Source organism: Salvelinus namaycush, chromosome 37, assembly GCF_016432855.1.
Source record: "Salvelinus namaycush isolate Seneca chromosome 37, SaNama_1.0, whole genome shotgun sequence".
Lineage (NCBI taxonomy): Eukaryota > Metazoa > Chordata > Actinopteri > Salmoniformes > Salmonidae > Salvelinus > Salvelinus namaycush.
This window is the reverse complement of record NC_052343.1, coordinates 29,100,004-29,172,092: the sequence shown is the minus strand read 5'-3', so window position 1 is coordinate 29,172,092 and position 72,089 is coordinate 29,100,004. Positions and strand designations below refer to the sequence as shown.

Below are 72,089 nucleotides of genomic sequence, written 5' to 3'. Positions count from 1 at the left end.
GCAGGTCTTCAGACCTTCTGATAACATCAACACAACAGGCAGCCAGCAGGTCATCAGACTTCTGATAGCATCAACACAACAGAACAGGCAGGTCTTCAGACTTCTGATAGCATCAACACAACAGAACAGGCAGCCAGAGGTCTTCAGACTTCTGGTAGCATCAACCAACAGGCAGCGCAGTCTCAGACTTCTGATAGCATCAACAGAACAGGCAGCCAGCAGTCATCAGACTTCTGATAGCATCAACACAAACAGGCAGCCAGCAGGTCATCAGACTTCTGATAGCATCAACAGAACAGGCAGCCAGGGTCATCAGACTTCTGATAAACATCAACACAACAGGCAGCCAGCAGGTCATCAGACTTCTGATAGCATCAACACAACAGGCAGCCAGCAGGTCATCAGACTTCTGATAGCATCAACACACAGAACAGACAGCCAGCAGGTCTTCAGACTTCTGATAGCATCAACAGAACAGACAGCCAGCAGGTTCAGACTTCTGATAGCATCAACAGAACAGACAGCCAGCAGGTCATCAGACTTCTGATAGCATCAACACAACAGAACAGGCGCAGCAGGTCTTCAGACTTCTGATAGATCAACACAAAGAACGACAGCCAGCAGGTCTTCAGGCTTCTGATAGCATCAACAAACAGAACAGGCAGCCAGGCAGGTCATCAGACTTCTGATAGCATCAACAGAACAGGCAGCCGCAGGTCTTCAGACTTCTGATAGCATCAACAAGCAGGCAGCCGCAGGTCATCAGACTTCTGATAGCATCAACAGAACAGGCAGCCGGCAGGTCATCAGACTTCTGAATAGCATCACAACAGAACAGGCAGCCAGCAGGTATTCAGACTTCTGATAGCATAACAGAACAGACAGCAGCAGTCATCAGACTTCTGATAGCATCAAACAGAACAGGCAGCAGCAGGTCTTCAGACTTCTGATAGCATCAACACAACAGGCAGCCAGCAGGTCTCAGACTTCTGATAGCATCAACACACAGAACAGCAGCCAGCAGGTTCAGACTTCTGATAGCATCAACACAACAGAACAGGCAGCCAGCAGGTCATCAGACTTCTGATAGCATCAACACAACAGAACAGGCAGCCAGAGGTCATCAGACTTCTGATAGCATCAACACAACAGAACAGGCAGCCAGCAGGTCATCAGACTTCTGATAGCATCAACACAACAGGCAGCCGCAGGTCTTCAGACTTCTGATAGCATCAACACAACAGGCAGCCAGCAGGTCTTCAGACTTCTGATAGCATCAACACAACAGGCAGCCAGCAGGTCATCAGACTTCTGATAGCATCAACAGAACAGGCAGCCGGCAGGTCATCAGACTTCTGATAGCATCAACACAACAGAACAGGCAGGTCTTCAGACTTCTGATAGCATCAACACAACAGAACAGGCAGCCAGCAGGTCTTCAGACTTCTGATAGCATCAACACAACAGGCAGCTGGCAGGTTATCAGACTTCTGATAGCATCAACAGAAAACAGGCAGCCAGCAGGTCTCAGACTCTGATAACATCACACAACAGCAGCCAGCAGGTCATCAGACTTCTGATAGCATCAACACAACAGAACAGGCAGGTCTTCAGACTTCTGATAGCATCAACACAACAGAACAGGCAGCAGCAGGTCTTCAGACTTCTGGTAGCATCAACACAAACAGGCAGCGGCAGGTCATCCGACTTTGATAGCATCAACAGAAAAGGCAGCCAGCAGGTCATCAGACTTCTGATAGCATAACACAAACAGGCAGCCAGGGGTCATCCGACTTCTTGATAGCATCAACAGAACAGGCAGCCAGCAGGTCATCGACTTCTGATAACATCAACACAAACAGCAGCACAGGTCATCAGACTTCTGATAGCATCAACACAACAGGCAGCCAGCAGGGATCAGACTTCTGATAGCATCAACACACAGAACAGACACCAGCAGGTCTTCAGACTTCTGATAGCATCAACAGAACAGACAGCCAGCAGGTCTCAGATTCTGATAGCATCAACACAACAGGACCAGCAGGTCATCAGACTTCTGATAGCATCAACAGAACAGGCAGCCAGCAGGTCATCAGACTTCTGATAGCATCAACACAACAGAACAGGCAGCCAGCAGGTCTTCAGACTTCTGATAGCATCAACACAACAGAGCAGACAGCCAGCAGGTCATCAGACTTCTGATAGCATCAACACAACAGGCAGCCGGCAGGTCTTCAGACTTCTGATAGCATCAAACAGAACAGGCAGCCGGAGGTCATCAGACTTGATAGCATCAACAGAACAGCAGCCAGCAGGTCTTCAGACTTCTGATAGCATCAACAGAACAGGCAGCCGAGGTCTTCAGACTTCTGGTAGCATCAACACAACAGAACAGCAGCAGCAGGTCTTCAGACTTCTGGAGCATCAACACAACAGAACAGCAGCCAGCAGGTCTTCAGACTTCTGATAGCATCAACACAACAGAACAGGCAGGTCTTCAGACTTCTGATAGCATCAACACAACAGAACAGGCAGCCAGCAGGTCTTCAGACTTCTGGTAGCATCAACACAACAGAACAGGCAGGTCTTCAGACTCTGATAGCATCAACACAACAGAACAGGCAGCCAGCAGGTCTTCAGACTTCTGTAGCATCAACACAACAGGCAGTGGCGGTCATCAGACTTCTGATAGCATCCACAGAACAGGCAGCCAGCAGGTCATCAGACTTTGATAGCATCAACACAACAGGCAGCAGCAGGTCATCAGACTTCTGATAGCATCAACAGAACAGACAGCCAGCAGGTCATCAGACTTCTGATAGCATCACACAACAGAACAGCAGCAGCAGGTCATCAGACTTGATAGCATCAACACAACAGAACAGCAGCCAGCAGGTCATCAGACTTCTGATAGCATCAACACAACAGGCAGCCAGCAGGTCTTCAGACTTCTGATAGCATCAACACAACAGGCAGCAGCAGGTCTTCAGACTTCTGATAGCATCAACACAACAGGCAGCCAGCAGGTCATCAGACTTCTGATAGCATCAAACAGAACAGAGCAGCCAGAGGTCATCAGACTTCTGATAGCATCAACACAACAGCAGCCGGCAGTCTTCAGACTCTGATAGCATCAACAGAAACAGGCAGCCAGCAGGTCTTCAGACTTCTGGTAGCATCAACACAACAGAACAGGCAGCCAGCAGGTCTTCAGACTTCTGATAGCATCAACACAACAGAACAGGCAGCCAGCAGGTCTTCAGACTTCTGATAGCATCAAAACACAAACAGCAGGCAGGTTATCAGACTTCTGATAGCATCAACAGAACAGGCAGCCGGCAGGTCTTCAGACTTCTGATAACATCAACACAACAGGCAGCCAGCAGGTCATCAGACTTCTGATAGCATCAACACAACAGAACAGGCAGGTCATCAGACTTCTGATAGCATCAACAGAACAGGCAGCCAGCAGGTCTTCAGACTTCTGGTAGCATCAACACAAACAGGCAGCGGCAGGTCATCAGACTTCTGATAGCATCAACAGAACAGGCAGCCAGCAGGTCATCAGACTTCTGATAGCATCAACACAACAGGCAGCCAGCGGTCATCGACTTCTGATAGCATCAACAGAACAGGCAGCCAGCAGGTCATCAGACTTCTGATAGCATCAACACAACAGGCAGCCAGCAGGTCATCAGACTTCTGATAGCATCACACACAGAACAGCAGCAGCAGGTCTCAGACTTCTGATAAGCATCAACAGAACAGACAGCCAGCAGGTCTTCAGACTTCTGATAGCATCAACAGAAACAGACAGCCAGCAGGTCATCAGACTTCTGATAGCCAACACAACAGAACAGGCAGCAGCAGGTCTTCAGACTTCTGATAGCATCAACACAACAGAACAGACAGCCAGCAGGTCTTCAGACTTCTGATAGCATCAACAGAACAGGAACGGCAGCCAGCAGGTCATCAGACTTCTGATAGCATCAACACAACAGGCAGCCAGCAGTCATCAGACTTCTGATAGCATCAACAGAACAAGGCAGCCACAGGTCATCAGACTTCTGATAATCCAACACAACAGGCAGCCAGCAGGTCATCAGACTTCTGATAGCATCAACACAACAGGCAGCCAGCAGGTCATCAGACTTCTGATAGCATCAACAACAGAACAGACAGCCAGCAGGTCTTCAGACTTCTGATAGCATCAACAGAAACAGACAGCCAGCAGGTCTTCAGACTTCTGATAGCATCAACAAACAGGCAGCCAGCAGGTCTTCAGACTTCTGATAGCATCAACAGAAACAGGCAGGCCAGCAGGTAATCAAGACTTACAGATTCTGATAGCATCAACACAACAGAACAGGCAGCCAGCAGGTCTTCAGACTTCTGATAGCATCAACACAACAGAGCAGACAGCCAGCAGGTCATCAGACTTCTGATAGCATCAACACAACAGGCAGCCGGCAGGTCTTCAGACTTCTGATAGCATCAACAGAACAGGCAGCCGGCAGGTCATCAGACTTCTGATAGCATCAACAGAACAGGCAGCCAGCAGGTCTTCAGACTTCTGATAGCATCAACAGAACAGGCAGCCGGCAGGTCTTCAGACTTCTGGTAGCATCAACACAACAGAACAGGCAGCCAGCAGGTCTTCAGACTTCTGGTAGCATCAACACAACAGAACAGACAGCCAGCAGGTCTTCAGACTTCTGATAGCATCAACACAACAGAACAGGCAGGTCTTCAGACTTCTGATAGCATCAACACAACAGAACAGGCAGCCAGCAGGTCTTCAGACTTCTGGTAGCATCAACACAACAGAACAGGCAGGTCTTCAGACTTCTGATAGCATCAACACAACAGAACAGGCAGCCAGCAGGTCTTCAGACTTCTGGTAGCATCAACACAACAGGCAGCTGGCAGGTCATCAGACTTCTGATAGCATCAACAGAACAGGCAGCCAGCAGGTCATCAGACTTCTGATAGCATCAACACAACAGGCAGCCAGCAGGTCATCAGACTTCTGATAGCATCAACAGAACAGACAGCCAGCAGGTCATCAGACTTCTGATAGCATCAACAGAACAGACAGCCAGCAGGTCATCAGACTTCTGATAACATCAACACAACAGGCAGCCAGCAGGTCATCAGACTTCTGATAGCATCAACACAGCAGAACAGACAGCCAGCAGGTCTTCAGACTTCTGATAGCATCAACAGAACAGACAGCCAGCAGGTCTTCAGACTTCTGATAGCATCAACAGAACAGACAGCCAGCAGGTCATCAGACTTCTGATAGCATCAACAGAACAGAACAGGCAGCCAGCAGGTCTTCAGACTTCTGATAGCATCAACACAACAGAACAGGCAGCCAGCAGGTCTTCAGACTTCTGATAGCATCAACACAACAGAACAGACAGCCAGCAGGTCATCAGACTTCTGATAGCATCAACAGAACAGGCAGCCGGCAGGTCTTCAGGCTTCTGATAGCATCAACAGAACAGAACAGGCAGCCGGCAGGTCTTCAGGCTTCTGATAGCATCAACAGAACAGAACAGGCAGCCAGCAGGTCATCAGACTTCTGATAGCATCAACAGAACAGGCAGCCAGCAGGTCATCAGACTTCTGATAGCATCAACAGAACAGAACAGGCAGCCAGCAGGTCATCAGACTTCTGATAGCATCAACAGAACAGGCAGCCAGCAGGTCATCAGACTTCTGATAGCATCAACAGAACAGGCAGCCGGCAGGTCTTCAGGCTTCTGATAGCATCAACAGAACAGTTAGCAGGTCATCAGACTTCTGATAGCATCAACAGAACAGAACAGGCAGCCAGCAGGTCTTCAGACTTCTGATAGCATCAACAGAACAGGCAGCCAGCAGGTCATCAGACTTCTGATAGCATCAACAGAACAGTTAGCAGGTCATCAGACTTCTGATAACATCAACACAGCAGGCAGCCAGCAGGTCATCAGACTTCTGATAGCATCAACACAGCAGAACAGACAGCCAGCAGGTCATCAGACTTCTGATAGCATCAACACAACAGGCAGCCAGCAGGTCATCAGACTTCTGATAGCATCAACACAGCAGAACAGACAGCCGGCAGGTCTTCAGACTTCTGATAGCATCAACACAACAGGCAGGTCATCAGACTTCTGATAGCATCAACAGAACAGGCAGGTCATCAGACTTCTGATAGCATCAACACAACAGGCAGGTCATCAGACTTCTGGTAGCATCAACACAACAGGCAGCTGGCAGGTCATCAGACTTCTGATAGCATCAACAGAACAGGCAGCCGGCAGGTCATCAGACTTCTGATAGCATCAACAGAACAGGCAGCCAGCAGGTCATCAGACTTCTGATAGCATCAACACAACAGGCAGCCAGCAGGTCATCAGACTTCTGATAGCATCAACAGAACAGAACAGACAGCCAGCAGGTCTTCAGACTTCTGATAGCATCAACAGAACAGAACAGACAGCCAGCAGGTCTTCAGACTTCTGATAGCATCAACAGAACAGGCAGCCGGCAGGTCTTCAGACTTCTGATAGCATCAACAGAGCAGGCAGCCGGCAGGTCTTCAGGCTTCTGATGTATACACCTGCTGTAAATTGGGGTTATTTAACATGAGCAGTATCACAGTGGGAGCAGAGAGAAGCTGTCTCCTATACCCTACCCAGTAACTATAGCAGCTGTCTCCTATACCCTACCCAGGAACTATAGCAGCTGTCTCCTATACCCTACCCAGTAACGATAGCAGCTGTCTCCTATACCCTACCCAGTAACTATAGCAGCTGTCTCCTATACCCTACCCTGTAACTATAGCAGCTGTCTCCTATACCCTACCCAGTAACTATAGCAGCTGTCTCCTATACCCTACCCAGTAACTATAGCAGCTGTCTCCTATACCCTACCCTGTAACTATAGCAGCTGTCTCCTATACCCTACCCAGTAACTATAGCAGCTGTCTCCTATACCCTACCCAGTAACTATAGCAGCTGTCTCCTATACCCTACCCAGTAACTATAGCAGCTGTCTCCTATACCCTACCCAGTAACTATAGCAGCTGTCTCCTATACCCTACCCTGTAACTATAGCAGCTGTCTCCTATACCCTACCCAGTAACTATAGCAGCTGTCTCCTATACCCTACCCAGTAACTATAGCAGCTGTCTCCTATACCCTACCCAGTAACTATAGCAGCTGTCTCCTATACCCTACCCTGTAACTATAGCAGCTGTCTCCTATACCCTACCCATGTAACTATAGCAGCTGTCTCCTATACCCTACCCAGTAACTATAGCAGCTGTCTCCTATACCCTACCCAGTAACTATAGCAGCTGTCTCCTATACCCTACCCAGTAACTATAGCAGCTGTCTCCTATACCCTACCCTGTAACTATAGCAGCTGTCTCCTATACCCTACCCAGTAACTATAGCAGCTGTCTCCTATACCCTACCCAGTAACTATAGCAGCTGTCTCCTATACCCTACCCAGTAACTATAGCAGCTGTCTCCTATACCCTACCCAGTAACTATAGCAGCTGTCTACCTATAACCTACCCAGTAACTATAGCAGCTGTCTCCTATACCCTACCCAGTAACTATAGCAGCTGTCTCCTATACCCTACCCTGTAACTATAGCAGCTGTCTCCTATACCCTACCCAGTAACTATAGCAGCTGTCTCCTATACCCTACCCAGTAACTATAGCAGCTGTCTCCTATACCCTACCCTGTAACTATAGCAGCTGTCTCCTATACCCTACCCAGTAACTATAGCAGCTGTCTCCTATACCCTACCCAGTAACTATAGCAGCTGTCTCCTATACCCTACCCAGTAACTATAGCAGCTGTCTCCTATACCCTACCCAGTAACTATAGCAGCTGTCTCCTATACCCTACCCAGTAACTATAGCAGCTGTCTCCTATACCCTACCGTGTATCATGGGGCCTTGGTGCGTGCTGATGTGTGGCGTGCTGCTAGATGTTTGTCTATTCTATCACATTCCAGATCTATACTATGTGTGTGCTGTTGATTAGTCTCTGGTTGGTCTCCATGGTTGAGGTCCACCTCAAAATGTTGACACCACACCCTGGTTATTTGTTCTTTTGTTGTGCTCATTAGGATATCAGAATATTCATTTTTCAGTGGTGAGGATGGAATGTGTTCTGTAATGTAACTTGTCTGCCTTTCAGTTTAAATGCTCCTGTCACAGAGTAAATAACTCTACATGAAGTTGTTTTTATCAGCCAACAACCCTCATACCGTACAGGCCATTCACTGTCATGACTGCTCACTGTCATGACTGCACATGTATGTAAATATGTACTTTGCATCTAACTCCTCATTTACATTTGTTTCCACCATTGGAGTTCAAAGCCTGTGTTTGCTGCCCTACAGACACCTATCTGAGAGTACAACAATTAGAACTATACCAGGCCTGGCCTGTACCCTACCAGCCTGTGTTTGCTGCCCTACAGACACCTATCTGAGAGTACAACAATTAGAACTATACCAGGCCTGGCCTATACCCTACCAGCCTGTGTTTGCTGCCCTACAGACACCTATCTGAGAGTACAACAATTAGAACTATACCAGGCCTGGCCTATACCCTACCAGCCTGTGTTTGCTGCCCTACAGACACCTATCTGAGAGTACAACAATTAGAACTATACCAGGCCTGGCCTATACCCTACCAGCCTGTGTTTGCTGCCCTACAGACACCTATCTGAGAGTACAACAATTAGAACTATACCAGGCCTGGCCTGTACCCTACCAGCCTATGTTTGCTGCCCTACAGACACCTATCTGAGAGTACAACAATTAGAACTATACCAGGCCTGGCCTATACCCTACCAGCCTATGTTTGCTGCCCTACAGACACCTATCTGAGAGTACAACAATTAGAACTATACCAGGCCTGGCCTATACCCTACCAGCCTGTGTTTGCTGCCCTACAGACACCTATCTGAGAGTACAACAATTAGAACTATACCAGGCCTGGCCTATACCCTACCAGCCTGTGTTTGCTGCCCTACAGACACCTATCTGAGAGTACAACAATTAGAACTATACCAGGCCTGGCCTATACCCTACCAGCCTGTGTTTGCTGCCCTACAGACACCTATCTGAGAGTACAACAATTAGAACTATACCAGGCCTGGCCTATACCCTACCAGCCTGTGTTTGCTGCCCTACAGACACCTATCTGAGAGTACAACAATTAGAACTATACCAGGCCTGGCCTGTACCCTACCAGCCTGTGTTTGCTGCCCTACAGACACCTATCTGAGAGTACAACAATTAGAACTATACCAGGCCTGGCCTATACCCTACCAGCCTGTGTTTGCTGCCCTACAGACACCTAGCTGAGAGTACAACAATTATAACTATACCAGGCCTGGCCTATACCCTACCAGCCTGTGTTTGCTGCCCTACAGACACCTAGCTGAGATAAATAGATAAATAGCCTCATTGTCAAAATCCCAAAGTATCCCTTTAACCCCAAAGAAAGAACACACAGGAGCTGTCTGGAGAAACAAGTCTCCCTTTTGTCTACATCCACAAGGTTAGTTAGGAGTAACCACATTGAAGTTGGACTCTGTTGTTCCTACCTTTGTGTTGCCTCTGGCGTCTTGGGAACCTGCTATGACGTGCTCATTAGTAGATAACAAACTGTGGATGGAGAGATTGAGAGAGAAGTGGAAAGGGCAGGAGTGAGTTCCAGGTTTCTTATTAGAATATGCCTTTAGATGACAGTTGAAGTTCATCAATTTTAATATACAGTATAGCTTTTTCTTTTATATATATTTTTGTTATGTTACAGGTTGTTCTAAAATGGATTAAATGTTTTTATTTATATATATATATAAAGGGCTGTGTGATGTGTGTGTATGTATATATATATATAGGCCTAAACTGTTTATATATATATATTAAAACAGTTTAGGCCTCCCGAGTGGCGAAGCAATCTAAGTCACTGCAATGTGGTGCTAGAGGCATCACTACAGACCCGGGTTCGATCCCAGGCTGTATCACAACCGCCCGTGATCGTGAGTCCCATAGGGCAGCGCGCAATTGGCTCAAATTGGCTCAGCGTTGTCCGGGTTAGGGGAGGATTTGGCGGGCCAGACTGACTACGGTCGTCAGTCGAACGGTGTTTCCTCCGACACATTGGTGCGGTTGGCTTCTGGGCTACGCGGGAGGGTGTTAAGAAGCTCGGTTTGGCGGGTCATATTTTGGAGGACACATGACTTGACCTTTGCCCCCCGAGCCCGTTGGGGAGTTGTAACGATTGGGGGCGAAAAAGGGGGTAGAAATAGGCTCAGGGTTGAGTGCTATATTTAGTCATGTTTTGGCAGTGGCAGTGCATCAGCTGGGAATAGCATTGTATTAACAGAGAATGACACTGCAGCTTGGCAACATGCTGTTATCAGCTGGGGTGGGGTTGAGGTGAGGTCAGAGTCCAAACCATCTCACTTGTCACTTCCTCCGTCTCAATAGTCTTTCCTGGATCCCTCATCTCCTTTCCTGTCGTCTCCGATTTCTCTAAACCTCAGAGGGAAACATTACAAACACGTTTCCTCTCCTTGAATCCTTTCCTGGATTTCCTCTGGCGTTTTGAGAATGCCATGAGGTGAGGAAGGGTTGAGAGGACACAAGGAAACGAGGAATCAAGGAAACAGTATTGAGACAGAGCCAGTGTGTCAGTCTACCTGATAACAACAACTTGCTAAAGGTCTCTGAGGTCATCAGGCAGGGCTGTGTGATGTGTACAGTAGGTGGCCCTCTGATAACTCAGCTATTTCAAATATCCGTCTGTCTGCCCTGCCCCAGCTGTTTAGCAGTCAGTACATACAAACAGTACATGACTGCACTCAGATATGACCCAGCTGTTAACTGTTTCTCCTCTCTGTTCTCTCTCTACAGCTGTTAACTGTTTCTCCTCTCTGTTGTCTCTACAGCTGTTAACTGTTTCTCCTCTCTGTTGTCTCTCTACAGCTGTTAACTGTGTTTCTCCTCTCTGTTGTCTCTCTCTACAGCTGTTAACTGTGTTTCTCCTCTCTGTTGTCTCTCTACAGCTGTTAACTGTGTTTCTCCTCTCTGTTGTCTCTACAGCTGTTAACTGTGTTTCTCCTCTCTGTTGTCTCTCTACAGCTGTTAACTGTGTTTCTCCTCTCTGTTGTCTCTCTACAGCTGTTAACTGTGTTTCTCCTCTCTGTTGTCTCTCTACAGCTGTTAACTGTGTTTCTCCTCTCTGTTGTCTCTCTACAGCTGTTAACTGTGTTTCTCCTCTCTGTTGTCTCTCTACAGCTGTTAACTGTTTCTCCTCTCTGTTCTCTCTCTACAGCTGTTAACTGTGTTTCTCCTCTCTGTTGTCTCTCTACAGCTGTTAACTGTGTTTCTCCTCTCTGTTCTCTCTCTACAGCTGTTAACTGTGTTTCTCCTCTCTGTTCTCTCTCTACAGCTGTTAACTGTGTTTCTCCTCTCTGTTGTCTCTCTACAGCTGTTAACTGTGTTTCTCCTCTCTGTTGTCTCTCTACAGCTGTTAACTGTGTTTCTCCTCTCTGTTGTCTCTCTACAGCTGTTAACTGTGTTTCTCCTCTCTGTTGTCTCTCTACAGCTGTTAACTGTGTTTCTCCTCTCTGTTGTCTCTCTACAGCTGTTAACTGTGTTTCTCCTCTCTGTTGTCTCTCTACAGCTGTTAACTGTGTTTCTCCTCTCTGTTGTCTCTCTACAGCTGTTAACTGTGTTTCTCCTCTCTGTTGTCTCTCTACAGCTGTTAACTGTGTTTCTCCTCTCTGTTGTCTCTACAGCTGTTAACTGTGTTTCCCCTCTCTGTTGTCTCTCTATACAGCTGTTAACTGTGTTTCTCCTCTCTGTTGTCTCTCTCTACAGCTGTTAACTGTGTTTCTCCTCTCTGTTGTCTCTCTACAGCTGTTAACTGTGTTTCTCCTCTCTGTTGTCTCTACAGCTGTTAACTGTGTTTCTCCTCTCTGTTGTCTCTCTACAGCTGTTAACTGTGTTTCTCCTCTCTGTTGTCTCTCTACAGCTGTTAACTGTTTCTCCTCTCTGTTGTCTCTCTACAGCTGTTAACTGTGTTTCTCCTCTCTGTTGTCTCTCTACAGCTGTTAACTGTGTTTCTCCTCTCTGTTGTCTCTACAGCTGTTAACTGTGTTTCCCCTCTCTGTTGTCTCTCTATACAGCTGTTAACTGTGTTTCTCCTCTCTGTTGTCTCTCTCTACAGCTGTTAACTGTGTTTCTCCTCTCTGTTGTCTCTCTACAGCTGTTAACTGTGTTTCTCCTCTCTGTTGTCTCTACAGCTGTTAACTGTGTTTCTCCTCTCTGTTGTCTCTCTACAGCTGTTAACTGTGTTTCTCCTCTCTGTTGTCTCTCTACAGCTGTTAACTGTTTCTCCTCTCTGTTGTCTCTCTACAGCTGTTAACTGTGTTTCTCCTCTCTGTTGTCTCTCTACAGCTGTTAACTGTGTTTCTCCTCTCTGTTGTCTCTCTACAGCTGTTAACTGTGTTTCTCCTCTCTGTTCTCTCTCTACAGCTGTTAACTGTGTTTCTCCTCTCTGTTCTCTCTCTACAGCTGTTAACTGTGTTTCTCCTCTCTGTTGTCTCTCTACAGCTGTTAACTGTGTTTCTCCTCTCTGTTCTCTCTCTACAGCTGTTAACTGTGTTTCTCCTCTCTGTTGTCTCTCTATAGCTGTTAACTGTGTTTCTCCTCTCTGTTGTCTCTCTACAGCTGTTAACTGTGTTTCTCCTCTCTGTTGTCTCTCTACAGCTGTTAACTGTGTTTCTCCTCTCTGTTGTCTCTCTACAGCTGGTAACTGTGTTTCTCCTCTCTGTTGTCTCTACAGTTCTATGTGCTGAAAGAGTGGGCCAGATGACTAAGACATACAGTGACATAGATGCTGTTACTCGTCTGCTTGAAGAGGTAAGAGAACCTGGTCTATCACTTGGAGCACATTCAATTTACAATGTTGTCTGTTTGGTTAGTCAAATCTGCCGTTCAGACATCTCTCTGCCCTGCCAAGTTAACCACATCATAGAACAAGTCAAACATTGTCATACATATAGCAACTGTTTCCCTTTGACCTGATTCCTAGATCATGATGCATGATACTCCGCCCCTCTAACCAGCCCCTCTGTCTCCCCTGCAGAAAGAACGGGACTTGGAGCTCGCCGCCCGCATCGGCCAGTCACTGCTGAAGAAGAACAAAACCCTCAGTGAGAGAAATGAATTCCTGGAGGAGCAAGTGGAGCACATTCGAGAGGAGGTGTGTGTGGAGTGTGTATTGTGTGTACGTGTGCTCTTCTCTCTCAGAACCAGGAGAAGATGTGGCATAATGTTGATATTTTATCTCTCATCTCTCTCCTCTCTCTCTCCTCTCTCTCCCTCTCTGTCCCCCTCTCTCCCTCATCTCTCTCCCTTCTCACCGTCTCTGTCCCCCTCTCCCTTCTCACCCTCTCTCCGTCATCTCTCTCCCTTCTCATCCTCTCTGTCCCCCTCTCTCCCTCTCTCATCTCTCTCCCTTCTCATCCTCTCTGTCCCCCTCTCTCATCTCTCTCCCTTCTCATCCTCTCTGTCCCCCTCTCTCCCTCTCTCATCTCTCCCCCTCTCTCATCTCTCTCGCTTCTCATCCTCTGTCTCCTTCTCTCATCTCTCTCCCTCTCTCATCTCTCTCCCTTCTCATCTCTCTCCCTTCTCATCCCCCCTGTCCCCCTCTCATCCTCTCTCATCTCTCTCCCTTCTCATCTCTCTCCCTTCTCATCCCCCCTGTCCCCCTCTCATCCTCCCTCATCTCTCTCCCTTCTCACCGTCTCTGTCCCCCTCTCCCTTCTCACCCTCTCTCCGTCATCTCTCTCCCTTCTCATCCTCTCTGTCCCCCTCTCTCCCTCTCTCATCTCTCTCCCTTCTCATCCTCTCTGTCCCCCTCTCTCCCTCTCTCATCTCTCTCCCTCTCTCATCTCTCTCCCTTCTCATCCTCTCTGTCCCCCTCTCTCCCTTCTCATCCTCTCTGTCCCCCTCTCTCCCTTCTCATCCTCTCTGTCCCCCTCTCATCCTCTCTCATCTCTCTCCCTCTCTCATCTCTCTCCCTTCTCATCCTCTCTGTCCCCCTCTCTCCCTCTCTCATCTCTCTCCCTCTCTCATCTCTCTCCCTCTCTCATCTCTCTCCCTTCTCATCCTCTCTGTCCCCCTCTCTCATCTCTCTCCCTTCTCATCCTCTCTGTCCCCCTCTCTCCCTCTCTCATCTCTCCCCCTCTCTCATCTCTCTCGCTTCTCATCCTCTATGTCTCCTTCTCTCATCTCTCTCCCTTCTCATCCCCCCTGTCCCCCTCTCATCCTCTCTCATCTCTCTACCTCTGCAGGTTTCTCAGCTGCGCCATGATCTGTCTATGAAAGATGAGCTTCTCCAGTTCTACACTAGTGCAGCAGAGGAGAGTGAAGGAGATTCGTCCAGCTGTACCCCGTGAGTCTGCTATCTGTCATCCCGACCTACGCTCTTCCTCTCCCACTTCACCTGGTGTGATAGAAAGTCATAGCCTGTGAGATTAGCCTGGTTCCGAGAACTGCTTGTGGTTTATAGCCAACTCCTATGGTTGTTGTTATGCTAAAGGCAGGAACCGGACCTGTTCCCCTCCACTCATCACATCCACTTTTTCCTCTTAAAGCAAAACTCCTTCATTTTGCTGTTGTCAGTAAACCCCCACTATGCCACTATGGTCTGTTCAGGTTACTCAGCAGAGAACATTTAGCTAGAGGAGGTGACTGCTGTATGTGGTCCTGGGGGTTAGTCCCTACTGTAAGGTCTCTCTGCTCTTGTTCCTCCCAATTCTACTCTCCTTTTACAATGATATAACCTTTCAACTTAAAGGGCCAATCCAGCTGTTTTTATTTCGATATCAAATCATATCTGGGTAACAATTGAGTTTGTTTTCAATTAAAATGGTCAAAAGAAACAAAAAGAAAAGAAACTACTTAGCAAAGAACATTCTCTCAAGCAAGAATTTAGCTAGCACTGTCTGGCAGTGGTCTGAGTGGGGAGGGGGGACTTAAAACTAGCTGTTATTGGCAGAGAGGTTTGGAACTCTTCTATTGTTCTATTAACAAATGTAGAACTTCAACCCACCAAAACAGGCTGACATTTCATGCGGTCTTCTCAAACAGCTCTTACACTAAAAGGGCATTATCATCGTTTTCCCAACTTCACAGTATTATTCCAACCTCATAGTGCGGAAATGTATATATAACACAGAAAATCTCGTTTTTGACTGCACTGGGCCTTTAAGCTCTTATTTCACTGGTCCCACAAGTCCATCCAACGGGTAGGTACTTGTGTTTTGTGGCTCCTGCTTAAGGATGGCTTCAAGGCTGTTTTCTTTAAGATGAATAAAGGCCTTTGATTTGTTTGTCCAGAAAATCCCCCTCTTCTCTCAGACAGAGGTACTGTGACCCTGTGTGACAGACTGAGGCAGCAGGCTGGGGTTGGTTTGTTGTGTTATCTCAGGGGAAAATACAGACAAACTGACCTGTTTCTCTTACGCCTCAAACACAGAGCGGTTGGGTGAAAACCAAGACCGTGGCGTTCCCACTAGTGTCATAATGGCAGACACTACCAGGCGTCCTGTTACACTGGTGGTAAAACATTGATTGACTGTTCCATCTATCCTTGTTGTCTAAATTATGCAGACGGTTCCGGTCTGGTCTATATCGTGTTGAACCCCTCTGCCAGCTCTGCCCAGTCATTCTAAAGTCTTCGAAAGCCAAGTGAACAAACAGATCACCGACCATCTCAAATCCCACAGTACCTTCTCCGCTGTGCAATCTGGTTTCAGAGCTGGTCACGGGTGCACCTCAGCCATGCTCAGCGTCTTAAACGATATCATAACCACCATCGATAAAAAACAGTACTGTGCAGCCGTCTTCATCGACCTTGCCAAGGCTTTCGACTCTGTCAATCACTGTATTCTTATCGGCAGACTCAACAGCCTTGGTTTCTCTAATGACTGCCTTGTCTGGTTCACTAACTACTTCTCAGATAGAGTTCAGTGTGTCAAATCGGAGGGCCTGTTGTCCGGACCTCTGGCAGTCTCTATGGGGGTGCCACAGGGTTCAATTCTCAGGCCGACTCTTTTCTCTGTATATATCAATGATGTTGCTCTTGCTGCGGGTGATTCTTTGATCCACCTCTACGCAGACGACACCATTCTGTATACATCTGGCCCTTCTTTGGACACTGTTAACAAACCTCCAAACGAGCTTCAATGCCATACAACATTCCTTCTGTGGCCTCCAACTGCTCTTAAACACTAGTAAAACTAAATGCATGCTCTTCAACCGATCGCTGCCCGCACCCTCCCGCCCGTCTAGCATCACTACTCTGGACGTTTCTGACTTAGAATATGTGGACAATTACAATTGTCTGTTTAGACTGTAAACTCTCCTTCCAGACTCACATTAAGCATCTCCAATCCAAAGTTAAATCTAGAATCGGCTTCCTATTTCGCAACAAAGCCTCCTTCACTCATGCTGCCAAACATACCCTCGTAAAACTTACTATTCTACCGATCCTTGACTTGGGCGATGTCATTTACAAAATAGCCTCCAACACTCTACTCAGCAAATTGGATGTAGTCTATCACAGTGCCGTCCGTTTTGTCACCAAGCCCCATATACTACCCACCACTGCGACCTGTATACTCTCTTTGGCTGGTCCTTGCTACATGTTCGTCGCCAAACCCACTGGCTCCAGGTCATCTATAAGTCTTTGCTAGGTAAAGCCCCGCCTTATCTCAGCTCACTGGTCACCATAGCAACACCCACCCGTAGCAAGTACTCCAGCAGGTACATCTCACTGGTCATCCCCAAAGCCAACCCTTACTTTGGCCACCATTCCTTCCAGTTCTCTGCTGCCAATGACTGGAACGAATTGCAAAAATCACTGAAGTTGGAAACATATATTTCCCCCTCTAACTTCAAACATCACCTGTCAGAGCAGCGTACAGATCGCTGCAGCTGTACACAGCCCATCTGTAAATAGATCATCTGTAAATAGCCCATCCAACCAACTACCTACCTCATCCCCATATTTTTTTATATATTTTTTTCTGCTCTTTTGCACAACAGTATTTCTACTTGCACATCTATCAGTCAAGTGTTAATTGCTAAATTGTAATTACTTTGCCACTATGGCCTATTTATTGCCTTACCTCCTTACTTCATTTGCACACACTGTATACAGATTTTCTATTGTGTTATTGACTGTACGTTTGTTTATTCCATGTGTAATTCTGTGTTGTTTTTTTCGCACTGCTTTGCTTTATCTTGGCCAGGTCGCAGTTGTAAATGAGAACTTGTTCTCAACTGACCTACCTGGTTAAATAAAGGTGAAATAAATAAAAAATTATCCTGGTGGATATGATTCCCTGTTTTTACAAATGTAGGGCTCTGTCCCAAATGGCAACCTAGTCCCAATGTTGTCCACTACCTTTGACCAGGACCCATAGGGCCCATAGGGCTCTAGTCAAACACAGTGCACTACATGTTGAACTACGGGCCCTGGTGGTCAAAAGTAGTTCACTTCGTAGGGAATAGGATGCCATTTGGGACGTAGCCTATGTCTCTTGTCACTTACCGACGGTCGCTGTGTCTCGTCCACACAGCATCCGCCACAATGACTCCACACTGTCGGTGCCAAGTTACTTCCCCCTGGACTCCCTGCAGAAGAAACTCAAAGACCTGGAGGCAGAGAACATCTCTCTTAGATCAGAGGTAAAGTCATGTAGCTAACTAACCCTGTGTGTAGTTCTGTGGTGGTGTCCTGCTGACCATACTGTGAGGGAGAGAACATCTCTCTTAGATCAGAGGTAAAGTCATGTAGCTAACTAACCCTGTGTGTAGTTCTGTGGCGGTGTCCTGCTGACCATACTGTGAGGGAGAGAACATCTCTCTTAGATCAGAGGTAAAGTCATGGAGCTATCTAACCCTGTGTGTAGTTCTGTGGCGGTGTCCTGCTGACCATACTGTGAGGGAGAGAACATCTCTCTTAGATCAGAGGTAAAGTCATGGAGCTATCTAACCCTGTGTGTAGTTCTGTGGTGGTGTCCTGCTGACCATACTGTGAGGGAGAGAACATCTCTCTTAGATCAGAGGTAAAGTCATGTAGCTAACTAACCCTGTGTGTAGTTCTGTGGCGGTGTCCTGCTGACCATACTGTGAGGGAGAGAACATCTCTCTTAGATCAGAGGTAAAGTCATGGAGCTAACTAACCCTGTGTGTAGTTCTGTGGTGGTGTCCTGCTGACCATACTGTGAGGGAGCGGTCATCAGATATTAATGTCATTGCTTTGGGGACCGATCATGGCTCTGCACCCTGGGGTTTAGATCACAGTCTGGGGATTTATTTTAGAGTTCAGTGAACACTGTACATTGATAAACATTGACTAAACCTTAGACGGTGAAGAGATGGCAACTTGGTAATACTTTATGTTACAGTCGGATAATAATATGGAATTTAACAAAACGACAAAACATAATGAAATACTTATTATCTGGTCACATGGGAGTTCATTGTAATAAATATCATAATGTTAGCAAGAGTGAGCTAATTTGATTGAATAACTTCAGATGCTTACCAGAAAGATTCAGTAGAGTATTTTCATAGTAAACCAGAGGTACCAGTGGTAATAGGACTGGAATAAGTACTGCTGCCAATACTTTACACCCAGCTCTCCTGCTGTGTGATGATGATGATGATGATGATGATGCGTGGCTGCATCCTGTCATCCCCCACCAGGCCAGTCACCTGGAGACGGAGACAGAGGAGTACGAGGAGAAGGAGCAGCAGCTGGTCAACGACGTCGTCAAAGAGCTGAGTGAGTAACACACACACACACACACACACACACACACACGGCTCACGTCTCACCTCCCCTGTCCCCTGGGCTCCCCGAGAGAAAGCAAAACAGGGCTGTGTTTCATTCCAATAAGGATGTTCCCTCTGCCCTTGTTCACTCCCCTTCACACATCTGATAGGACTGGATGTGTGAAAGCCATATGGAGAGAACTAGGTGGAGATATTGCTAACATCTAGCTAGGCAGTTAACATCATGTATCACTGGAGCTACATTTAAGTGTTGCTATGGAGGAGGTCTAGGACAGGTCAACAACACTGATTCATGGTGGATACTCATTGCTCATGTCATTTCTTTCACCGCATCCCGTGTGGCCACTAGGAGATGCCAACCACCAGATGTCCACCCTGGCGGAGGAGCTGGCGAGGAAGACGGACGACGCGTCTCGCCAGCAGGAGGAGATCACACACCTCCTGTCCCAGATCGTAGACCTGCAGAAGAAGTCCAAGTCTGTGAGTGGCCAGGCCAGTAATGACCCAGACTGCCTGCCACAGTCCAGGCCAATGGACACGTTCCAGGTCACCTTTCTTACAGTCCCGCTGTGCAGATTGTTGTGATATCACAACGCCTGGAGAAGTAGAACCATATTCATAATATAGACAGAAAGGCACAGCTGCAAAGACGCCCACCTGGAACACAACTAGTCTTATAGCTGTTATCAGTGTGTCTATAATGATGTGTGTGAGCTTATAGCCCTCAGGGACTAACAGTCATGTCTGTTCCGCAGTATGCAGTGGAAAACCAAGAGCTCATCCAGCATCTAGGAGCTGCCAAAGATGCCCAGCGCCAGCTCACTGCTGAGGTACAGTAAGGCCTCATTAATCAATTACCAACAGGACAAGAAGCACTGCCTAACGAGACCCAATTACCACGCTAGGGATGTTTTCCATTATTGCAGGGGTGTCAAACTCATTCCATGGGGGCCTAGTGTCTGCTGGTTTTTGGTGTTTCCTTTCAATTAAGACCTAGACAACCTTAATTCATCAATCAAGTACAAGGGAGGAGTGAAAACTCGACACTCGTCCCTCCGTGGAATGAGTCTAGTGGAAGTTGGGTTATATAATTCAGTACAATACAATCTCTAACCATATTTAAATAGAATAGTGTTTGATGTCCCACTGATGTTTCAACAGCATATGATTATCACTGTCATTATCTAGAATGATAGAATTGTGATATTGTCCAGTTTTCTGATCTCTCTCTCTCTCTCTCTCTCTCTCTCTCTCTCCTCTAGCTGAGGGAGTTGGAGGATAAGTATGCAGAGTGTATGGAGATGCTCCATGAGGCCCAGGAAGAGCTGAAGAACCTCCGGAATAAATCACTGCCTCTCAGTACACCCCGACGCTTCCACTCCCTGGGCCTGTTCCCTATGGTGAGACACACACATACACAGGGGTCAGAGTAATAAAACACTGCCCCTCAGTACACCCCGACGCTTCCACTCCCTGGGCCTGTTCCCTATGGTGAGACACACACATACACAGGGGTCAGAGTAATAAAACACTGCCCCTCAGTACACCTCAACACTTCCACTCCCTGGGCCTGTTCCCTATGGTGACACACACATACACAGGCGTCAGAGTAATAAAACACTGCCCCTCAGTACACCTCAACACTTCCACTCCCTGGGCCTGTTCCCTATGGTGAGACACACACATACACAGGGGTCAGAGTAATAAAACACTGCCCCTCAGTACACCCCGACGCTTCCACTCCCTGGGCCTGTTCCCTATGGTGAGACACACACATACACAGTTGTCAGAGTAATAAAACACTGCCCCTCAGTACACCCCGACGCTTCCACTCCCTGGGCCTGTTCCCTATGGTGAGACACACACATACACAGGGGTCAGAGTAATAAAACACTGCCCCTCAGTACACCTCAAGACTTCCTGTTCCCTATGGACAGACTAGAGGGAGGGAGGGAGCAAAAGAGAGAAAGAGAGAGGAGGGAGGGAGCACGAGAGAGGAGAGAGGGAGGGAGCACGAGAGAGGAGAGAGGGAGGGAGCACGAGAGAGGAGAGAGGGAGGGAGCACGAGAGAGGAGAGAGGGAGGGAGCACGAGAGAGGAGAGAGGGAGGGAGCACGAGAGAGGAGAGAGGGAGGGAGCACGAGAGAGGAGAGAGGGAGGGAGCACGAGAGAGGAGAGAGGGAGGGAGCACGAGAGAGGAGAGAGGGAGGGAGCACGAGAGAGGAGAGAGGAGGGAGCATGAGAGAGGAGAGAGGGAGGGAGCATGAGAGAGGAGGGAGGGAGGGAGCATGAGAGAGGAGGGAGGGAGGGAGGGAGAAAGAGAGAGGAGGGAGGGAGAAAGAGAGAGGAGGGAGGGAGCATGAGAGAGGAGGGAGGGAGCATGAGAGAGGAGGGAGGGAGGGAGGGAGCATGAGAGAGGAGGGAGCATGAGAGAGGAGGGAGGGAGGGAGCAAGAGAGAGAAGAAAAGATTGAAGGAGAGTGGAAGGGAGAGAGGGCTATAACTGGTATAGAGGTGGAGGGAGGGAGGGAGCATGAGAGAGGAGGGAGGGAGGGAGCAAGAGAGAAGAGGGAAGGAGGGAGCAAGAAAGAGGAGGGGAGGAGGGAAGAAAAGATTGAAGGAGAGCGGAAGGGACAGAGGGCTATAACTGGTATAGAGGTGAAATGGATTTCCTTTCATCAGGTTTTGTTTTCAACCCCATTCCTCAGGTGTCAGATGTTAACAGCATTGTTTATGCCGAGGGGGTGAGTGGAGAACTTGTCTATTGCATCTCTGACTGCTTGATGTGTTGCCACTCACCACCAGTGAGGAGCAGGGAGGTAACCCTAATGCCCTGGCCCTAGGCCCAGCCCTGGCCACGTCGTAACTCCCCAGCCCCAGAACTGTGATGTAACGTAAAGACAGTCACAGAGAGAGGTAGACACCTTATCGGTGTTAGCATCTAGCTGTAGTGAATGTGGTCTGTGGGGAGAAGGAGATGGCTGGTATTGACCCTGTAGAGAGAAGTAATGTTTTGAGGTGTTTACAGTAGGATTAACAGGCTGGGGTTAGTTCCCATAGTAACCCAGTTATGGCCGTGTGATGAATCCTGTCTTGTTTTGTTTGTTCCGAATCGATTGGCTGTTTTTTGGGGCCCAGAAGATTCTCTAACAAATTAACCCAATTCAGTCACATAGTCTCTCTAGAACATGGGTCTCCAACCCTGTTCCTGGAGAGCTACCCTCCTGTAGGTTATCACGGCAACCCTGTTCCTGGAGAGCTACCCTCCTGTAGGTTATCACGCCAACCCTGTTCCTGGAATTACCCTCCTGTAGGCTATCACGCCAACCCTGTTCCTGGAGAGATACCCTCCTGTAGTTTTTGGTTGATAACCTGAATCAGGTTAGTTACAACTGGGGTTGGAGTGATAACCTACAGGAGGGTAACTCCAGGAACAGGGTTGGCGTGATAACCTACAGGAGGGAAATTCCAGGAACAGGGTTGGAGTGATAACCTACAGGAGGGTAATTCCAGGAACAGGGTTGGAGTGATAACCTACAGGAGGGTAGCTCTCCAGGAACAGGGTTGGCGTGATAACCTACAGGAGGGTAATTCCAGGAACAGGGTTGGAGTGATAACCTACAGGAGGGTAATTCCAGGAACAGGGTTGGAGTGATAACCTGTAGGAGGGTGTCTCCAGGAACAGGGTTGGAGTGATAACCTACAGGAGGGTAATTCCAGGAACAGGGTTGGAGTGATAACCTACAGGAGGGTGTCTCTCCAGGAACAGGGTTGGAGTGATAACCTACAGGAGGGTGTCTCTCCAGGAACAGGGTTGGAGTGATAACCTACAGGAGGGTGTCTCTCCAGGAACAGGGTTGGAGTGATAACCTACAGGAGGGTGTCTCTCCAGGAACAGGGTTGGAGTGATAACCTACAGGAGGGTAATTCCAGGAACAGGGTTGGAGTGATAACCTACAGGAGGGTGACTCCAGGAACAGGGTTGGAGTGATAACCTACAGGAGGGTAATTCCAGGAACAGGGTTGGAGTGATAACCTACAGGAGGGTAACTCCAGGAACAGGGTTGGAGAGCCCTGCTCTAGAAGACACCAATGTTCCAGCTTAACACGGCTGGACGTTTACAACGTCAGTTTGGCATAGAGAGAAGAGCAGAGTTGGGACATCCGGCTTTTTTACGTCACTGCCTTATCAGCGTGTTGTCCTAGCGTGTTGTCCTAGCGCGTTGTCCTAGCTTAAACATCTCCCAGACACAAAAAAGTAGCTAGAAATGGTTGATCAGAGGTTATTTTTAATGAGTGGATTACGTGAGTGGTTAGTTTGCATCAACTACCTTCACTTAAACTACTGCAAAGGTTTTGCCTGCCAACTTTGGTTTTGAATCGTTACATTCTGGCATGTCTGCCTTGTGATTTGTTGGGGGAGTTGTCTGTCTGAAGAAGACACCCCCCTTTTCAAAGTTACCAAGATAATGTTTATTAATCACAGTCCCTAGGTCTGGGACTTCAGGGACTAGTCACATAGACAGTAATAATCATGATTATTATTGTGTGTCTGTCCTCCCAGGACTCTCTAGCTGCTGAGATTGAGGGCACCATGAGGAAGGGGCTGGCTATGGATGACCCGGAAGTGGAAGAGCAGAAGTAGGCCCTTATTCAATACCAATATCTACTGAAGTACATCTAACCCCATTTTAGAGCTACGCTGATATCGTGTCCGTGTGTTTCCATGTGTGTGTGTGTAGGTTGCACCCCAAGCGTGTGTTTGAGACTGTGAAAAACGTTAACCTGATGCGTCAGCGCTCCTCTCTGGCCCCGTCTCCCATGAACATCCCCGGCTCCAACCGGTCGTCCTGTCTGAACTCTGGCCGCTCCAGCTGCCTGTCCACGCCCCGCTCCAGCCTGTACGGAGGGGATATGGGGAGCATCCTCATAGACAACCACACCAACAGCTTCATACTGGAGACTCCTGACCACAGGTACTGGGACTGGGACTGAGCCATGACTACTCGCTGGCTGGCTCTCTTTCACTTTGAATATGAAATATCTCTCTCTCTCTCTCTCTCTCTCTCTGCATGTGAACTCACTTTCTCTCTGCATGTGAACTGTGAACTCTCTCTCTCCTCTCTCTCTTGTTGAACGTGAAGTATTTCCTCTCTCTCTCTCTCCTATTCCTCTCTGTCTTCTTGATCTAGTAAAGTTCTGGCTGGAACAACAGGTCAGAGGTCGTCCCATCCATGTAGTTGTCCAGTAAAGTCTATCAGAGTGTAAACAGAGTGTTAAACAAGACGGTTCCCATGGTTTCCTGAATGCATATCTGCTATCATTGTAATTTGAATAGATCAGGGTTAGGGTTACTAAGCACTTTGCTGGCTCTACAACAACACCACTGACAGAAATATCCATGGCTTTGCTGGGTAAAGCAAGAGGGAAAGGAAGAAGTTTGTCTTTACTAGTTCCCATAGCAACCACAGTACAACAAAGCCAAACAGTAGTTTGTCATGTAACTTTCTCCTGACAACAACTGATTATGTTGTGACTCTGCACATAATGCTAGGAAAGTCAAAACGTCTTGTGTTAACGTCAAATGACCATTGGGGATTTTTGTTATTAGGAATGCCAACCACAAATAACAGTTGACTCTTTTTGTTGTTTTGCTGATGTCATCAGCCAGTCTGGTTGCTATTCACGTTGTTATGTACAGGATCAGTGTCTTTCATTGAGTACAGCAAACCAGTTATAGGACCTTTTTTGTAGCGTTGAATAGGACTAAATTGAATAAATAAAGACCATGTACACAGTTTCTCCTGTCCTCAGCTAATGCAGGTTGATGGCCAAGACTCATGTTGTCTTCTGCTCTATTTTCTCTCTCTCCCCCCAGTGAGGATGACTCCAACAAGAAACCAGGGACCCCTGGAACGCCGGGCTCTCAGGATCTGGAAGCAGCCCTGCGACGTCTCTCCCTGCGGCGGGACAACTACCTGAGCGAGCGGCGCTTCTTCGAGGAGGAGAGGGATCGGAAGCTCCAGGGGCTGGTGGAGAAGGGAGAGGTGTACAACGGCAGTATGACCCCCACAGAGAGCATCATGTCCCTGGGAGGGACCCACCCCTCTTCCATCTGGTCTGGGTACTCCTTCTGCTCCCGCTCCTACCTGCCGGAGAAGCTGCAGATCGTCAAGCCACTGGAAGGTGACTCCTTCCCCACGACCTCTCACCCTGCTGCTGGTTGACACACTGTGGGAGTTAATTCACCATGATGAGTGCAGCCTCTCCACACAGTACTCCTTCTACTTCTGACTCACCCAGCCCCCGCTGCTTGTTCCACATCTACAGTTAGAGTTGAGGCTCACACACATCACACCGAATGTGGATCTAGCTTACGTCTGCCGATCGTTCAGCGCGCTGTTTCAGGGACCACCCGCTGTCGACGTCTGACTGCCAAAAATATTTAAGGGATTCTACATAATAAAATTGGTTTGCAAATTACGTTCAGAGGTGCCAAGTTAGAAAACGTTATTGGTGTGTCTGAGCCTTTAGACTTAGACTTTGAGTTCGACTTAGACCAGCCCACCACCACTAGCCCTGCCAAACACATTAGTTGAACCTAGTTTAGTTATCATCATGCAGAGCAAACCCAGACCTGTTGCTGGTCTTTTCCACAGCATCGTTGAGGCCCTGTGCCTCTATGTTTTATCAAGGAGGGATGACATTAAACAGCTGTACAGCCTGTTACTCTAATGTCCATGTCAAATCATCTCCAAACATATCAGGCATCCTCAAAAAGCTGTCAGAAGAGATTTGATACATATTTGTGTTATCTCCTGAAAGAACCTGAATGCAACTGTTTGAAATACAACTTGGATACTGTGTTAGTTTGAGTCGATAGATGCCGTTATAGATCAGGTATGAAGCACACGTTTAACCAAATAAAATAAGTTCTTCACATTTTTATCTACATTTTTCTTACATAGAGTATTTATTTTCCCACGCTAAAATGCTAAATATATTTATTTTCCAAATGTTGTTTTCAACATGTTTTTCAGCTTTTTTTTTTGTCAGATTAAATGGTTGATTGAAAAATCACCAGAGATCAGAGGGCCCTGGTCAAAAGTAGTGCACTATATAGGGATGTAGGGTGACATTTGGAACGTAAGTCACTGTCAGGTTATACAGTAGTAGGAAACATCTAGTAGGGTATCTAATCTGGGTCTCTAGTGCCACCTGGTGACAACACCATTAGCATGCACAATGAATCAACACTTTACCTTGTGAGTTCATTACATTATTACACTGTTATTACATTATCATTACACTATAATAATATACACTAACATGTATTACATTATCATTACACTATAATAATATGTACTCATATTTATTACATTATCATTACACTATAATAATATGTACTAATATTTATTACATTATCATTGCACTATAATAATATACACTAACATGTATTACATTATCATTACACTATAATAATATACACTAACATGTATTACATTATCATTACACTATAATAATAATATACACTAACATGTATTACATTATCATTACACTATAATAATATGTACTCATATTTATTACATTATCATTACACTATAATAATATGTACTAATATTTATTACATTATCATTGCACTATAATAATATACACTAACATGTATTACATTATCATTACACTATAATAATATACACTAACATGTATTACATTATCATTACACTATAATAATAATATACACTAACATGTATTACATTATAATTACACTATAATAATAATATACACTAACATGTATTACATTATCATTACACTATAATAATAATATACACTAACATGTATTACATTATCATTACACTATAATAATATACACTAACATGTATTACATTATCATTACACTATAATAATATACACTAACATGTATTACATTATCATTACACTATAATACTATACACTAACATGTATTACATTATCATTACACTATAATAATATACACTAACATGTATTACATTATCATTACACTATAATACTATACACTAACATGTATTACATTATCATTACACTATAATACTATACACTAACATGTATTACATTATCATTACACTATAATAGTATACACTAACATGTATTACGTTATCATTACACTATAATAATATACACTAACATGTATTACGTTATCATTACACTATAATAATATACACTAACATGTATTACATTATCATTACACTATAATACTATACACTAACATGTATTACATTATCATTACACTATAATAGTATACACTAACATGTATTACATTATCATTACACTATAATACTATACACTAACATGTATTACATTATCATTACACTATAATACTATACACTAACATGTATTACATTATCATTACACTATAATACTATACACTAACATGTATTACATTATCATTACACTATAATACTATACACTAACATGTATTACATTATCATTACACTGTAATAGTATATGTGTGTCTAACGTTTGACATTCTCCCTCCCAGGCTCAGCCACCCTGCACCAGTGGCAGCAGCTGGCCCAGCCCAACCTGGGTGGGATCCTGGACACGCGGCCTGGTGTGGTCACTAAGGGCTTCCGTCCTCTGGAACTAGACCTGGAGCACATGTACCTGTTCACTGACTTTGAGGAGGAGGACTTTGAGGTCGTGGAGGAGTCTGACCACCTGTCTGTCCACAGCCTCTCTGCCTCAGGCTCTACCCCCGTCTGTAGTGGCATCTCCATCCTCAGCCGGCAGGGCCTCCGTACCCGGTCCTCCTCCTGCTCCTCCTCCTGCAGCGGCAGAGGCATCAACAACAACCTTCCAGAGGGAGGGGTTGGGGGTGATGGAGAAGCCAGGGAAGAGGGCGAGACATTAGGCCCAGGCAGCACATCACTGTCGTCCCCCGCACCTCCACACAGAGAGAACCAGGAGAACCAGGATCAGGCTGCAGCCGCTGACGGGGTGTCCGGTGAGGGAGCCTCCTAAATGGGTCACACAGGCACCGGACGTCCCTAACCCTCCCTTCTACCTCAGGATATTGGGGCATTCATTGGCCATAGCCATCCCCTCCTCGCCTGCCCGTCGGTCCCCGATCCCTCCACGCTCATGCACACATCTCCAGACACACCCACCTCATCCAGACACACCCACCTCATCCAGACGTGTCCAGACACACCCACCTCATCCAGACGTGTCCAGACACACCCACCTCGTCCAGACACACCCACCTCGTCCAGACACACCCACCTCGTCCAGACACACCCACCTCGTCCAGACACACCCACCTCGTCCAGACACACCCACCTCATCCAGACGTGTCCAGACACACCCACCTCATTCAGACGTGTCCAGACACACCCACCTCGTCCAGACACACCCACCTCATCCAGATGTGTCCAGACACACCCACCTCATCCAGACGTGTCCAGACACACCCACCTCGTCCAGACACACCCACCTCATCCAGACGTGTGCTACTGTCATGCCCCTTTTGAGTATATTGAGTTGAATTTATTTCAGTATTATGTTTAATCTTCACCTCTCTCACACATTCACACTGTTCCTAAAATCTCAAGATCCTTCCTTACAAATTCAGATTCATTTGAATCATCCAGTTCTGATCACCACTTCCGTCCACTTGAGTCATTTGTGTCAAATCATGTTGTCTCTCCTGAGAAAGTCGGGATTTTGTTCTTGTCTTCCATCACAACATTCTTCATCTCAAAGGCATGAAGAAGACTCAAAAAGCCCATTATTAGAGATGTCCTTTGTTAGTGTAAACCTACATAGTAATGTAGTGACGTAGTATATACGTATTACACACACACACATATACACACACACACACACACTCCAGATTGAATATGTACAACCTATGGCCAGTGTCCAGGTCTCTGTGGTTTGGTTTTCGTGGTATCAGATTACGTGATCTGTTAACAACATCATGCTCTCACAGCTGTCCAGTAACTCACATGACACTACTGGCATCCCAAATGCCCCCCTATTCCCTATACAATGCACTATTTTAACCATGGCCCATAGTGCTCTGGTCAAAAGTAGTATACTATATAGTGAGTAGGGGACCATTTGGGAAACATGTTCAGTCCATGACCCTGTTTCCTAGGAATTATTATGGAGGGGTGTGAATGTCACCTCATCTCCTGCCTTTGACATTGAGCTGCAGAGTCCACACACAGCTCCAAACAGTCAACACTGCAGAGTCCACACACAGCTCCAAACAGTCAACACTGCAGAGTCCACACACAGCTCCAAACAGTCAACACTGCAGAGTCCACACACAGCTCCAAACAGTCAACACTGCAGAGTCCACACACAGCTCCAAACAGTCAACACTGCAGAGTCCACACACAGCTCCAAACAGTCAACACTGCAGAGTCCACACACAGCTCCAAACAGTCAACACTGCAGAGTCCACACACAGCTCCAAACAGTCAACACTGCAGAGTCTACACACAGCTCCAAACAGTCAACACTGCAGAGTCCACACACAGCTCCAAACAGTCAACACTGCAGAGTCCACACAGCTCCAAACAGTCAACACTGCAGAGTCTACACACAGCTCCAAACAGTCAACACTGCAGAGTCTACACACAGCTCCAAACAGTCAACACTGCAGAGTCTACACACAGCTCCAAACAGTCAACACTGCAGAGTCTACACACAGCTCCAAACAGTCAACACTGCAGAGTCTACACACAGCTCCAAACAGTCAACACTGCAGAGTCCACACACAGCTCCAAACAGTCAACACTGCAGAGTCCACACACAGCTCCAAACAGTCAACACTGCAGAGTCCACACACAGCTCCAAACAGTCAACACTGCAGAGTCCACACACAGCTCCAAACAGTCAACACTTCAGAGTCCACACACAGCTCCAAACAGTCAACACTGCAGAGTCCACACACAGCTCCAAACAGTCAACACTGCAGAGTCCACACACAGCTCCAAACAGTCAACACTGCAGAGTCCACACACAGCTCCAAACAGTCAACACTGCAGAGTCCACACACAGCTCCAAACAGTCAACACTGCAGAGTCCACACACAGCTCCAAACAGTCAACACTGCAGAGTCTACACACAGCTCCAAACAGTCAACACTGCAGAGTCTACACACAGCTCCAAACAGTCAACACTGCAGAGTCCACACACAGCTCCAAACAGTCAACACTGCAGAGTCCACACACAGCTCCAAACAGTCAACATTGCAGAGTCCACACACGGCTTCAAACAGTCAACACTGCAGAGTCCACACACAGCTCCAAACAGTCAACACTGCAGAGTCCACACACAGCTCCAAACAGTCAACACACCACTTCTCTGCAGTGTTTTTAGTTCAACCTGCATTGTGTTCCCTATGGAGAATCCCTATGTTAGAGTGGAACACTAATTCATGCCTGGGATATTAGGAATCTGCTGAAATCATTGTCATTCCTTTATCTGCCTATCTAATTGTTTTCAGTGGTTTAAAACGGCTTCTTCAGGCAAAAATACAGCGGTTTCATCTTTGCAACTGATGCAGCTTTAAACCATCCACTCTGTCTTTGAGTGTTTGATTTTAAGTTTTGTGTTTAAAAGAATGTGGGTACCTCTGCCCAGTACTAACCCTCTACCCTTCCCCTCTCTTCCTCTCTCTCCCTCTCGTTCCCTCTCTCCCTCTCTTCCTGTCTACAGCCCACTACCCTGGTAAATGCATGTCCAACACCAGCTCCACCTATACCTTCACCACCTGTCGGATCATGCACCCTTCAGACGAGCTGACCAGAGTCACCCCCAGGTTAGACAACCCTCTTACCCCACACTGGTGGAGTCCCAAATGGCTTCCCTATCCACTGTGGGACCTGGTCCAAAGCAGTGCACTACAGCATATAGGGAAAAGAGTGCCACTTGAGATGCATGTTGACACTGCAGTGTACCCTTGTAGCCACTAGGTGGCAGTGTCTGTCTGAACCGCTATCACTGCAGACAGTGGAAACCTCCTTGGCTTTCAGCATTGGGCTGAGAATGATAATACAGAGAGGATCATAATAAGCCCATATTGCTGAAGGAAATACTGACACAGAATAATAATATTAATTAATGTTGATGTAAAAACTAAGTTAGTCATGATTCGTTCACAAGTACGTTTTCCTTTGCCCTGGCTGAGCCATAGTGTGTTTAACACATACCCACTGTCTGACAGCTATAATTGCCCCTCCTGAATAAAGATGATTGAATTGTATTGAATTGCCCCCATCCCCTCCAGGTCATGTGATGAGGAAGAGGAAGCCGCTCTCTATCATGTTGTTCTGAAGGCTGATTTAGAGCAGCAGGCCCACTGAGCCACGCCCCCTCCCGCCACGTGGGTGAGACCTGTCGCATGTCACATGACTAGTAGCGTGGCCTCGTTGTAGGGGATTTGGGGTCTGACTCCGTAGTTTTGGGGTTGTTCCGGGGAATAACAAAGCCTGCCTCACTGTCCCCTTCTAACTATTCTGCTTCCTTTGGTCTCTAAACCCTCTAACCCCCCTCCTGTCAACTGTCAATCAAACAAATCTAGAACAGCTCCGCCCCAACGGGCTGAGACTCTCTAATCAATGACGATCAGATCAAAATGTCTTCCATAATATAATGATGGCCCCTGGCAGTGATTCATACAATACAACTTGATTGTGGTCTGATGATTGATGCTAAGCTTGTGGTTGTTCATTGCTTACAGAACTATGTTTGGAACAGTGTTCATAACACAGGTTTGTATAATTACCGGTGTGTTAGCACTGCGTCTCTGATACTAATTGATGAGTAAATTTCCTTTGGGGGTTTTCCAGGAAATGTTATCTGGGGTTGAAATAGCATGTGTTTGAGTAAACATCCAGATAACCTTGTCAAAGTGTCCCATTGACTTGTCTGTTGGTTTCTGAATGAAATAGTCAGTGAGATGTTGATGTTAATATTGTTTTCTATTTGATCTGATATTGATACGGGCAGTGATTGGTTAGTACATTTACCTTGTACCAGGAAGCTCCATTATATTGTACTAGTCTTATTTTATTTTATTTCACCTTTATTTAACCAGGTAGGCAAGTTGAGAACAAGTTCTCATTTACAATTGCGACCTGGCCAAGATAAAGCAAAGCAGTTCGACACATACAACAACACAGAGTTACACATGGAATAAACAAAACATACAGTCAATAATACAGTAGAAAAATAAGTCTATTTACAATGTGAGCAAATGAGGTGAAAGGCAAAAAAAAGGCCATGGTGGCGAAGTAAATACAATATAGCAAGTAAAACACTGGAATGGTAGATTTGCAGTGGAAGAATGTGCAAAGTAGAGATAGAAATAATGGGGTGCAAAGGAGCAAAATAAATAAATACAGTAGGGGAAGAGGTACCGGTAGTTGTTTGGGCTAAATTATAGATGGGCTATGTACAGGTGCAGTAATCTGTGAGCTGCTCTGACAGCTGGTGCTTAAAGCTAGTGAGGGGTCTGCATCAGTGTGTGTGCTAAAAAAGGAAACTAACATTGATGATCAGACTAAAATCAACCTATTGAATAGCTATTGAGTGGTCTAGGCTCCAGAAGGACCTATTGAGTGGTCTAGGCGCTAGAAGGATTTATTGAGGGGTCTAGGCTCTAGAAGGATTTATTGAGTGGTCTAGGCTCTAGAAGGATCTATTGAGTGGTCTAGGCTCCAGAATGATTTATTGAGTAGTCTAGGCTCCAGAAGGATCTATTGAGTGGTCTAGGCTCTAGAAGGATTTATTGAGTGGTCTAGGCTCTAGAAGGAACTATTGAGTGGTCTAGGCTCCAGAAGGATTTATTGAGTGGTCTAGGCTCTAGAAGGACCTATTGAGTGGTCTAGGCTGCAGAAGGATTTATTGAGGGGTCTAGGCTCCAGAAGGATTTATTGAGTGGTCTAGGATCCAGAAGGATTTATTGAGTGGTCTAGGATCCAGAAGGATTTATTGAGGGGTCTAGGCTCCAGAAGGAGATATTGAGTGGTCTAGGCTCCAGAAGGATTTATTGAGGGGTCTAGGCTCCAGAAGGAGATATTGAGGGGTCTAGGCTCCAGAAGGAGATATTGAGGGGTCTAGGCTCCAGAAGGAGATATTGAGGGGTCTAGGCTCCAGAAGGATTTATTGAGTGGTCTAGGATCCAGAAGGATTTATTGAGGGGTCTAGGCTCCAGAAGGAGATATTGAGGGGTCTAGGCTCCAGAAGGAGATATTGAGTGGTCTAGGCTCCAGAAGGATTTATTGAGGGGTCTAGGCTCCAGAAGGAGATATTGAGGGGTCTAGGCTCCAGAAGGAGATATTGAGGGGTCTAGGCTCCAGAAGGAGATATTGAGGGGTCTAGGCTCTATAAGGATTTATTGAGTGGTCTAGGCTCCAGAAGGATTTATTGAGGGGTCTAGGCTCCAGAAGGATTTATTGAATGGTCTAGGCTCTAGAAGGATCTATTGAGTGGTCTAGGCTCTAGAAGGATTTATTGAGTTGTCTAGGCTCTAGAAGGATTTATTGAGTGGTCTAGGCTCTAGAAGGATTTATTGAGTGGTCTAGGCTCTAGAAGGATTTATTGAGTGGTCTAGGCTCTAGAAGGATTTATTGATTTGTCTAGGCTCTAGAAGGATTTATTGAGGGGTCTAGGCTCTAGAAGGATTTATTGAGGGGTCTAGGCTCCAGAAGGATCTATTGAGTTGTCTAGGCTCTAGAAGGATTTATTGATTTATTTGAACTCCATCTGTGTTGACTCTTATAAAATATTGTCATGTGGATATGATCTCAGGACCAATAGCCAGTAATATTAAAGCTTGAATCACCAGTGTAGCTGACTGGCTGTGTCTGTCATAGCTGAGGAGCATAGCTGACTGTACAGCAGTATGGCTGACTGTAAAGCTTTATAGCTGACTGTATAGCTGACAGTATAGCAGTATAGCTGACTGTATAGCTGACTGTATAGCTGACTGTATAGCTGACTGTATAGCTGACCGTATAGCAGTATAGCTGTATAGCTGACTGTATAGCTGACAGTATAGCAGTATAGCTGACTGTATAACAGTATAGCTGACTGTATAGCTGACAGTATAGCAGTATAGCTGTATAGCTGACTGTATAGCTGACAGTATAGCAGTATAGCTGACTGTGTGGCGGACTGTATAGCGGTATGGCTGACTGTATAGCAGTATGGCTGACTGTACAGCTGACTGTATAGCAGTATGGCTGACTGTACAGCTGACTGTATAGCAGTATGGCTGACTGTATAGCAGTATGGCTGACTGTAGAGCAGTATGGCTGACTGTAGAGCAGTATGGCTGACTGTAGAGCAGTATGGCTGACTGTAGAGCAGTATGGCTGACTGTAGAGCAGTATGGCTGACTGTATGGCTGACTGTATAGCAGTATGGCTGACTGTATAGCTGACAGTATAGCAGTATGGCTGACTGTATAGCAGTATGGCTGACTGTATAGCTGACTGCATAGCCGTATGGCTGACTGCATAGCCGTATGGCTGACTGCATAGCCGTATGGCTGACTGCATAGCAGTATGGCTGACTGTATAGCAGTTGGCTGACTGTATAGCTGACAGTATAGCAGTATAGCTGACTGTATAACAGTATAGCTGACTGTATAGCTGACAGTATAGCAGTATAGCTGTATAGCTGACTGTATAGCTGACAGTATAGCAGTATAGCTGACTGTGTGGCGGACTGTATAGCGGTATGGCTGACTGTATAGCAGTATGGCTGACTGTACAGCTGACTGTATAGCAGTATGGCTGACTGTACAGCTGACTGTATAGCAGTATGGCTGACTGTATAGCAGTATGGCTGACTGTATAGCAGTATGGCTGACTGTAGAGCAGTATGGCTGACTGTAGAGCAGTATGGCTGACTGTAGAGCAGTATGGCTGACTGTAGAGCAGTATGGCTGACTGTAGAGCAGTATGGCTGACTGTAGAGCAGTATGGCTGACTGTAGAGCAGTATGGCTGACTGTATGGCTGACTGTATAGCAGTATGGCTGACTGTATAGCTGACAGTATAGCAGTATGGCTGACTGTATAGCAGTATGGCTGACTGTATAGCTGACTGCATAGCCGTATGGCTGACTGCATAGCCGTATGGCTGACTGCATAGCCGTATGGCTGACTGCATAGCAGTATGGCTGACTGTATAGCAGTTGGCTGACTGTATAGCTGACTGCATAACGGTATAGCTGACTGCATAGCCGTATGGCTGACTGTATAGCCGTATGGCTGACTGCATAGCAGTATGGCTGACTGCATAGCAGTATGGCTGACTGCATAGCAGTATGGCTGACTGCATAGCAGTATGGCTGACTGTATAGCAGTATGGCTGACTGTATAGCAGTATGGCTGACTGTATAGCTGTATGGCTGACTGTATAGCAGTATGGCTGACTGTACAGCTGACTGCATAATGGTATAGCTGACTGCATAGCCGTATGGCTGACTGCATAGCCGTATGGCTGACTGTATAGCCGTATGGCTGACTGTATAGCCGTATGGCTGACTGTATAGCCGTATGGCTGACTGTATAGCCGTATGGCTGACTGTATAGCCGTATGGCTGACTGTATAGCAGTATGGCTGACTGTATAGCAGTATGGCTGACTGTATAGCAGTATAGCTGACTGTATAGCTGACTGTATAGCCGTATGGCTGACTGTATAGCAGTATGGCTGACTGTATAGCAGTATAGCTGACTGTATAGCTGACTGTATAGCAGTATGGCTGACTGTATAGCAGTATGGCTGACTGTATAGCTGACTGCATAACGGTATAGCTGACTGTATAGCCGTATGGCTGACTGTATAGCAGTATGACTGACTATAGCTGACTGTATAACAGTATAGCTGACTGTGTGGCTGACTGTATAGCAGTATGGCTGACTGTATAGCTGACTGTATAACAGTATAGCTGACTGTGTGGCTGACTGTATAGCGGTATGGCTGACTGTATAGCGGTATGGCTGACTGTATAGCCGTATGGCTGACTGTATAGCCGTATGGCTGACTGTATAGCCGTATGGCTGACTGTATAGCCGTCTGGCTGACTGTATAGCAGTATGGCTGACTGTATTGCTGACTGCATAGCAGTATAGCTGACTGTATAGCTGACTGTATAGCTGACTGTATAGCTGACTGCATAGCTGACTGTATAGCTGACTGTGTAGACGTATAGCTGACTGTATAGCTGACTGTATAGCTGACTGTGTAGCAGTATAGCTGACTGTGTAGCAGTATAGCTGACTGTGTAGCAGTATAGCTGACTGTGTAGCAGTATAGCTGACTGTGTAGCAGTATAGCTGACTGTATAGCTGACTGTGTAGTAGTATAGCTGACTGTGTAGTAGTATAGCTGACTGTGTAGTAGTATAGCTGACTGTGTAGCAGTATAGCTGACTGTGTAGCAGTATTGCTGGCTGTATAGCTGACTGTGTTGCAGTGTAGCTGACTGTGTAGTAGTATAGCTGACTGTGTAGTAGTATTGCTGGCTGTATAGCTGACTGTGTTGCAGTGTAGCTGACTGTGTAGTAGTATTGCTGACTGTGTAGCAGTATTGCTGACTGTGTAGCAGTATAGCTGACTGTGTAGTAGTATAGCTGACTGTGTAGTAGTATTGCTGACTGTGTAGCAGTATAGATGACTGTATATCAATATAGCTGACTGTATATCAATATAGCTGACTGTATAGCAGTATATCTGCCTTTATAGCTGACTATTTAGCAGTATATCTTCCTTTATAGCTGACTGTATAGCAGTATGGCTGACTGTATAGCAGTATGTGTGTGTGACTGTCTGTGTGTGTCCCTCTCCATCTCCCTCTTTCAGCCTTATGTCGGGCCCTACTGCCTCCTGCGTCATGACCAGCAGCAGCAGCGTCAGATCTACCCCCTGCTCAACCCCTTGCACCCCGCGCCGCCTCAGCCTGGCAGCCGAGTCCTTCACCAACCTGAGAGACTCCACCAAGACCATGAGCACTAGTGGAGGTCTGGTGCGGCTCCTCCAGGAGCGAGGCATCTCTGCAGCAGTCTACAACCCTCAGAGCTGGGACCGAGCAGACTGTAGCACCTCTATCACCACTGGAGGGGTACCGTCGCTTCTACCGCCGCGGCCCCCCGACACCCTACCCTCCACGCCGCCAAACTCCCCAACCCACCGCTCCCTCTGCGCCAAACCCAGCAGCCCCGTGGGCCCCTTCGAACTCAGTCCCAGCGCCCCGCCCTATGACAACTTCCTGGCGTCGAAGCCGGCCAGCTCCATCCTGAAGGAGGTGAGGGCAGAGGCCCAGAGCAGTGAGTCAGCAGACAGCGATTGTCAGACTGACGTCAGCGTCCACAATCTGAAGCTGGTGGACAAGCTGAAGCGCTTCAGCGTGGCTGGGGCCGGCCCCTCTTTATCAGGGGCCACGGGGCCCACCATGCTGGGGCCCCTCAGCGGCCTCCACCGCCCTTCCCACTTCTGCCCTTCTGTGGTGACCAGTCCCATAGGGGGCCTCGGCCCCGCTCTGAACGCAGGCATCCGCCGTAACCGCAGCTACCCGGCCATGGTAGGGGCCGGCATGGCTATGAAGGGCCCGGGGCCCCACAGCCCCACAGACATGCTCCTGGCTTCTTCCTCCAAGCTCCTCAGACAGACTAGTCTCACTGATGGGTGAAGGAATGTTGACTTTTCTCTTCTGTCTGTCACCTGTCAGATGGGTTGGATGTATATATAGCTGCTGTATGAGTCCCCGGTCTGTGACAAATCAACTCTGTGCCTGAAAGAGATGCCCTTTCTTTTTACAGTGCATTTTGTATCAATGCTAATTATTTTGTCTTCCTTTATCTTTCTGTCTCTCTCTCCTCTCCTGTCCTCTCTTTCTCTGTTCTGTCTCTCTCTCTCTCCTCTCCTGTCCTCTCTTTCTCTATTCTGTCTCTCTCTCTCCTCTCCTGTCCTCTCTTTCTCTGTTCTGTCTCTCTCTCTCCTCTCCTGTCCTCTCTTTCTCTGTTCTGTCTCTCTCTCTCCTCTCCTGTCCTCTCTTTCTCTGTTCTGTCTCTCTCTCTCCTCTCCTGTCCTCTCTTTCTCTGTTCTGTCTCTCTCTCCTCTCCTGTCCTCTCTTTCTATGTTCTGTCTCTCTCTCCTCTCCTGTCCTCTCTTTCTCTGTTCTGTCTCTCTCTCCTCTCCTGTCCTCTCTTTCTCTGTTCTGTCTCTCTCTCCTCTCCTGTCCTCTCTTTCTCTGTTCTGTCTCTCTCTCCTCTCCTGTCCTCTCTTTCTCTGTTCTGTCTCTCTCTCCTCTCCTGTCCTCTCTTTCTCTATTCTGTCTCTCTCTCCTCTCCTGTCCTCTCTTTCTCCATTCTGTCTCTCTCTCCTCTCCTGTCCTCTCTTTCTCTATTCTGTCTCTCTCTCCTCTCCTGTCCTCTCTTTCTCTATTCTGTCTCTCTCTCCTCTCCTGTCCTCTCTTTCTCTGTTATGTCTCTCTCTCCTCTCCTGTCCTCTCTTTCTTTATTCTGTCTCTCTCTCCTCTCCTGTCCTCTCTTTCTTTATTCTGTCTCTCTCTCCTCTCCTGTCCTCTCTTTCTCTGTCCTGCTTTTCTTTCTCTGTCCAGCTTTTCTCTCTGCTTACAACCTTCAGTAAATAGTACCATGATGTGTTATTGTTTTATTGTTGATTGGCCCTGCAGATCGGTAGGCTGAAGAACATGTACTGTAGCACCTGTTATCTGTTTAGGAAACGGAGCGCTTCCAAGCCCAGGTAAACTCATATTAAAAATCTATTTATTTTATTCCCAGGTCTAAACGTATACATGTAGAGAGAAAACACTGTCTCTTCCTGTTAATTAGCCAATGAGTGGCAAGCAGTACCAAGGAACGCACCTTAAGTGGTATTTAAGGGTGTTCTGTGACATCCATGACAATATGCACATAACTAAGACCTTTATTGAGGAAATGAAGTGTTGGAGGTACAGTTCATACTACTAGCTAGCACAATACTGGGCAACAACACATGTTATTCACCTCAGAGTTTATCCAAATAAAGAGTGGGAAGGAGCCACACTTGAAGCTAAGAGGGATGCATGGATGTTTGCCGTGAATGAATAGGCTATGGTTTGAACTTGGATACATTGTAACAGACCAACATGATTTCTAGACATTTGTGTGCAGTGCGAGTATGTGAACTTGTGTGTGTATAAAGTTGATGAAAGATTTCCCTATAGGCCTAGATAGTCTAAGAAAGGCTGGAGTCATTTGGTTACGGTGATAATCAGATATACAGGACATTTCAACCAGAGCCCACTAACTGCTGTCTCCCAATACAAAAGGTGTGTAGGAGAGTTCTCTGGGAGGGACGCCGTTGACTTTTATGAGAAACATTATACAAGTTAGATTTTTCTTCTGCCTTTCATCTTTCTGGTAACAAGCTTTGGTGACTGAACTGTTAGCTTTAAACTAAAGCCACTGTACTGTAAATGAAGTAGTGGAACGGAGAGATGGAGGGAAAACGTCCTAGTGCCTCATACTTTACATAGTTCCCTTGTTGTTGGGCTGATCTGTCTGGTTCCACCCTGGTATGAGCAGACAACTGCTTGGTGTTCTGAGGATATCCTCCTCGTAGGAGTTTTCACTTGAACTGCAGAGAAGATGAGCTGTCATTACATCTTGGATAGATGCAGTACATGTTGAAATAAAGAAGAAACACCTATTATTTATCATTAACCTCTGACAAAAGTAGAGATTCGTCCTTGCTGACATTGTGTGTAACTTGAATATCCTTTGAATGTATTGATTAACAGCAGAAAATATTCTGTCCATATGTGTCTGTTGATTTAAATGATGGGTTTACTGCATTTCAACCACAAAGGGAATTATTATTATACTACTTGTACATTGTAAATGGTATGTATGCAATGAATTTAGCCATGTTAACTATTTTTTAATAAACTAGAAAATATATATATATATAAGGGACAAAAATGTTGTTCAGGCAATGAAGTGGTCAGAACACTGGTATAAAAATAAAAACAAGGGTTTTGTGTTCCGGAATTTCAAGAGCACCAATTTGCAAAAAAGGCTATTATCAATAAAACAATTGATATGACCTGCTTGCTATCATGTCTTTTATTTATCCGTCAATGTATTGTTGGTTGGAGTTCACTAAAGACAAAATAATAACATGTTGGAGCACTAATCATCAAAAGTCCTCATGATAATGAACCGTTTTTGTTGGTTCATGGTGTTTCACCATGCTGGTGCCCACACAGCTTTATGAGGACAATATGGACCGAGCTACAACACGTGTTCACATGGGAAAGATCTTGGCCTCAGTTTCATGCAATTAGATGACTATTTGAGAATTTCAGTGTTGTTGGAACCAAGTGCATTGTGTTGATGGTCCATTACTACAGACAGCAGCAGAAATAAACCCACTACTCATTCAGCTGCCAATGTTCCCCTAAGTGCTCTTTCACTGCCCTTTTCTCCATGTTCAAGGAAGTCCTCTCTTTTGTTCCTAATTAGTGGGCACGTATGGCATGATCACACATCCACTTGAAAAACAATCCACTTGATATTCATAGATGGATAAAACGTAGCAGGTAGCCTCGAGGTTAAGGCATTGGGTCAGTAACTGAAAGATTGCTGGTTCGAATACCGGAGCCGACAAGGTGAAATAAATCATCTGTCACTGCCCTTGAGCAATTAACCCTAATTGCTCCAGGGGTGCTGGAGCAATTAGAGCCCCCAATTAATGATTTATGTCAATTTGTTTTTGCATTATTATAAGGTCGTTCAATTAAATATGCTGGAGCTCTTGTTCTATTCAACATATTCACATTTTCTTAGTGATATTTCTGGTTTCATACAAACCGATTGATGATCAAATTGACCTTTGACTTGCGTTATCATAGACTTCAAAAGAGAATGTTGATGCCAAAAAAAAAATATTCACTGGAACTGAAAGGATTCATCCTTTTTGGGATCTACAACAAGTTTTCCAAAATGTTTAGTGGTCCTACATAATCCCCCCTACCTGCCATCTCTCTCTAGGTCTGTCAAACCACTGTCTCCCTGTGGGGTTTCACCATCACCAGTCCCAACCTTCTAGCATCTCATTGAGCCTAATGTGGACCCAGCAGTCAGCCACTGTCTGTTGTAAATGGGCACCAATACATGTAATTGCCCCAGCAGCAGCAGATGTTTCATGTTTTTCTGTATTTTATTGTCATGCTTTATTATGCAACAGCTCCCTCTCTACTCCCACCTCATCCTCCCCTTCTCCTCCACCTCCCCTCATCCTCCCCTTCTGCCCTCCTCATCCTCCCCTTCTCCTCCACCTCCCCTCATCCTCCCCTTCTGCCCTCCTCATCCTCCCCTTCTCCTCCACCTCCCCTCATCCTCCCCTTCTCCCCTCCTCTGCCTCCCCTCCACCCCCCCATTCCCCCCTCCTCCTCACCCTCCCATTCTCCCCTCATCCTCCCCTTCTCTGCCTCCCCTCCGCCCCCAATTCTGCCCTCCTCACCTTCCCATTCTCCCCTCATCCTCACCCTCCCATTCTCTCCTCCTCACCCTCCCCTCATCCTCCCCTTCTTCGTTCCTCTGCCTCCCCTCATCCCCCCCTGATTCTCCCCTCTACCTCCCCTCATCCTTCTCTTCTCCCCTCTGCCCCCACATTCTCCCCTCCTCACCCTTCTCCCCTCTCCTGCTTCCACTCATCCTCCCCGCCTCCTGTCTCCCATCCCACATCGAACACCTGTCGCAAATAATTAAATCAGCTCATTGAGGGACACCTGTGCTAGCATTAGTGCGGCGCTAGCCAAGCTTTATGCTCACAACAGTGCAATCCAAGCCATGCCATTGTCTCTCCAATGCACCTAAGTGGTACTCCATCCAATATTTGTTAAGCTGCGTGCGTTGTCTAATGTAAAAACCCAAGCTTTATTTGTCTCCTCTGTGTTCCGGTTTTTCTATTTAGTGACAGATGTGATATTGCCTCTGTTATTGCTGCTACAATCACCCCCTAAAGCCGTGTGTCTGGAAAAGTAGATCTGGAGGACTGCTCGTTAACAAAAATACTCTTGCTCTTTAATTCAGTCAGAGTGATGTGCTGCTCTGCTGTAGGTACAGTGCTCTTTAATTCAGTCAGAGTGATGTGCTGCTCTGCTGTAGGTACAGTGCTCTTTAATTCAGTCAGAGTGATGTGCTGCTCTGCTGTAGGTACAGTGCTCTTTAATTCAGTCAGAGTGATGTGCTGCTCTGCTGTAGGTACAGTGCTCTTTAATTCAGAGTGATGTGCTGCTCTGCTGTAGGTACAGTGGGTCTATAAGAAGACAAGTTGCTCAGGGAGGTATCACTTCAGACCTAAATTCATTAAGTGCTGCTAATACACCCACTGCAGTCTCTCACTGTCTAACCTCCCTGTACCTTCTGCATTAAGAGGAGGATCCTGCTGTATGTTGCTGCATCTCCGTGGCTCAGTGATGACTAGAGCTGTAAACAATGTGTGCCAACTGTGGTCCAGCATAATAGGGGAGCAAATATGAGTCAGATGAGCTGTTGTGTAACATTATTTGTAAGTGACAAATAGAGCATGAGCCCACTAAATGCACTAGACTGCATGGCACTTAGGACTACAATGAACCCAAGGCCTTAGTGTTTGGAAACACTATGGAAAAGGATGTGTGTATATTATGCAGGCTTGGTTTAATCTACTACAAAATCTGTCTGATGAGATATCTCTGTGTTTTAAGGACATCGGACTGTGTGTAGGGTACATGTAAGAAAAGCATGAAACTTTTTAGTTTTCTTCAAAAATCTGTATACGTACTGTATATATATTGCTTCATATCAGTTTTACAAACACATTTACATCAAATACATCATAATAAATATAGCTTTTGGGGACAATGATTTTTTTGTTTTCCGATTCTGATAATTGAGATGGATTTAGTGGTGGAGCGTCTGTTTCTATGAGGAGTACTCCTCGTACTCCTCTGCACTGCGGCGTCCGAAGTCCATCCAGCCCAGGTAGTCTCTGTCCTTTATCTTGTGGCTGGGACCCGGACCGCTGGCTCTGCTGCTCAGGGACGAGCTCCTCTGGAAGGATCCTGGAACCAGGGAATTTGAGGGGTTACTTTTCTCCAGCACAATCCTTCAGCTTTTTACCAAAGAAATGGCGGTTGTGCATTGTTTAAATCCCAGATTGCCCTTTTAAATACTACATTATATTCTAATGCATATGGATATAATATATATTTCTATATCTGGAACAGAGACAGATGTCACATAGCATCTATACTGTAACGGGCACTGGAGTCTCCTGTTGGAATAACCTTATTCATTTGATTGTATCATTAGATGAAAGAACATAGTATAATTATTCCTAGAAAGCATCCCATCCGTATGACTGTTTGGGATCATGATAACACAACTCCTTGATATGTTGGATCATAACATGTTTCTTAACCATTTTTTGTTCCAGGGATCAGGGAAGACCTATTGGATTAAAGTAAATGAACACTTGTTAATTGACTAAATCAGTGTTGGCTAGCTATCTGCTGGAACCATTCAGCAACATCCGCTCAGCATCATCCCAGGGACTGGTGCCGGTCAGTCATTATCAATCCACTGGAGACACTGACTCTTTCATTCTTTGGCATGTACTTCTGTGTGTAAATGTTCTGGCACTCTTCAGAGGAGTTAAGGATGTCTACAAACCGCACTAACCTACACAACTTTTGTAGAGTGCCTTTTAAAATGGCAAAATATAGCCATTTATTTGATTGTTTATAAAAGTCAAAAAGTCCAGTTTGAGCAGGGCCAGACAACAGCAGCATGACAAAGCCATGACTGGATTGTGACAACACCCAGAGAGATGAATGATGACAGAGGAGGAAGCACGGAGAGAGAGGGAGGCTTTCTTTCTCTAACGATGTCATATTTCTTCATCTCTCTGTTACGTGATGAAAACCACCGGAGGGAAGGCCTCCTCTCAGTCTGGATAATTCCCACTATCAACTTTCTCCTCCATGGCTGTCTGTCTCATACTGTGGGACTTCTCTTCCTTCTCAGAGGGAAAGTGCTTTAACTATAGAGATGGGAAAGCTATCAGAGTGGAGATGATGCCAATCCAAAACTCATACAAGGTCACTGTCCTGAGCCACAAATGGTACCCTATTCCCTAAATAGTGCACTACTTTTGATCAGAGCGCTATGTGCCCTGGTCAAAGTAGTGCACTACATAGAGAATACGGTGACTTAATACATGACTTAATATAATTGGTGACTTAGTTCATGAGTGAGGGATACTAGGATTGTGATAACATACAACCCTAGAATATGACATTTTTGAACAAACCTTTAACATTGTTCTATTTTACTTTAACAAACATTTAACAGATGTCATGGCTTACCTTTCCTGGATATCAATCTTGCCAGTAGTTCGTGCAGACTGGTGCGGGGGTCCTCTGCCTCGTCCTCTGACGGTTTGGAGAAGGGGGTGAGCTGGCCACTGGAGGGCGCTGAGCGGGTGTGGCGTGTGTGTTGGGGAGACATAACGCTGTCGAGCTGGGGGGGCTCAGGCTTGTCCTCATCCTGCGAGTGCGACGGGCGCCCCAAACTGCTGCCAGAGAACGCAGCCAGCAGTACACATACACAGATGCCTGCATTCATTGCTGACGGAGGGGGCACAGAGAGAGGGAGAGAGGGAGGGAGCACAGAGAGAGAGAGAGAGAGAGAGAGAGAGAGAGAGAGAGAGAGAGAGAGAGAGGGAGAGAAGGAGGGGGCACAGAGAGAGAGAGAGATGGACAGAACATCAGAAAAGATTAGCATCAAAAGAGAACATGAATTAACATCTCTGCATAGATCTGTATTACATTTGAGTCTATTTAAAAAAAAATACATTTTACAAGGAATACCATGATATGTTTTACAAGGAATACCATGATATGTTTTACAAGGAATACCATGATATGTTTTACAAGGAATACCATGATATGTTTTACAAGGAATACCATGATATGTTTTACAAGGAATACCATGATATGTTTTACAAGGAATACCATGATATGTTTTACAAGGAATACCATGATATGTTTTACAAGGAATACCATGATATGTTTTACAAGGAATACCATGATATGTTTCTCATGACACAACTGAAACCTTTGTGTTGCATTATGCAGCACAGGGGTAGAAGGCAATTATCCAAAACAATACATTTGGTTAAAACAAAATTAAAGTGCCCTTTCCCACCCAATATGAATTGACCAATCATATAAGTTGTAGGGTAGTAATACTGACGGATGAGTCTTTCCTGTTGTAATATAATCCTGGAGGAAAGGACCAACACAATTAGGCAGCGATCCATGTTATCGGCTTCTTCAGCTTCCAGTAAGGAGAATTTACTTTTCTACCATAAGACGCCTCAGAGGCAGAAAAAACAGACTCTTCTCTGTTTAAAGAGCCATTGGAAAGTACTCTCCAGGGGGAAGATGTCTGTGATTTCACACCACCATACCACCAATGGACTAGTGAATAATTCATGTAGATTCAACAAACAAGAACTGTCTGGGATGTATAGAATTAAAACAAATATAGAGGAACAGCAATCCAAAGGAAGGTATATCCAGGCAGCAATAATACACCAGATATTAAACAGGAGTCAGGACACACCATCATTTCTCAAACTAGCTACAGTGAATGACTGTCGACACATTCATTCAAGACAGATTTCATATGAAAAACACAATTGCGTCCTCACGTAATTGACTGGAACCCAGTCGGATTATTCCACTCATTGACCTGAACTTAAACCCTGTACTTCAATTGTAGAGAACCCATTGTGCAAGGAATTAGTCCCATGCTCCAAGTGTTCATTAAGCTTCTTTACTGATAACCACAGCGACCTCACAGCAGAAAAATTAGAACAATAAATAGCCACACAAAGTTCAATTACCTTCAGTTAGTCCACACAGGCTGGGCTCAACAGTCTGGTAACAGTAGAGGAGAGGAGGAGGAGTGTACAGTAGAGGGAGTACAGCTGGAACAGACAGCGGGAAACTTCTCCTGAAGGTGCAGGAGTGACCCTTATATACCCGGAGTGGGAGGGCCGGTCCCTTGGTCCCTGGAGCGGAGCTTTTGCATCCTGTCGTGTATTTGCGCATCGCTGACGCAGTAACGGGATAGATGCACTCACCGCCTCCTTCAGAGAGGGACAGGGCACCACCCTGAACCCACTACACTCCCCACGCTCCTCTCTCCTCTCCTCTGATGCTGACGCACTAGGGAACAAGAGGGGGAGAGGGTCAAAGATCATAACAACCACTCCCCACACCCCCCTCCCCCAAAAACAAGGAACCCATGGTCGTATTCATTAGGACACTTTTTTAAATTATTAGGTGTGATCAGGTATAATCACTCATAGTTTCAGTCCATTTTCTTCCGTTTGGTTCCTAATGAATATGACCCAGAAGTAAGCCCGTCTCCTAGACCCCAGTCATCAGCCTCAGTCTCCAGACAGTGATAGGCTAATCCTTCTCCCTCATAAGAGAGACTGCTGCCTGATTAATATGGGGATGCACATCTGGCTGTGTGCCTGGGAATGAAACACAAGGCACGATCTCTTAAAGGTCTTTAAAGTTGTCTAACTGAAGGACATGGAGATTGTTTTTTCAGGATTACATTCATACCACAGGAGGTTGGTAGCTACTTAATTGGGGAGGAAGTGGTAATGGTTGGAGTGGAATAAGTGGAATGGTTTCAAATACATCAGACACATGATCTCCATGTGTTTAATGCCGCTCCGTGTTTTGGACATTATTATGAGCCATCCTCCCCTCAGCAGCCTCCTGTGATTCATACACTGTATCGTTAGAGAATTAAACAGTCTCCTCCTCTCAGCAGCCTCCTGTGATTCATACACTGTATCGTTAGAGAATTAAACAGTCTCCTCCCCTCATCAGCCTCCTGTGATTCATACACTGTATCGTTAGAGAATTAAACAGTCTTCTCCCCTCAGCAACCTCCTGTGATTCATACACTGTATCGTTAGAGAATTAAACAGTCTCCTCCCCTCAGCAGCCTCCTGTGATTCATACACTGTATCGTTAGAGAATTAAACAGTCTCCTCCCCTCAGCAGCCTCCTGTGATTCATACACTGTATCGTTAGAGAATTAAACAGTCTTCTCCCCTCATCAGCCTCCTGTGATTCATACACTGTATCATTAGAGAATTAAACAGTTCTCCCCTCAGCAGCCTCCTGTGATTCACACACTGTATCGTTAGAGAATTAAACAGTTCTCCCCTCAGCAGCCTCCTGTGATTCATACACTGTATCATTAGAGAATTAAACAGTTCTCCCCTCAGCAGCCTCCTGTGATTCATACACTGTATCGTTAGAGAATTAAACAGTTCTCCTCTCAGCAGCCTCCTGTGATTCATACACTGTATCGTTAGAGAATTAAACAGTTCTCCCCTCAGCAGCCTCCTGTGATTCATACACTGTATCGTTAGAGAATTAAACAGTTCTCCTCTCAGCAGCCTCCTGTGATTCATACACTGTATCGTTAGAGAATTAAACAGTCTTCTCCCCTCAGCAGCCTCCTGTGATTCATACACTGTATCGTTAGAGAATTAAACAGTCTTCCTTTTGGTTCTCCTCCTGACTCGATACTTGCATCTCAAATAACTATAAACTGAATTACTGTCTTTGTTCAATCCAATCCTTTGTCCAGCTTCTACGATTAGTGGAGGAAACATGCTTCCTGTACTTTGAATTAATATACAGTATTCAGAGTATCTAATATTCCGATTATCTTTCATTTCACCCAGTGAACACTATTTTATAGGAATGTAGTTTTATCTTACCATTATACATCCAGATAGTGGTTTTAAATATAGGTTCCTTTAATATTTGTATAACTAACCCATTACTCATTGCTGTTGTAACATTATTTAATTAATTGTTCTTAAGCCCAGTTGACTTTTCTAACGAGGGAAATTAGAATTCCACTGTACACCAATTAGCTGTCCCACGGGGATGTGGGATTCAATCTCAGATAAACAGGAATAGTGGTGTATCAACACTCTCCCCTGTGTATTTTAAGCATGGTCCTCTATGTAAATGATAAACAGGAATAGTGGTGTATCAACACTCTCCCCTGTGTATTTTAAGCATGGTCCTCTATGTAAATGATAAACAGGAATAGTGGTGTATCAACACTCTCCCCTGTGTATTTTAAGCATGGTCCTCTATGTAAATGATAAACAGGAATAGTGGTGTATCAACACTCTCCCCTGTGTATTTTAAGCATGGTCCTCTATGTAAATGATAAACAGGAATAGTGGTGTATCAACACTCTCCCCTGTGTATTTTAAGCATGGTCCTCTATGTAAATGGACTAGCATTAGCGATCCGTTGCTCTTCAGAATGTCATCGCCAGGTGGTTGTCCTCTTGGAGTGATATGGCTGTCACACGGAACAAGCTGCCACTCAGCTCTGCACGCACAGAGACCGAGAGAGAACAGACCCTTGTTGTTATAACAACAACAACAACATTAAGGAGAAAGACAGCATCTAGAAGAACATCAGTAACATCACCTACACCACTTAAAGAGCTGATATTGTTTGCGTCCCAAATGGCACCCTATTTCCTATATAGTGCACTACTTTTGATCGGGGCCCATAGGAGTCTGGTCAAAAGCAGTGCACTACAGGGCAGGGGTGTTCAACTCTTACCCTACGAGATCTGGAGCCTGCTGGTTTTCTGTTCTACCTGATAATGAATTGCACCCACCTGGTGTCTCAGGTCTATATCAGTCCGTGATTAGAGGGGAACAATGAAAGAGGAAACACAGTGGAACTAGTTGGTGGTTCAGAGTTGAGTTTGAAGGCTTCGGGGAATAGAATGCCATTTGAGATGCACCCAGACTTTCTGATGTGAATCTTTGAAGGCAGGGGGGCCAGGTGGGCTATCACTGGCCAGCAGGGCGTCCCCATACACCCTATCAGATCAGCCTGGCAGAGCTAAGCAGGTCCCCATACACCCTATCAGATCAGGCTGGCAGAGCTAAGCAGGTCCCCATACACCCTATCAGATCAGGCTGGCAGAGCTAAGCAGGTCCCCATACACCCTATCAGATCAGGATGGCAGAGCTAAGCAGGTCCCCATACACCCTATCAGATCAGGCTGGCAGAGCTAAGCAGGTCCCCATACACCCTATCAGATCAGGCTGGCAGAGCTAAGCAGGTCCCCATACACCCTATCAGATCAGGCTGGCAGAGCTAAGCAGGTCCCCATACACCCTATCAGATCAGGCTGGCAGAGCTAAGCAGGTCCCCATACACCCTATCAGATCAGCCTGGCAGAGCTAAGCAGGTCACCATACACCCTATCAGATCAGCCTGGCAGAGCTAAGCAGGTCCCCATAGACCCTATCAGATCAGACTGGCAGAGCTAAGCAGGTCCCCATACACCCTATCAGATCAGCCTGGCAGAGCTAAGCAGGTCCCCATACACCCTATCAGATCAGCCTGGCAGAGCTAAGCAGGTCACCATACACCCTATCAGATCAGCCTGACAGAGCTAAGCAGGTCACCATACACCCTATCAGATCAGCCTGACAGAGCTAAGCAGGTCACCATACACCCTATCAGATCAGCCTGGCAGAGTTAAGCAGGTCACCATAGACCCTATCAGATCAGCCTGGTAGAGCTAAGCAGGTCCCCATACACCCTATCAGATCATCCTGGCAGAGCTAAGCAGGTCACCATACACCCTATCAGATCAGCCTGACAGAGCTAAGCAGGTCACCATACACGCTATCAGATCAGCCTGACAGAGCTAAGCAGGTCACCATACACCCTATCAGATCAGCATGGCAAAGCTAAGCAGGTCACCATACACCCTATCAGATCAGCCTGGCAGAGCTAAGCAGATCACCATACACCCTATCAGATCAGCCTGGCAGAGCTAAGCAGGTCACCATACACCCTATCAGATCAGTCTGACAGAGCTAAGCAGGTCACCATACACCCTATGAGATCAGCCTGACAGAGCTAAGCAGGTCACCATACACCCTATCAGATCAGCCTGACAGAGCTAAGCAGGTCACCATACACCCTATCAGATCAGCCTGGCAGAGCTAAGCAGGTCACCATACACCCTATCAGATCAGCCTGACAGAGCTAAGCAGGTCACCATACACCCTATCAGATCAGCCTGACAGAGCTAAGCAGGTCACCATACACCCTATCAGATCAGCCTGACAGAGCTAAGCAGGTCACCATACACCCTATCAGATCAGCCTGGCAGAGCTAAGCAGGTCACCATACACCCTATCAGATCAGCCTGACAGAGCTAAGCAAGTCACCATACACCCTATCAGATCAGCCTGACAGAGCTAAGCAGGTCACCATACACCCTATCAGATCAGCCTGGCAGAGCTAAGCAGGTCACCATACACCCTATCAGATCAGCCTGACAGAGCTAAGCAAGTCACCATACACCCTATCAGATCAGCCTGACAGAGCTAAGCAGGTCACCATAGACCCTATCAGATCAGCCTGGTAGAGCTAAGCATGTCCCCATACACCCTATCAGATCAGCCTGACAGAGCTAAGCAGGTCACCATACACCCTATCAGATCAGCCTGGCAGAGCTAAGCAGGTCACCATACACCCTATCAGATCAGCCTGGCAGAGCTAAGCAGGTCACCATACACCCTATCAGATCAGCCTGACAGAGCTAAGCAGGTCACCATACACCCTATCAGATCAGCCTGACAGAGCTAAGCAGGTCACCATAGACCCTATCAGATCAGCCTGGTAGAGCTAAGCATGTCCCCATACACCCTATCAGATCAGCCTGACAGAGCTAAGCAGGTCACCATACACCCTATCAGATCAGCCTGACAGAGCTAAGCAGGTCACCATACACGCTATCAGATCAGCCTGACAGAGCTAAGCAGGTCACCATACACCCTATCAGATCAGCATGGCAAAGCTAAGCAGGTCACCATACACCCTATCAGATCAGCCTGGCAGAGCTAAGCAGATCACCATACACCCTATCAGATCAGCCTGGCAGAGCTAAGCAGGTCACCATACACCCTATCAGATCAGTCTGACAGAGCTAAGCAGGTCACCATACACCCTATCAGATCAGCCTGGCAGAGCTAAGCAGGTCACCATACACCCTATCAGATCAGCCTGACAGAGCTAAGCAAGTCACCATACACCCTATCAGATCAGCCTGGCAGAGCTAAGCAGGTCACCATACACCCTATCAGATCAGCCTGACAGAGCTAAGCAGGTCACCATACACCCTATCAGATCAGCCTGACAGAGCTAAGCAGGTCACCATACACCCTATCAGATCAGCCTGACAGAGCTAAGCAGGTCACCATACACCCTATGAGATCAGCCTGACAGAGCTAAGCAGGTCACCATACACCCTATCAGATCAGCCTGACAGAGCTAAGCAGTTCACCATACACCCTATCAGATCAGCCTGACAGAGCTAAGCAGGTCACCATACATCCTATCAGATCAGCCTGACAGAGCTAAGCAGGTCACCATACACCCTATCAGATCAGCCTGACAGAGCTAAGCAGGTCGCCATACACCCTATCAGATCAGCCTGACAGAGCTAAGCAAGTCACCATACACCCTATCAGATCAGCCTGGCAGAGCTAAGCATGTCCCCATACACCCTATCAGATCAGCCTGACAGAGCTAAGCAGGTCACCATACACCCTATCAGATCAGCCTGACAGAGCTAAGCAGATCACCATACACCCTATCAGATCAGCCTGGCAGAGCTAAGCAGGTCACCATACACCCTATGAGATCAGCCTGACAGAGCTAAGCATGTCCCCATACACCCTATCAGATCAGCCTGACAGAGCTAAGCAGTTCACCATACACCCTATCAGATCAGCCTGACAGAGCTAAGCAGGTCACCATACACCCTATCAGATCAGCATGGCAGAGCTAAGCAGGTCACCATACACCCTATCAGATCAGCATGGCAGAGCTAAGCAGGTCACCATACACCCTATCAGATCAGCATGGCAGAGCTAAGCAGGTCACCATACACCCTATCAGATCAGCCTGACAGAGCTAAGCAGGTCACCATACACCCTATCAGATCAGCCTGACAGAGCTAAGCAGGTCACCATACACCCTATCAGATCAGCCTGACAGAGCTAAGCCAGGGAAAATAAGTGGCAAATGAAAAAAGGATAAGATAAGAAATTCCCGGTAAGCTTTCAATTGTTTCCTAAACAGTTTGGCATTAGTTGGCATTTCCTAAGCATATGGAAACCACGTTTGACTACGTTCCATTTATTCCATTCCAGCCATTACACGGAGCCCGTCCTCCTATAGCTTCTCCCACCAGCCTCCACTGGTTGGCATTATCTGTGCACTAACATCCAATAAAGAGAGGTCTCTCTCTCAATCCAGAGCTTCCAGCCAAACGCCTGGACACTTTAGAGAGAGATACATCTGATCTGATTCCCTTTCAGCAGCGGTGATGGAAACAGAGCAGATAGGCAGAGCTCGTGTCCCAACCCATATGGCTCTGGTCAAAAGTACTATGTAGGAAATAGGGTGCCACATGACGCAGCCACAGAAATGTCTTGCCCATGATGACTCCATCCTCTCCTCTAAACACATTCCCTTCATCTCTCCATCCCCTCCTCTAAACACATTCCCTTCATCACTCCACCCCCTCCTCTCAACACATTCCCTTCATCTCTCCATCCCCTCCTCTCAACACATTCCCTTCATCTCTCCATCCCCTCCTCTCAACACATTCCCTTCATCTCTCCATCCCCTCCTCTAAACACATTCCCTTCATCTCTCCATCCCCTCGTCTCAACACATTCCCTTCATCTCTCCATCCCCTCGTCTCAACACATTCCCTTCATCTCTCCATCCCCTCGTCTCAACACATTCCCTTCATCACTCCATCTCCTCCTCTCAACACATTCCCTTCATCACTCCATCTCCTCCTCTCAACACATTCCCTTCATCTCTCCATCCCCTCGTCTCAACACATTCCCTTCATCTCTCCATCCCCTCCTCTCAACACATTCCCTTCATCTCTCCATCCCCTCCTCTCAACACATTCCCTTCATCTCTCCATCCCCTCCTCTCAACACATTCCCTTCATCTCTCCATCCCCTCCTCTAAACACATTCCCTTCATCTCTCCATCCCCTCCTCTAAACACATTCCCTTCATCTCTCCATCCCCTCCTCTAAACACATTCCCTTCATCACTCCATCCCCTCCTCTCAACACATTCCCTTCATCTCTCCATCCCCTCCTCTCAACACATTCCCTTCATCTCTCCATCCCCTCCTCTCAACACATTCCCTTCATCATTATCACATCCTCTTGTTTCTTTCTTTGGGAGAAGAAACGTTTGACCCTGTAAGCCGCATCACCTCCCCTTTATATACCCATATGATTTGTCTCAGCAATTGTTTTAAAACGTCAGGCGGATGAATACTGAGATGGAGTGACATCGGGGACTTGCGTCACAGACCGGAGAGTGTGAGCGACTCTGACAAACTGAATGTCATCCTTGTTGTATTAGCTGTATGTTATAAAGCAGGGGAATTCAAATCAGAGCCTGAAGGTCCCGAGTACTGTTGGTTTTCTGTTCTACCTAATAATTCATTCCATCCACCAGGTGTCCCAGGTCTAAATCAGTCCTTGACTAGCAAGGACACATTTAAATCAGCTGTGGAACTGGCTCTGGGGTCCAGCATTGAGTTAGTCTGCTATGCATGAATGTTAATTCAGAGTAGGCCACTGCAGCTATTCCATTCTCCTGTAGTACCTACCTAGAACTGACCTTTTACTATCCATACGCTCTACAATATTGTGATGAAACCACAGGACAACAATGGAGCTGCTCTTGAAACACAACAGATAAAGATAGCTTAATCAATGATCAACGTGGGGGGCAGAAACAGAAGAGATGTTTTGATTCAAAGCTTTGTTAAAATGACAAAGACCGAAGTACATTTTAGCAATGATAAATTGTTTTTATCTTTGTTGTATTGTTACGGTACTTCTGAAAACAACAGCTGGGTGAGTTTCTATCATAATGTTCGTAATAAGCAAGTCTTCACAGCACTCCCACCTAAATCCCTCAATAGAGAGGTTTACACTCATGCAGCTAGAGCTGAGAACCTCCACTTCAGTGGCTGACCCTTTAAAAACCTGTACACACAGACACGTTTGTTTGTGAAAATACTACAGTTAATGTGTTTTCCACAGAATTGGCCAGTCTTTCTCTTCGTATAGTTATGCCTGGACAATGTACTGCATAGAACCAAGGCTTGAAAAAAAAAAAATCACATTTGTTTAACATTTTGGCTGCCATCTTCTCGGTTCACATTATGCAGATACAGATGGAGATTGCTGATTGCAGTCCAACAGACCTCTACTACAGAGAGCAATTAAGGCTTGGATTTGTCTCTCTAAGTATTTCTAGAGCATCAGTACCAGGCAGTTGTCACGACTTCCTCCGAAGTCGGTCCCTCTCCTTGTTCGGGCGGTGTTCGGTGGTTGGCGTCGCCGGCCTTCTAGCCATCGCCGATCCACTTTTCATTTTCCATTTGTTTTGTCTTGTCTTCCACACACCTGGTTCCAATTCCATAATTACATGTTGTGTATTTAACCCTCTGTTTCCCCCATGTCCTTGTCCGGAATTGTTTATTGTAATGCTTGTGCACGTTAAGCTGGTGTGTGATGGGTTTTACCCATTTAATATTGTACTGTTAACGGTGGTTTTATTTATTAAACTGCGCCGTTGTAAATCAGTTTTTGCTCTCCTGCGCCTGACTTCTCTGCCGCCAGTACGCACCCCTTACAGCAGTAAATATATCATTACAGCGTCAATACATGAAAATAAAAATAAATAAATAAATCTTTAATTTTGTTCTTTTCAGAATTCAAATATCAAGCGAGGGCAGCTTTCATTCTGTAACCGTGATTAAAAACGGTCCCCAACGTAGCTATTGAACAAACCCTCAGCACCACTGCTCAGCAGGCCAGCAACCCCTCTGAAGCCTCACTACAATAACACTGCAGTACATCAAATCAAATCAAACTTATTTATATAGCCCTTCTTAAATCAGCTGATATCTCAAAGTGCTGTACAGAAACCCAGCCTAAAACCCCAAACAGCAAGCAATGCAGGTGTAGAAGCACGGTGGCTAGGAAAAACTCCCTAGAAAGGCCAAAACCTAGGAAGAAACCTAGAGAGGAACCAGGCTATGAGGGGTGGCCAGTCCTCTTCTGGCTGTGCCGGGTGGAGATTATAACAGAACATGGCCAAGATGTTCAAATGTTCATAAATGACCAGCATGGTCAAATAATAAGAATCACAGTAGTTGTCGAGGGTGCAGCAAGTCAGCACCTCAGGAGTAAATGTCAGTTGGCTTTTCATAGCCAATCATTAAGAGTATCTCTACCGCTCCTGCGGTCTCTAGAGAGTTGAAAACAGCAGGTCTGGGACAGGTAGCACGTCCGGTGAACAGGTCAGGGTTCCATAGCCGCAGGCAGAACAGTTGAAACTGGAGCAGCAGCACGGCCAGGTGGACTGGGGACAGCAAGGAGTCATCATGCCAGGTAGTCCTGAGGCATGGTCCTAGGGCTCTGGTCCTCCGAGAGAAAGAAAGAGAGAAAGAGAGAATTAGAGAGAGCATACTTAAATTCACACAGGACACCGGATAAGACAGGAGAAGTACTCCAGATATAACAAACTGACCCTAGCCCCCCGACACATAAACTACTGCAGCATAAATACTGGAGGCTGAGACAGGAGGGGTCAGGAGACACTGTGGCCCCATCCGATGATACCCCCAGACAGGGCCAAACAGGAAGGATATAACCCCACCCACTTTGCCAAAGCACAGCCCCCACACCACTAGAGGGATATCTTCAACCACCAACTTACCATCCTGAGACAAGGCCGAGTATAGCCAACAAAGATCTCCGCCACGGCACAACCCAAGGGGGGGCGCCAACCCAGACAGGAAGATCACGTCAGTGGCTCAACCCACTCAAGTGACGCACCCCTCCTAGGGACGGCATGAAATAATGAATTTGCACATTCATTCTACAGTACAGCGACAAGTCCTTAAAAAACACCCAAACGGTCTCGATCAGGGAGGAAAATCCTGATTCATTAAAATCCTGATGCCAGGCAGGGTACATCTTTTTCAAGTGGGTTCAAAACGCTGGAACTTGAACGTAGCCAATTACCTGGAGTGTGTGACTCAGTATAATAATGAACTTCATATTTGGCAGACATCACAGATACATTTAGGACTCTTTACAAGAGTAATTTGTGTGGCAGGAAACTAGAAGAGCAATCAGTCCCCAAGATACTCAAGAGACGAGAGAAAGGGGTAAGAGGTATGGGGAAAAGAAGGAGATGGAGAGATGAGAGGAACAAGAGGATGTATTTTAGGATGTGGATGTAAAATGGGTGAAAGGAGTTGAAGAGTGAAGCGAGTGATCTTGAGAATAGATTGAGTGTCCAGAAAGAAGTTGTTTCCCCAGTCTTCACACCCCTGACCAGACTCATCCCTACTAGTGGCAATTCTCTGTCCATTTTAAAAACAATCATTTTATTTATTTCCTTTATAGAACTACTTTCCATAAATGATATAAAGCTCATCCAGGATCCCCACACTAACTAGCCCACCATTAACACAGACTTTAAGGCTAAATTCCCCAGGGAAATGAATTCACTCAAACACACCAGCAGCATGATGCATCATTCTCGATGGAGTTTACTTTATGAATATTGACTAGTGCATTTCAAAGAGGGAGAAATATGCTCTAATAACATCAGACGAATTAGCCAGTGAGGCCCCTGGTAGAACAAAGAAATGGAATGTGTGTGGACGACTCCGCAGAATGTGCTAATTAAGAGACATTGATCATGAATAGGGTTGCAAAGGGAAGGTATAAGACTGGAAAAGTTCAAAGTTTACCAGTAAACTACCAAATTATCAGACAGGACTTCCCAACTAACACATGACTTAGTCACAACGACGCAAGTAAGTTGTGAGGAGGTTGGTTGTGACATTACCATGTGGCAATGTTGTGACAACCTGTTTGGTTAGCAGCGTTATGGTACGTATCCCAGGATTCCTCCCAAATGACATCCTATTCCTTATATAGTGGACTACACTCTTAGAAAAAAGGTGCTATCTAGAATCAAAAAGTTTTTTTTCGGCTGTCCCCATAGGAGAACCCTTTGAAGAACTCCTTTTGGTTCCAGGCAGAACTCTTTTGGGTTCCATGTAGAACCCTTTCAACAGAGGGTTCTACATGGAACCCAAAATAATTCTGCCTGGAACCAAAAAGGGTTCTACCTGGCACCAAGAAGTGTTCTTCTATGTGGACAGCCGCAGAACCCTTTAGGAACCCTATTCCCTACATAGTGCACTACTTTTCCCTGTTCAAACGTCTAGTAAATAAGGAATAGGGTGCCATCTGGGACATAGACATAACGACACAATATGAATGAATCTTGGTGAGAACATGGCCGTCAGTCATTCTACCACTCCCATTGTCCTCAGAAAAGGCCTGGCTGATTTCCGCTACAGTGGGCTTTGACCAGGACGATGACGTTCCCTCCGACTGGAAACTTTCTCATGTACCACTTATTCCTCTAATCCCCCAGACTCAGAGTCAGAACCTTTAAATCACCTAACGGTTTTTATTCTTCAAAGAAACAGAAAGACAAAAGCTCCACAAAGGAAAAGCTGGAGGAAGATGAATCTTATTTTATCGGACTAGGAGTTATTTGAAGCCGTATCATAACATTGTGAGCAATTCTATTTTGAAATAGGGCAGAGCCTATCAATTTTCATGAGGGAACTCTTAAGAGGTATCTGACTGTAGTAGTGATGTAATTAAAGTTTTTCTGAGGGATTCTGAGATTTCAGGGGCTTTTCTCTGTAAGCCCTATATTATTGAAGGTTTCATTATTCTGGCCAAACTTTAAAGAAGAGGCTTATTTGAAAGAATAAACGCACAGACAGGAAAGGATTGTCAATGATTCCATTATGATGAAGTATACTGTAATTATTAACACTTTACAGTAAGCTACCGTCTATGAGGGGTTAAATGGGTTTACAAACCAGCGCAGGTTATAAACAGCAACAAGACAATATTCCTCAATAACATCCTCCGACGGCCAGACGTGACACATATATTACATGCCATTAGGCATTTTGTCACTTCCCTCAAACAGGAATAGAACGGCTTGCTACTTTGTGCTTGACTGGAGTACATGCCTATTCTACGTGTAAGATCCTTTCTGCACAGCGAGCATGAACACACACAGCATGCACACGACAGTGTCTTACATCAGTGTCACAGCTCACACTTAAAGATCAACCTATTCTTAGTGATCCGTCTGGACAAATAGAGACTGAGACCATTGTTTTCATTGTGTCTTAACACACAATGCTTGCTTCCTACAGCCAAAGGCTTGTAATGTGTTGATTCTCCCTCAGCCTGTTCTGCTTCAGGACATATGATAGTCTGACACTTCAGGAGATCGATCATAGAAATCATGCAGCTTGCCGACTTGGGCCGGTGATAGGTAGCCTAAGCTGCTATATGATCGACCACCTCTTACAGGTCGACCACACAGCCCTAAGGAGGCATAACAGAAAGCACCAATTAGGAAACAGTAGATCCATACAAGACTAGGGCCTTCAATGATGGAGCCACACAAAAAACTGTCTTCATACAATAATATTGTCTGTGTGTGTGTGTGTATCCCACCCAACTAGCTATGATAATACAGCTCTATATGCTGGGACACTGAGGACAACTGTATTGTTTGAACAATTATACCATCAGAATGGAGCTGCTAATTATTCAGAAGCTGTTAAATGCTTGTGATTCATCCAGTGCTTAATTTGAGCCAGATCCTGCCAGAACAGGATCCTGCCGGAACAGGATCCTGTCGGAACTGGATCCTGCCGGAACAGAATCCAGCACCTCTCAGTTTTGTACTCTTTTATTCCGGAACCCATTTGCCAGGATCAGGTACCTCTTGTGGCATGAAACATCATTTTCACTGTTTGCAATGTAAAAATCCTAATAATTAGCAATCAGAGTAACTCAATTTGGATCCCTCTGTAATTGTCATGCCCCTAAAAAAACGTAACGTGAAAACGTGCCTGATATTCTAGGAATTGATTCACGTTGGACCGTCCCGGGTTTATGGTTTGTGCAACATTGTAGTCTATGTAGACCAACACGTGGTCATTGCTGTGGTGAAGAGAGAGAACAGAACTACAATGAGATTCATGTTGTATGATCTCTCTCCCTCTCTGTGCTGTTATTATTTCCTTATACAATAATAGCTGTGGGAAGTGAGCTGGAGGTGCTGCAGCACATATCTGTCTGTCCAGAAAGAAATGAAATAGTTCCCAATACTACACCAGTAGTAAGCCTAGAATTTAGCCACAGAGGATCAATAGCTAATTAAACAAAAAATAACCTAACTGTGTGTAGCCCAATCACAAGGCATGCCTGCAGTCGGCAACGTGTGGCAAATCTGTCAGTGAACAGCATGCAGCCAAAACAGGCCTTATGCAATATTTCAAATACAATTGTGGGAAAACACAGGTTGGAAAGCAAATGGATCCTGCTGAAAAGAAAAGACTAATCTGTCTGTATGTTACCAAGCTATCAACTTAGGCCTGTTGAGCGAACAGCATTTTTTTACAAAGTAAAGCAAGAGATAGATGGGGCACTGCATCTCAGTGCTTGAGGCATCACTACAGACACCCTGGTTTGAATCCAGGCTGTATCACAATCGGCCGTGATTGGGATTCCCATAGGGCGGGGCACGATTGGCCCAGCGTCGTCCGGGTTTGGCCGGGGTAAGCCGTCATTGTAAATAACAATTTGTTCTTAACTGACTTGCCTAGTTAAATTAAAATAATAGATAAGCTTTTGGCCAGTGAGTGAGCTGCACATCCTTGGGTGAGTCAGTGAAACTGGAAAGGTTTTTTAGAACTATAATTTCCTCTTCATTTTGAACAATATGTGTTTCTCCTCACACCTGGCCAAGGCTATTGATGGATTCAAGACAAGGTCTTTTTTATTGACCTCAGATTCTCAGTTTGTCAGTGTCAAAGTCGCCTGTCATTTTGAACATTTGTGAGGTATTAAAAGAGATTCTGCGAAAGTCTCCAACCATCTAAAATTTAGTAGAATTGCATGAAAGCCGTTTATATAAGGCCACATGTACTCCATGTGTACAACTTCTGCCAGCAGCTCCACACCACTGCTCTAAGCGATGATAATGCATGCAATGCTTTATTATAAAGTTGTTGTTTTTTCATGCGTTCTGACACCTCAGAGCCCACAGACCCCCCTCACTGGCTCACCTTCTGTTCCGGCACCTCCCAAATTACAAATGAATGTCACGCCCTGGCCTTAGTTATCTTTGTTTTCTTTATTATTGTAGGTCAGGGTGTGACATGGGGGATGTTTGTGTGTTTTTGTCTCGTATAGGGTGTTTGTATTGTATAGTTTTTTTTTGTAGATTTCATGGGGTTGTGTTCAGTGTAGGTGTTTATGTATGTCTATGGTTGCCTGGATTGGTTCTCAATTAGAGACAGCTGTCATTAGTTGTCTCTGATTGAGAGCCATATTTAGGCAGCCATAGGCATTAGGTAGGTTGTGGGTAATTGTCTATGTTTGACGTTAGTAGCTTGTGTCTGCACTTTTGTTTTGTAGCTTCACGGTCGTTTGTTTTTTTGTCTAGTTTGTATTAGTGTTCGTGTTCTCATCTTTTAAATAAAAGAAGATGTATTCATATCACGCTGCGCCTTGGTCCTCTCATTCACCTAAAGACGATCGTGACAATGAAGCACTGAATTGATCGTCATGAATCATATTACCTACTGAAAATGACTGTAGGCTACTATCTATCCTGACTATCTTACAATAAAGACTGCCTGTATAAAGACTGACCAACCAACCAAACAATTATAAATTATAAATCAAAATGAGAAAAGAAAAAGTGTTTTTATTCATTTGTTTTGTGTGTTTTTTTATTAAGTATTAAAGCACCCTTATGCAATGGGTGTAGTCGAGAGGTTTGATGATTGCAACTTTTTTGTAATGCTTAATTAAATTTTTTTCAAATCAGAACACTGTTGATACACACACTTCTAATACAGAATTCTCAATATCTTCAGAGAGATAGACAAAACCGTGGAACAGTTCAGATACCAGTACCATTTATCATTGCTCCAGTACTGTAGAGATGTACAGATGTAGGATCTTAATTTGAGCCAGTCTCCTACAGCAGGAAAATAATCCTACAGCAACAGGAAATGTGAATTATTATGTGGATTATATAATTAATGGACATTTCTGTAGCAGTTAATACATTTTCGGTGTGAAATTTCACAAGTGGAAATTACAAACTTTTGAAGCATTTTTAAACCTCAAATACACTACAAGTGTTACATTTGCTACGTTGAAGTTCTCCTGCAACAGGGTGATCAAATTAAGATGCTACATCTTTACAGGTAGCTGCAGGTGATCCGTCACAAGTGTGGTGATGAGAGGACAGTATAAGTGCTAATATCATCCCTACAGCTGACCTCTCTATCACTCACCCTCTACAGCCCCTCTGGCAACATGACACCAATAAAGAGTGAAGAGGAGAACTCAATTGCAGGTGTACCAGTAACAAGAGGTGTTTATGGCCATATTTGACACCAGGGAAACAGCGATAGCACTCTATTGCCTCAGAGGGTTGTAGCATTGTCATTGAAGACATCAACCCTCTATATCATTTCCTCTGTCTAATGTGCTGTGGAAGGAGCATTAAAAAATGATTAAAAAACGGTTATTAAAGGGATGCTTCACCCATATGTCATGTTGTAATTTGGATGAACTATCCCTTTAACTACTTATGAGCCCTTTATTGTCTAGATGTAAAGTGTAAATCATGCTGCATTCATAATAAATCATGGGCCAGTAACTGTTGGGCCAGTAACTGAAAAGTCACTGGTTCAAATCCAGCGAATCCAGGTGGAAAAACCTCTCTGATTCAGAGGGTAAAATGAGGAAGACACATTTCAGTTGAATGCATTCAGAGAGGTGCGAGGGGCTGCCTTAGTCAACGTCCACGGCACCCGGGGAGGAGTTGTTGTTGAGGGTTAACTGCCTTCCTCAAGGGCAGAACGGGAGATTTTTCCACCTTCCCGGCTCTGGGATTTGAACCAGCGACTTTTCAGTTACTGGCCCATGATTTATTATGAATGCAGCAACTGACTAGGTGTCCCCTCCCATGGGGTCCTGGCTCTAATTTTGGAGTCTTGGGACACTGGCACAGTCAGATGACAGCCAGGTTGATGTGAATGGCATCACATGATATTTTTTATTTCTTTGACTAGGCAAGTCAGTTATTAAGAACAAATTATTATAATGACGGCCTACCAGGGAACAGTGGGTTAACTGCCTTGTTCAGGAGCAGAACGACAGATTTTTACCTTGTCAGCTGGGGGATTTGATCCACCAACCTTTCAGTTACTGGCCCAATGCTCTAACCACTAGGCTACCTGCTGCCCCATGTGATACATGATGTCTATTGGTTGAAGCTGGAAACATTAATGATGAAACAACAACAAAGAAGTTACTTCAAACAACTGACACTGTTTTTCCCCTCAGACATCATTGCATGCAAGATAGAAGAGCACAGTCCCCTCACAGCCGATGCTGTGACAGAGGAGACTTTAGACTGATGGATGATGTCATTGTTGCTGCCATTAATGATCCCCAAACACCCACCTCCACATGATCCACTCACAATCAATACACAATAGAGGCTGTTTGCTTTGACAAAGTCCTCAGCCATTATGAGGCCTTACCTTTTACCTGTGAATCACTAAACAAATAGTGTCTGTAACTTCAGACGAGACAGCTGGATTACAGTAGGGCAGTGGAGGCTGCTGAGGGTAGAACGGCTTAATGTCTGGAATGGACTAAATGGAATAGTATCAACAACGTGCTTTTCATGGGTTTGAAACCATTCCATTCACTCCATTCCAGACATTATTGTGAGCCATTCTCCCCTCAGCAGCCTCCACTGGAGTAGAGGTAGGTAAATATAGTGCCTGTCAAAACAACGGCTCATTTGTATTTCACAAAGAAATATTATATTACAGTGTTTATTATACTAATAGTGTTTCATAAGTTTCATTTTCAGATATTTACTACAACTCGGTTTGTAAGAAGACAAAAATGGACTTGAACGATCAGAATAACATCACACAAACCATACGGCTTTTATATCGATATGCCCAAAAGCAATCGCTTGATAAGGGCAAATCAGGCAACATTAACATATGACCGATGGATTTTCATATTTCAGTTACGCTCCGCTTGCCCTGAGCTTCCTATAGTCAAGTGAAACCTGGGATTGTCTGTTGTAATCCCAAACATTACACAGAACACAGTTCCACTGTCCGATTCAAGAAAAGGGCAGCACATTTTAATTGGTCACTTCGCTCTCTGCACTTGTCTTGTCCTTTGTTATTCTCAAGTTGTCTGATAATTATGTTCAAGAAGAGAGGCCCCAGACTCAAAATAAACAGCAAGATACGTTGGTCGGCCGACCAGGATTGTCATTTCAACACAAGCAGATTGTTGATGTTAAACTAGGCTTTGACATTGATTTGATGTCTTTCAAATACTTTTGCTCACCAACTGGATATGTGTTCATTTATGACCTCTTTGATTCAAGGGGTCTATGTAAAATCATCACTTGGTAACATGGGGGGACAAGAACGTGGGTGCCATTCCCAAATCCTCAAAACCCAATTAAATGACAAGATGTTTACAGCAATCAGACTGTGGATTAAAGTGGATTTGAAGTGTTGTTTGTGTCACACTGACAATGGACTTGCTATAGTCCTCTCAAACTGGAGAGTTGGAACTTGCAGAGGTTGGCTACAGCAGGCTTGTCTATTGGTGACGTGGTCATTGGATGGCTAATGTGCATGATGCCCACAGTATGAGCCCCGAAGAGGAAGGCAGAGTCAATCAAACTTCTCAGAGTTTAGATCTCAGCTCTGCACATAATGTCTGTCTGAGTGAGGATGGCTCGTCTGTGCTCGTCTAGAGTGGTCTGAAATGACTGACGGTCGTACAGACTGACATAAAGACCCAATCTGTTTCCTCCACAACCCTGCACCAACCCTGTGCCTTTGCCAGCAAGAGTTGTATGTCATAAACAGACATGTAAACAAGTCCGGGATGAGCTATCCTCACTCAGCCCGGAGACTGCTATCGTCTGCGTAATGCAGCTGCTATCGTCTGCCAGGAGACTGCTACCATCTGCTTAATGCGGCTGCTATCATCTGCCAGGAGACTGCTATCATCTGCTTAATGCGGCTGCTATCATCTGCCAGGAGACTGCTATCATCTGCCAGGAGACTGCTATCATCTGCTTAATGCGGCTGCTATCGTCTGCCAGGAGACTGCTATCATCTGCCAGGAGACTGCTATCGTCTGCCAGGAGACTGCTATCATCTGCCAGGAGACTGCTATCATCTGCCAGGAGACTGCTATCGTCTGCCAGGAGACTGCTATCATCTGCCAGGAGACTGCTATCGTCTGCCAGGAGACTGCTATCATCTGCTTAATGCGGCTGCTATCATCTGCCTAATGCGGCTGCTATCGTCTGCTTAATGCGGCTGCTATCGTCTGCCAGGAGACTGCTATCATCTGCCTAATGTGGCTGCTATCGTCTGCCAGGAGACTGCTATTGTCTGCCCGGAGACTGCTATTTTCTGCCTAACGCGGCTGCTATCATCTGCCTAATGCTGCTGGAGCAGCAGCCCTATTAGATGGTGCTTAAAAAGGTTTACCTAGAATCGATGTGCACGCCCCCGCAGAAGTATAATTAGCATATTAACAAAATCCCCATTAAAATCTGTCCGTTTAAGCTATAGATATCTGGGGGGCTTTTCAATCCACCGCATCCACTGACGTCGCAGTTACGCATCTGCGGTGAAAGGTGACAGAGCTAGAGCGGTTTGAAAATTAGTCTTCTCACAAAATCAACTGTCGTCTCCAAATGGTTTGGCCTACGAACTCTATAGAAAGATGATGCTCTCCCGTTCACGATGGTGTTCTCCATTTTGCTCTATGACCCCCACAAGCATCTTGGGACTCGTTTGAAAGTCGGTTACAGCCGATCTGCCAACCAACCTTCGCCCCAGTCTGAGGTCCTGAACACTCTGGAGCAGGTTTTCATCAAGGATCTCTCTGTACTTTGCTCTGTTCATCTTTACCTTGATCCTGACTAGTCCCTGCCGCTGAAAAACATCCCCACAGCATGATGCTGCCACCACCATTCTTCACCGTAAGGATGGTGTCAGGTTTCCTCCAGACGTGACGCTTGGAATTCAGGTCAAAGAGTTCAATCTTGGTTTCATCAGATCAGATAATCTTGTTTCTCATTGTCTTTCTCATTTAGGTGCCTTTTGGCAAACTCGGATCTGTTTCACCTGTCTTTGTGATTGTCTCCACCCCCCTCCAGGTGTGCCCATCTTCCTCATTATCCCCTGTGTATTTATACCTGTGTTCTGTTTGTCTGTTGCCAGTTCGTCTTGTTTATCAAGTCATCCAGCGTTTTGTGTCTCAGCTCCGGCTTTTTCCAGTCTCTCTTTTCTCGCCCTCCTGGTTTTGACCCTTGGCTGTCCTGAGTCTGAGCCCGCCTGCCTGAACACTCAGCCTGCCCCTGACCCTGAGCCTGCATGCCGACCTGTACCTTTGCCCCCCTCTGGACTACCGACCTCTTGACCTGTCTATTGCCTGCCTCTGCTGGAATATTAAACTATTGTTTATTCGACGTAGTCTGCATCTGGGTCTTACCTTCATACCTGATAATTATGTGTATTTTACTGAGGAGTGGCTTCCGTCTGGCCACTCTACCATAAAGTCCCGATTGGTGGAGTGCTGCAGAGATAGTTCTCGTTATGGAAGGTTCTCCCATCTCCACAGAGGAACTCTGGAGCTCTGTCAGAGGGACCATCGGGTTCTTGGTCACCGCCCTGACCAAGGCCCTTCTCCCAAGATTGCTCAGTTTGGCCGGGTGGCCAGCTCTAGGAAGAGTCTTGGTGGTTCCAAACTTCTAGGATTTAAGAATGATGGAGGCCACTGTGTTCTTGCTGACCTTCAATCATGTTTTGGTAACCTTCCCCAGATCAGTACCTCGGCACAATCCTGTCGCGGAGCTCTACGGACAATTCCTTCGACCTCATGGCTTGTTTTTTGTATTATTTTTCATTTAACCTTTATTTAACTAGGCAAGCCAGTTAAGAACAAATTTTGCTCTGATATGCACTGTCAACTGTGGGACCTTATACAGACAGGTGTGTGCCTTTCCAAATAATGTCCAATCAATTGAATTTACCACAAGTGGACTCCAATCAAGTTGTAGAAACATCTCAAGGATGATCAATGGAAACAGGATGCACCTGAGCTTAACTCGAGTTTCATAGCAAAGGGTCTGAATATTTACGTATGTAAATAAGGTATTTCTGTTTTTTATTTTTAATACATTTGCTATAATTTCTAAAAACCTGATTTTGCTTTGTCATTATTGTGGGTATTGTGGGTAGATTTTTGAGGAAAACATTTTTTTTAATCAATTTTAGAATAAGGCTGCAACGCAACAAAATGTGGAAAAAGTCAAGGAGTTTGAATACTTTCCGAATGCACTGTGTATATATTTTCCAGATCTTTCTTATATCTCTCAGATATAGAACAGACACTTCAGAACAAACTTCCTATTAGATTTTTCGGGGGGGACTATCTGTTGTTCCATATAGTGAATCTGTTTTTCAGTGCGTTTGTATGGGCTAATAGCAAAATATATATTTTTATACTTCAAGGGGTCTTAAAATTAAAAATCAAATAGCAAATGATCCTTGGTATGACCTTCTTAAAATAATTCCATATACAGCAGCTTAATGTTAATGTCTCTACCATAAGTCGTCTCCAACGTCGTTTTAGAGAATTTGGAAGTGCATCCAACTGGCCTCACAACCACAGACCACATGTAACCACGCCAGCCCAGGACCTCCACACAACTGTCAGAAACCGTCTCAGGGAAGCTCATCTGTGTGCTCATTGTCCTCACCAGGGTCTTTATGTGACTACAGTTTGGCGTTGTAACTGACTTCAGTGGGAAAGACAGCGTGTATGGCCCCGTATGGGCGAATGGTTTGCTGATTTCAACATTGTGCCCCATGGTGGCTGTGGGATTATGGTATGAGAAGGCATAAGCTATGGACAAATAACACAATTGCATTTTATCAATGTCAATTTGAATGCACAGAGATACCGTGACGAGATCCTGAGGCCCATTGTCGTGCCATTCATCAGCATGGTAAATCATTGCCCCATGTCGCAAGGATCTGTACACAATTCCTGGAAGCTGAAAATGTCCCAGTTCTTCCATGGCCTGCATACTCACCAGACATGTAACCCATTGAGCATGTTTGGGATGCTCTGGATTGACGTGTACGATAGCGTGTTCCAGTTCCCGACAATATCGAGCAACTTTGCACAGCCACTGAAGAGGATTGGGACAACATTCCACGGGCCACAATCAACAGCCTGATCAACTTTATGCAAAGGAGATGTGTCACGCTGCATGAGGCAAATGGTCACACCAGGTACTGACTGGGTTTCTGATCCACGCCCCTAACTTTTTTGAAGGTATCTGTGACAAACAGATGCATTTTTAAAATGTATTTAACCACCCTATGGGACTCCCAATCATGGCCAGTTGTGCTACAGCCTGGAATCTAACCAGGGTCTGTAGTGATGCCTCTAGCACTGAGATGCAGTGCCTTAGACCGCTGCGCCACTCGGGAGCCCAGCCATGTGAAAGCCATAGATTAGGGCCTAATGAATTTTTTCAATTGACTTATTTCCTTATATGAACTGTATCTCAGTAAAATCATTGAAATTGTTGCATGTTGCGCTTATATTTTTGTTCAGTGCAATATGTCCTCATGGCATAACGTCTAGCCAGATATTTGACATAAAGGGATATCTCTCAGAAATACACTCATTTAATAGGGTGTTAGAACATGCTAAATATTAACATAATGATCAAGCCATAGGTCTCAATGTAGCCTACAGCTGCCCCTACAAATCCCCCTTATCCATAGGCCAATTAGGTTGACAAATACCTCCCATCTCATATATGTACAGCTCTATATCTCCCTGTGATTGGTGTACAGCTTGGAGCCGATTCACTCAATCGCTACGAATCATTGCCTTGGTGAAGTAAAGTACAGACCAGAGCAGACCAGCAGCGCAGACCAGACCAGAGCAGACCAGACCAGAGCAGACCAGAGCACAGGGTGTAGAATGTAAATGCCTGTTGGTGCGTGTGTGTGTGTGCCTGCGTATGTGTGTGTGTGTGTGTGTGTAAGAGTGTGAGTGTGTGTGCGTGCGTATGTGTGTGTGCATGTTAGTGTGTTTGTGTGTGTGTTAATCATCTCCCTGATCAGCGCTGAACAGAGGAGACGTTTGGTTTGTCTTGAAATGCCTGCATGGCTAACAGGGAGAGATTGAGCCTCTGTTTCAATTTCTAGTTTCTAGTCTCAGCCAGTTAACAGACACAGACACAGATGCTTTGTCCATGTAGATTTGGTTGTCCAGAGCCACTGTCAGTGGCAGTGCTGCAGACTAGATGCTGTGTGTGTCAAATGGCACCCGATTCACTTTATGGTACACTACTTATGATTAGGGCCCCTAGGGAGACTCCTGACCTACGGGCCCTTCTGGCTCAGATAAGGCTTGAACAGTATGTAGGGAATAGGGTGCCATTTGGGATGCACCAAGAGGCTCTGTTGATATGGATGGCCTCTGACTAGACAGACAATGCTCTGTGGCTGCAGATGGCCACTGTCAGTGGTGTGGACTAGATAGGCAGAGGCAGGGCATTATTAACAGGGGACGAGATGTGACATTGTCCTGCCATTGGCCTTCGCTGTCTCTCCTGCTGAGTGTTGTGGACGAGTCTGGCTCAGTCTGGATGAGCCTGAATGAGTGTCAGCCTGGTTTCCATGTGTTTGATGCCATTCCATTCACTCTGTTCAGGACATTATTATGAGCCGTCCTCCCCTCAGCAGCCTCCTGTGCTACATAGTCAACATTGCAACGCTGGCAAAATATTAGAGCCGCTACTATTTCAACTTTCTTTATGCTTTATCAATGTTTTATAAACCCTTTAAATAACTCTACACACAGGAAATATGTCTATGAATGTACCACCGACATGAAATGGTTAGGAGAATGTCTTCTGAGCACACCTGCTCTGCCAAAAGCGGTTGAGTGATTGTGATGACATAACGCTCTGTGGCTGAGGCAAGTCAGTTGTGTGATGCACAAAGCACAAACCATCACTGGTTATGTGCAGAAACTGTTTTTGGTTCAAACAGCAGAGGACATATAGCTGAACTGCAGAACTCAGTAGGAAATTCAATACATACAATACAATATATTGGTCATTGAAGTTTCATAACACAGAAATGAATGGCGTTTGAGAGCTTTGCATCTAAACTAATGAAGAAGGCAAACCACTTAGCCTGGAGTCTGAGCGATATTCAGGCAGTGTGGATTCCAGGCGACAAAACACTTCAAGTCAATGACTGTTGTCTGACATTATGATGCAATAACAGTGCTCATTACACAGGACAGCTTAGAAACAACAAACAGCTGGTCTCTAGTCATTACTTGATAAAAGAAAAGAGCATTTACATTTTTACACACAAATGAAACATAGTGTAATAGTAAAATGCAATGTGTGCATGGCTGGTCAAAATACAGCTGGCATTTGAAAATACTGTAATCATAAATATGTACTACAAATAACCATTTCTATTTATTGCTTAGCTGAGAGGACATTCTTATCAACGGTGACCATAATTAATTAATATTGCCATCACGCTAATGATCACACTCATACATTGTATCGATCGAAGCATGAGGGTCTTGGCGAAGCTTCCATGTCATTATCATCTTAATTACTTCCTGGAACAATAAATAACTGCATTCTGGTAATATCGGGAGCAAATGTAATCAATCACATTTCCACTGACGTTGAACAGACGGGATCATTCTGTGCTTAAAAAGTCATCATTTTGTCTGATGGTTACCATGTCTACATGATGCTGTCTGTATCTAAGAACAGAAAGATACTGTATGATATGAACCGGTCTCACTGCATCTGAGAACAGAAAGATACTGTATAATATAAACCGGTCCCACTGCATCTAAGAACAGAAAGATACTGTATGATATAAACCGGTCCCACTGTATCTAAGAACAGAAAGATACTGTATGATATAAACCGGTCCCACTGTATCTAAGAACAGAAAGATACTGTATGATATGAACCGGTACCACTGCATCTAAGAACAGAAAGATACTGTATGATATAAACCGGTCCCACTGTATCTAAGAACAGAAAGATACTGTATGATATAAACCGGTCCCACTGCATCTAAGAACAGAAAGATACTGTATGATATGAACCGGTCTCACTGCATCTAAGAACAGAAAGATACTGTATGATATAAACCGGTCCCACTGCATCTAAGAACAGAAAGATACTGTATAATATAAACCGGTCCCACTGTATCTAAGAACAGAAAGATACTGTATGATATAAACCGGTCCCACTGCATCTAAGAACAGAAAGATACTGTATGATATGAACCGGTCCCACTGCATCTAAGAACAGAAAGATACTGTATGATATGAACCGGTCCCACTGCATCTAAGAACAGAAAGATACTGTATGATATGAACCGGTACCACTGCATCTAAGAACAGAAAGATACTGTATGATATAAACCGGTCCCACTGCATCTAAGAACAGAAAGATACTGTATGATATGAACCGGTCCCACTGTATCTAAGAACAGAAAGATACTGTATGATATGAACCGGTCCCACTGTATCTAAGAACAGAAAGATACTGTATAATATAAACCGGTCCCACTGCATCTAAGAACAGAAAGATACTGTATGATATAAACCGGTCCCACTGCATCTAAGAACAGAAAGATACTGTATAATATAAACCGGTCCCACTGTATCTAAGAACAGAAAGATACTGTATGATATAAACCGGTCCCACTGCATCTAAGAACAGAAAGATACTGTATGATATGAACCGGTCCCACTGCATCTAAGAACAGAAAGATACTGTATGATATGAACCGGTCCCACTGCATCTAAGAACAGAAAGATACTGTATGATATGAACCGGTCCCACTGCATCTAAGAACAGAAAGATACTGTATGATATGAACCGGTACCACTGCATCTAAGAACAGAAAGATACTGTATGATATGAACCGGTCCCACTGCATCTAAGAACAGAAAGATACTGTATGATATAAACCGGTCCCACTGTATCTAAGAACAGAAAGATACTGTATGATATGAACCGGTCCCACTGCATCTAAGAACAGAAAGATACTGTATGATATGAACCGGTACCACTGTATCTAAGAACAGAAAGATACTGTATGATATAAACCGGTCCCACTGTATCTAAGAACAGAAAGATACTGTATGATATAAACCGGTACCACTGTATCTGGATAGACCCATATAGATGCTTTACAGATGGTCATACTATCAACAAACTATCTGTTGATAAGCAACTGCTTTGCTAGGGTCAGCGTTAGGGTTAGGGTTAGGTTTAGAATAAAGGTTAAGGTTAGGGTTATGGATAGTTAGTGGATAGTTAGTTGAAATGTTGTTGACAGTGATTGAACATCTACAAACCATCTACTAGGGACTATCCCAATAAAGTGTTTCCTATGAATGTGCACCTCAGGGCTTGTCCACATTTTACATCCTGGCTAGCTCAATGTATTGTGGGTTCTCTAAATGAACTGTACATTAATTGTACACATTATTTAATTCAGGCCATATGAGTGAAATTGTTAAGAAACATAAACAGCTATAATCATTATCACTGTGATATAATTACTATTGAAGTACAATACAATACAATACACAATACAGTACACAATACAACACACAATACAATACA

At 45.4% G+C, this 72,089-nt stretch overlaps 2 protein-coding genes across 4 annotated transcripts; one reads left to right on the top strand and one right to left on the bottom strand.

Moving 5' to 3' along the window:
• Positions 1–12,856: 12,856 nt before the first annotated feature.
• trak1a (trafficking protein, kinesin binding 1a) lies at positions 12,857–37,857 on the top strand. 3 transcript variants are annotated; one of them, XM_038977031.1, is made up of 15 exons: positions 12,857–12,955; positions 13,182–13,298; positions 14,392–14,492; positions 17,686–17,794; positions 18,818–18,896; positions 19,257–19,387; positions 19,663–19,737; positions 20,170–20,307; positions 23,470–23,546; positions 23,648–23,881; positions 24,784–25,091; positions 27,421–27,885; positions 30,612–30,714; positions 31,183–31,282; positions 36,771–36,883. In XM_038977031.1, the coding sequence occupies exons 1-14, from the start codon at positions 12,905–12,907 to the stop codon at positions 31,256–31,258; spliced, it is 2,064 nt and encodes a 687-aa protein (XP_038832959.1). In that variant the 5' UTR covers positions 12,857–12,904; the 3' UTR covers positions 31,259–31,282; positions 36,771–36,883. The 3 variants fall into 3 exon arrangements, with proteins under 3 accessions (XP_038832959.1, XP_038832958.1, XP_038832957.1); XM_038977030.1 differs by lacking the exon at positions 31,183–31,282 and having other exon boundaries at positions 36,771–37,857; XM_038977029.1 differs by lacking the exon at positions 31,183–31,282 and having other exon boundaries at positions 19,257–19,453; positions 36,771–37,857.
• Positions 37,858–42,722: 4,865 nt separating this feature from the next.
• Positions 42,723–45,971, bottom strand: ccka (cholecystokinin a). Its single transcript, XM_038977289.1, has 3 exons — positions 45,870–45,971; positions 44,326–44,586; positions 42,723–43,020 (listed from the first exon to the last, which is right to left on the bottom strand). The coding sequence occupies exons 2-3, from the start codon at positions 44,582–44,584 to the stop codon at positions 42,881–42,883; spliced, it is 399 nt and encodes a 132-aa protein (XP_038833217.1). The 5' UTR covers positions 44,585–44,586; positions 45,870–45,971; the 3' UTR covers positions 42,723–42,880.
• Between the last annotated feature and the right edge of the window lie 26,118 nt (positions 45,972–72,089).

What these genes read in the sequence shown, in the direction of transcription:
- trak1a (XM_038977029.1), top strand. Translation starts at nt 12,905, where the DNA reads ATGACTAAGACATACAGTGACATAGATGCTGTTACTCGTCTGCTTGAA. An exon ending in CCCTGGGCCTGTTCCCTATG is followed by an intron (nt 20,308 to 23,469) that starts GTGAGACACACA and finishes CTGTCCTCCCAG; the next exon opens with GACTCTCTAGCTGCTGAGAT. An exon ending in CTGGAGACTCCTGACCACAG is followed by an intron (nt 23,882 to 24,783) that starts GTACTGGGACTG and finishes CTCTCCCCCCAG; the next exon opens with TGAGGATGACTCCAACAAGA.
- ccka (XM_038977289.1), bottom strand. Translation starts at nt 44,584, where the DNA reads ATGAATGCAGGCATCTGTGTATGTGTACTGCTGGCTGCGTTCTCTGGC. An exon ending in AAGATTGATATCCAGGAAAG is followed by an intron (nt 43,021 to 44,325) that starts GTAAGCCATGAC and finishes CCCTGGTTCCAG; the next exon opens with GATCCTTCCAGAGGAGCTCG.